Source organism: Polypterus senegalus, chromosome 9, assembly GCF_016835505.1.
Source record: "Polypterus senegalus isolate Bchr_013 chromosome 9, ASM1683550v1, whole genome shotgun sequence".
Lineage (NCBI taxonomy): Eukaryota > Metazoa > Chordata > Cladistia > Polypteriformes > Polypteridae > Polypterus > Polypterus senegalus.
The window spans coordinates 30,898,386-30,970,474 of record NC_053162.1 but is presented as its reverse complement, the minus strand read 5'-3'; the positions used below and the strand labels follow the sequence as shown (position 1 = coordinate 30,970,474).

Here is a 72,089-nt window from a genome sequence, read left to right as displayed (position 1 = left end):
TCTAATTGTGTGCGTCACCTTTTTTTAATTGTTGCTTCACCACATTTAATTCTGCACGTCACTTTGTTCGAATGTGCGCGACACCTTTACATTTTTTGTCACTTGCCCTAGCTCAAAAGTTGTATGCAAAATTTAGTTGACCCAACTGAAAGCATACTCGAGTTATTATGTTTACATACACTCGGATATAATTCCAAAAATAGAATTTTTGGACTCAGGGAGGTCTAAAAACATCGAGATTCATCAAAATCTCAAAACAGCATTTTTGGAGGATTCCTATACTGTCCCTATACTTCGTATACAAGAAAGTCAGGGTGGTCTAAAAAGTCGAGATTCATCAAAATCTCGACATCAAATTTTTGGACTATTACAATTCTTTCCCCGTACTTTGTATACGAGAAAAGTAAAAACAGTTTGAGACGGCGTCTGCTTTGTGACATGGTGAATTATTATATTGGAAGTAGCCATTAGAAGATGGGTAAATGGTGGCCCTGAAGAGAGATGCTGGGTTGGACAGCCTGAGCCGATTGCAGCGCGTTGCCACACCCACCACACGATGACCCATCCGGATTGGGATCCCGAGTGCAGTGGGTGACACCTCCACACCACACGCAACAGGGCGAGTTTTTTTTTTTTTACAGTGGAGGGATGTACATAATTAGCAACAATACTCAGCTAGGCCGCAACATTTAAATGATCACTGATTGGCATTAACGGGCCCACAGTGTACCAAGAAAACACATCCCATCCTATTACACCTCCAGCAGCTTGGACTGCTGACAAAGGGCAGGTTGGTTACACGGATTTATGCTGCTGGTGCCTACCATCCGTGTACCTCAGCAGAAACTGAGATTCCTCAGACAAGACTATGTTTATCTAGCCTTCAGCTGTCCAGTTTTGGTGGGTCTGTGCCCACTGCAGCCTCAGTTTTTTACTGTATGTGTTTGGCTGACAGGAGTGGAGCCCAACATGGTGTCCTGCTGTTGTATCCCATCCACCTCGAGGTCTGATGTATTGTGCACTCTGAGATGCTTTTCCGTTCACCATAGTTGTACAGAGTGGTTATCGTGGCCTTTCTGTCAGGTTGAACCAGTCTGGCCATTCTCCTCTGACCTTTCTCAACAACAAGGCGTTTCTGTCCACAGAACTGCCACTCTTTGGATATTTTTTTTTTTTTTTCCCATTATTCTGAGTAATCTCTAAAGACTGTTGTGCCAGAAAATCCCAGGAGATCATCAGTAACAGAAACACTCAAACCGGCCTATATGGCACCAACAATCAGGCCGTGGTAGAAATCACTGAGATCACATTTTGTTCCCATTCTGGTATTTGATGTGAACGTGAACTGAAGCTCTTGACCTGCATTGGCATCATTGTATGCATTGTGCTGCTGCCACATGATTGGCTAATTTGATAATTGCCTAAATACGCAGGTGTACAGGTGGTCCTAACCATTTGCTCACGGAGCATCTGTGTCCTTACAGCTAAGGAGTAACATTGCTGTAATTTTTTCCTCATCCCCATAGTAGGAAAAACTACCCATGCCATCTGCAATTGTGATATCGATTTTGTCTTCAGAATTTCAAGTGGTATCAGTCCAGATGGACAAAAAGATGTTGAACTTATTTCATCGTATTCAATTAAAATGACCTTTGGTGAGAAGGGCCGTCCAAGTAGGTGACATTCAAATAATTGTCTGCACTTTTCAAGCTCCCTAGATGGCTTGGATGTCTGTCACATTTTAAAGCATTTTCCTCGCTAATAAAGACTGCCAAAACAAACCCTTCCAGCTAATGATGAGAGACCCCCGAGCCATCAAGATGCAGCCCAAGTGGCAGCGGCATGCAACCTGATAACATGGAGGTAAAGTGAAAATGTGGATATTGAAGTCCAAGGAGTACTGCGATTTAACAGTGTGCACACAAAATCCAACAGAACAAACTGTCCTGTCATAATGGAGCTGGGTAAGAACATGTGGCGTGCCCAACCCCACCTGCCCACAAATACCTGGACAAGAATCTTTGGCACTATAAAAGCTTCTGTTTTCTCATACTAGAATAGTTCCTTGAAGCAGGTGCTGGTTAAAGTTCTGCCTCTACACATCACATTGCCAATTGCCAGACCCACATGAATGTCCTGCTTTGCCAAATTCTACTTACATAAACATAAAAAGTTCATTTATTGAAACCATGTTAGCTCCACCAAAGCCCCAGTGATCACGAAATCCGCCACTGGCTGATGAAGGCGCGAGTCAGCAGTCGTGTTAACCACAGGTGCTCTGCTCCAGCTGCCCGACTTTCAAACTGCATGAACATGCAAAACTGGCCTCCGACGACATTCCTGCAGTATTCCCCATCAGATGGAACCAATCACGGTTTTCCTATGCTATGCCTGACATGCTCGCTACTCGTAGACTAAACATTAATCGTTTCAAAGAGAGCCTGGCCAAGCCAAGACAAGCCAATGCGCAGTGCCAACATCTTATGTACTTTAGAAAGCTGGCAGTCCCACACTGAACATGTTCCTGTTTTGTTCTTTTTGTCATTTACATGATGAACGCAAACTCAAGAATGACCCTTAATGAGTGTCTCTTTGTTTTAAAGGCTATTTGAAATGACCTGGGCGATGATGGCATCTGCACGTTAATGGAAGGATTGGCGGAACTTCACTCCCCTAGAGCAGACACGGGGCACGGGAATGACGGCGATCCACAAAGACAGGTGAACTTCACGCTGACCGAACTGGACGTTGGTGGAAATCAAATAAGCAACAGAGGAATTCACAGCCTGGCTAAGTTCCTTGAACAGTGCCCTCCTCTCGGGTACCTGGGCCTGGCCCAAAGTCCAGCCGTGGACAGGGCAGGCTGGGCACGGTTATTCGAGACTTTGAAGACCCACGACAAACTGTGCCACGTCATTCTAGATGAAAACGCTTTTGGCAACGAGGGAGCCGTCATGTTTAGCGAAGTGCTGAAGGCGAACAGGAGCCTCTGCAAGGTGGACCTCGATAGCAACAACATTGGAGAAGAAGGCGCTGATGCCATTCTCCAAGCTTTGCTGTCCAGGAGAGCCTGGCCAATGGAACACCTGAGCTTAGAGGGGAACGCAATCAGCGACAAGCTGTTAAATGAGATAAAGCAGCAGCTAAAACCAAGCCCTGCATAGTGGCGGCCCCTCAGACAACACTGGACCTCACACTCAGAAGTCAGAAATACGACACGTCACACTGCACTCACCTTTCGTTTTCTGTTGAGTATTGACGTAACGGGGCTCTGCCACAAATGGCCAGGCACTGAAGAGTGACCGTCACCCTAAAAAACAAGAAGAAGATTAGAAGTGCAATGCTTCAATACCATGTGTGAGTGGTTTATGTCAGATGGGCAATGCAGCTATTTGGGACCACTGACTAGTGATCAGTGTGTCATTGTCAACCGAGAGCCTGCCTGCCTTTGATGTACATATGTGCTAAGCTTACCAATCAAATGTCAACTAAAGCATTAAGTGAGCAGCAAAGGTTTATGGAAGAGCGTTTTGTCGCAGAGAGGTTCGCACGTACACTATGAGCCGAGGTTCACGGCTGACCACCCGCAGTTGACATATTGCAAGTGTCCAGACTGGGACAGATTGTGGTATGTGTGATAAACTCCACAAGAAAACAAAGAGCTTCAGGTTAATGGCTGTAAGGGACAAAGGGACACTGGATAAGCAAAGAGGCTGCTTGAAGTTAATTTAGTTAAAGACGTGTGCAGCGTTGGTCAGAAGACAATGTATTGTTAAACGTTAGCAAAGGATTATGGAGGTTAAAGGGAGACGTAATGCGTCATAGCAGTCCAGAAAGGCCCATCCACAATACTACGTTCTTGTTTTAAAATGCAGACATTTGTCTCCACGTTCACTTTTTGTTCACACTAACTTGGCAATGAAAACGCAGACTTTTAAAAACCTGAAATCTTTTGGAAACGCACCGTAACAACTGTTGGGTGGAGGAGCAGAAACGCAGACTTCCGAAAACGATACCCCAATTGCGCTCTCTCTGGTTGGTTTGTGTTTATTACATGTCCCTTCCCTGATTGGACACTGCTCATTACATCGTCTCATGCCCTGATTGGTCCTTCTTCACAGAATAAATGCTGCGTTCCATTGACCTCAGAAGTCAGATGTCGGAGCTGGGAATGACGTCAAACCTGAGTTGATCACGTTTTCAGAAAATCGATATGGACACGTCCAGGAAAACTTTTGTCGCACTTGCTTTTTCAGAAAAAAATATCAGCTGATAACAACGTGCAACGTGGTATTTTATGCACCCAAACACTGCAGCAGCATGACCAATGTAAGCCGGACAGCACTGTGTGTATGACTGACTGAATGTGACACAAGTAGACAGAGGTGCAATTGAACAGTACAACACTACAGCATTGAATAAAGTTTGCAGTATACGGCGCCACTTTGGATTGACATCTGTAAAAGGCGCTATATAGCGCCCGACCCGGCACAGACCACGCAGAGGCAACGTGTACAAAACACTCAGGCTTTATTATTTTTCTTCAGCTGTGTGACACGTCTTCCCCGTGCCACATAGCCCAAACACAGTCCCAAAAGCACAAAGCCACAAAACTCACTTCTCCACCTTCTCATCCACCACTCCTCCGCAAGCTTAGTCCTCCTCCTCCCAACCCTGGCTCCCCGAGTGGTGGTGGCTGGGGCCTTTTATAGCCCACCCGGAAGCATTCCAGGTGATTAACCACCTGGTCCTAATTGAACTTCCGGGTGGGGCTGAAAGCTCGTCCAGCCGGGCTGTGGGAAGCAGGCAGCTCCCCCTAGCGGCCATGCCGGGCCCCAACCAAGCTGTGGAGGACTCCATCTCCCATGGAGCCCTGCGGGCGGTTGGGGAATCACCGTCGGCCAGGGAGGCTGCCACCAAGCGTCCCGGGAGGTATTGGACTGCCCATGGCGACTCCCCCGGAACAGAAGAAGCAGGGGCGTCCCTGCCGGGCATGGGACCCGGCTGTCCGTCACACATCATATTCTGAAACTGGACAAACTCGGTCTTGACAGACCATCTCCAAGTTTCCGAGTTGGAAATCCGACTTAAGGGGGCGATCCAGTTCGAAATTCCGACTCAGAAATTCCCACTTCAAATGGAATGCAGCATACGATAAGTTCAGACCAATATCTGAAAGTCAAAATAGTAAGACTGCAACTGGCAGTCTGGTTTTTCTTTTCACAGTGAAATGATACACTCAATGACAAAAATAAACAATTTTATTAAATACAAATTGGCTTAATAATTTCTGAAAACATTTCACTCATTCCTCTCTCAATCTCTCTCTCTCACACACACACAATGTGGTTACTTAAATATATACAGGACAGGATCTAAAATCCTTGAAACAGAACTGTCTTACGTTGCTTTTTCCGTGTGTTGCCACTCTGTAATTTGAGAGTATTCAGTCTGGTAATATGGTGCAGCCTTAGTTTGTGAAAGACAGACACAGCTAAAGACATGAGCATGAAATGATGGTTGTCAATTTCAAACTGTGTTTCCTCAAAGTGCTCCTTGAGAAAAAACACATCATCTGAACCAATCTCAGCCCAAACAAACTGACTGATCAAAGATACACTGACAGCTTGCCCTAATGTCGACTGTTGGATAACACGCTCAGCTACTTTGACCACCTTGACTGTACCCTCAGAAGGAATCATCAGACCTCCTTTGGTTTTTAATGTGAGCGAGTGGTAGCTTTGATCATATGATGCCGGTACAGCATCTGTTACCAAACTAGCACGGCACACATCACAGGACAGTTTTCTCAAAATCCTGTCTAAGGGCTACCTCCCACTGCATCCCGAGGTGGATTTCTTTGGGAAACCTTCAAAGTTTGAGAAATGTTAACAGCTAACAACAATCAACATAGTTAGTGACTAAATACATTTAGCCAAAATGTTGTTTGGAGGCTCACTTGAGCACATAAATGCATAGCTTTGTTATCTTAGCCTCGCGTAGCTAAAGTCAAGATTATAAAATGGGATTTTCTAATGGCCAGATATAACCAAAACAATTGTTCAGCCTCACCTATGAAATGTAATCCCCCGGGATCTGGTTTGGAGTGTACAGCGGTTTGTACAATCTCAACCAGCACAAGCGTGAGGCATCTTTATCCATTACTTCACTCTACAGCAGTGCCACTCGCAATATGGCGGCGACGTTGACGTACGATGCTGCTGGTCATGCGGCGTCTAGTAATTCTATGTCTATGGTTACAACTACTAGTAGAAAGAAGAGTTGCTTTCAATGGTGCTTGTTGTGCTGCTTACCAGTCTGCATCTCGAATATAGGCGTAAAATGCAATTTACTTACCAGTCAGTACAGTGTAGTCATAAATCCTGTGGCTGACCGTTGCATTGAAAAACTCGGAGCCCCGTGAAAGTCCGATTTCAAGAAGCCAGTTGCCAGCCACCAATCAAAGTTTATCATCATTCAGTATGGGGGTCCGCAGTAGCATTAATAACAAGGCGCTTAGCAAAGTGGAGGGTGCAGAACGCAGCCGAGCTCAAAGAATTACAGGACAGAGAGACACAGAGATAGAGACGTACAGTACACACGCATGCATTTATTTGTTTTCTCTGTTGGCTCGTTTTACAAATGTTGTCTGGCACAAGATGCGCACTGATTACTGTGGACTGCTTATCATCGACCCTCTCGCAAATGAAGTGTGACTTTCACTTTTTGGCATTTTTACCTAATGACAAGAAGCCCTCCGCTAGTTTTAAAGACTGTTACTTTCAACTGTAATCAGCGTGTAAACGTAAAATGAGAACAGTTCGCTGCGGCTCCTTTTAAAGAATGTCTGGCGTTTTCTGAGCGCGCTCTCAGAGTCCTGCACGGGTTGATGGTCCTGCAAAGTGCATAAAGCACACGGGAATCGCATTTTCACGGGCCTCTGGATTTTTCACCACACCTTCCCTTCAGGGGCCTCATGTATAAACGGTGCGTACGCACAGAAACGTTGCATAAGAACTTTTCCACGTTCAAATCGCGATGTATAAAACCTACACTTGGCGTAAAGCCACGCACTTTTCCACGGTACCTCATGCCTTGTCGTACGCAAGTTCTCTGCTCGGTTTTGCAGACTGGCGGCACCCAGCGTCAAAGCAATGGTACTGTTCCTGTGTGATTACTCATTATTTTCATGACGTGGCTTTATAAATACACAGAAACTAACCGTATATTGTTTATTAGTGTAATGCATTTGATTGTAATTAACTCGTAACAATATAATGGTCCAGGGAACAGCCATAGTATTCCAAATACCATAACTGCTTTAGCGTTGTTAATCTCACTGCACCTTCCTCTTCTTCTTCTTCTTCTTCTTCTTCTTCTTCTTTCAGCTCCTCCCGTTAGGAGTTGCCACAGCAGATCATCTTTTTCCAATTACTCTGACTGCACCACTCAAGAGTATTTATATAACTGTATCTGAGTGTGAATCACAGCAGCAGCTGATCGGAAAGAGAATTATCGGTATACAGCTTCAAGGACACGCTACTTCAGCCACTGCAAAATGTTTTAAAGCCTTTCCTGTACAGACCTCGCGGTTCAGAAACAGTTTAATCCCAAGAACTTTAAATGCAGTCAATCAATTGCTCCTTGTAGAACTGTTTGTACTTATAAGTACAATCGCCCCACTGTAAACTTGCACTACAGTTATATCTCACAACCTGGGCCACTTTATAAAGCGCGTATTTACATATGATGACGATATCATTTTTAAGGTGAAATGCAGCAAAATATGTTTGTTAAATTATACAGATAAAACTTTAACTTCATTTAAATAATCTATATTCTTCACTGGGAGTGTCGTGAAGGATAGAATAATTAAACATGTACTACGAAGATATTTCAATGTTCTTGAAACGTTTTGAAGAATCGGCGCTAAGCTTACAGATGGCTTAACGTCTATTACAGAGCTGATTGTATGGCGATCGGTTACTTGGGGAAAGAAAAGCACTGACTGCAGTGACGGCTACGCCAATATATATTGAATATAAAACAGAAAGAGAAAATAACAACACAGCAAAAAACGCAGCGATAAATTTTGGCAAAAGTTAAATGCTTGTGTCATGAGCACGAGTCGGCTATGCAGTGTCTGCAACGGACGTGGCCATCCACCGTGCATAAGCTACTTTACTGACGGGCGGGCGAAGGAGCCACCGATTCTTCCTCTGCCCAGTGCCATCACAAGCCTAGAGCTGCCCCTGATTGTACTGCTGCAATAAATTATTTCACCGAAGTGAAACACATGTTTAATAACGTGCTTTAACTCCTATCATCATGAAAATGATATCACGTATACATCTCAGTATTTTAGTTATTCAGAGAGCTGTAATATCACAAATGTAATGGACTCTGTGTCCAGTTGGAGGAAGAGAGCCAGTTTAAGAAGCAAGTAGTGATTCACACACACAGAGCACATAGAAGATCAAATACAAAACGAAGCATTTAACGTGCTACTTTAATTACGATGTGATTTGAGAAATTGGTTAATTAAACGATTTTAAGATGAAGTTTATGACGTTCTACTTTAATGACAACATAAACTACGTGATTAAAGTGGAAATGTCGAGATTGAAGTTGACATTTTGTGCTTTTTCCCCACCGTGTGCCTTTTTTCTCTGTACCCTAATAAGCTTTCATATGACAGTGACATCAGACAGTGGGCTTACAACACGGCTTTTCACGGCGACTTTGATAAGTGACTTCTTTTTTATTTCCGGCACTGTGCGATTTTGTGGACGTGAGCTTTCAAGTTTCTCCAACACGCTATGTCACTCGATCAACTTCCTTTTTTTGATTATACTACGGTTTATTTGAACAAATAGTATGTTTTTCCTTTGCCTCCACTTGGTATTCGCTGAAATTCTTATATTTTCCCCCGTGCTTTTCCCATTGCCTTTTCACAGAAGGCTGTGCTTAAGGGCGATTAATATTATTTTGCATATTCAAAGAGGCGTAATTCTGGGAGGAGTTGGGGCGTTACATAAAGCGTGTGCACGAGCGTTAGTTTTCACGCTGATCGGGATTTATGTAGCGGAAGAACGTGGAAGTTGGATGCGCACAAATTCCTGCATCTGGATTTTTCTGTGCGTAAGCACATTTCGGCTTTGTGCTTACGCCATGTTATAGTGCGAGTTCTACGCACGGCGTTATACATGAGGCCGTACATGAGGCTTTATATAACGCCTCTACTCCTCCCAGAATTACGCCTTTTCGAATATGAAAATCAATATAAATAGCCCTTAAGCTCAGCCTTCTGTGAAAAGACAATGGGAAAAGCACGGGGGAAAATATAACGATTTCAGCGAATACCAAGTGGAGGCAAAGGAAAAATATACTATTTGTTTAATTAAACCGTGGTATAATCAACAAAAGGAAGTTGATCGAGTGACATAGCGTGTTGGAGAAACTTGAAAGCTCAGATATCAGTCGCCATGAAAAGGCGAGTCGTAGCCTACCGTCTGAGTGTCATATGAAAGCTTTTTAGGGTACAGAGAAAAAAAAAGGCACACAGTGGGGGGAAAAAAAGCACGAAATGTCAACTTCAGTCTCGAAATTTCCACTTTAATCACGTAGTTTATTTTGTCATTAAAGTAGAACATCATAAACGTCATCTTAAAATCATTTAATTAACCAGTTTCTCAAATCACATCGCAATTAATGTAGCACGTTAAATGCTTTGTTTTGTATTTGATGTTCTATGTGCTCTGTGTGTGTGAATCACTACTTGCTTCTTTAACTGGCTCTCTTCCTCCAACTGGACACAGAGTCCATTACATTCGTGATATTACAGCTCTCTGAATAACTAAAATACTGAGATGTATACGTGATATCATTAAGAGTTAAAGCACGTTATTAAACATGGGTTTTACAGCGCAGCGATTGTGCACGACCATCGATGAAATGATTTATTGCAGCAGTAATCAGGGGCGGCTCTAGGTTTGTGGTGGCACTGGGCTCCTTCGCCCGCCAATGTCAGTGAGGTAGCTTATGCACGGCGGATGGCCACGTCCGTTGCAGACACTAGCTGCCTCGTGCTCATGACACAAGCATTTAACTTTTGTCAAAATTTGCCGCTGCATTTTTATCTGTGTCGTTATTTTCTCTTTCTGTTTTATATTCAATATGTATTGACGTGGCCGCCCATGAAGTTCTTGCTTTTCTTTCTCCAAGTATCCGATCGCCACACAATCAGCTCTGTAATCCATCTGTAAACTTAGAGCACTGATTCTTTAAAAAGTTTAAGGAACATTGAAATATCTTCGTAGTACATGTTTAATTATTCTATCCTTCACACCAGTCCCAGTGAAGAATATAGATTATTTAAATGAAGTTAAAGTTTTACCTGTATAATATAATTAACATTTTGCAGTGTTTCATCTTAAAAATGATATCGTCACTACACACTTTATAAAGTGGCTCAGGTTGTGCAATATTATAACTGTAGTACAAGTTTACAGTGAGCAAATTCTACTTATAAGTACAAACAGTTCTACAAGGAGCAGTGATTGAGTGCGTTTATAGTTCTTGGGATGAAACTGTTTCTGAACCGCGAGGTCCGTACAGGAAAGGCTTTGAAACATTTTGCAGTGGCTGAGACAGCGTGTCCTTGAAGCTGTATACCGATAATTCTCTTTCTGATCATCTGCTGCTGTGATTCACACTCAGATACAGTGATATACTGTAAATACTCCGAGTCATGCAGTGAGAGTAATATGGAAAAAGATGATCCGCTGTGGCAACTCCTAACGGGAGCAGCTGAAAGAAGAAGGTGCAGTGAGAGTAACAACGCTAAAGCAGTTATGGTATTTGGAATACTATGGCTGTTCCCTGGACCATTATATTGTTACAAGTTAATTACAATCAGATACGTTACAATAATAAACAATATGCGGTTAGTTTCAGTGTATTTATAAAGCCACGTCATGAAAATAATGAGTAATCACACAGGAACAGTACCATTGCTTTGACGCTGGGTGCCGCCAGTCTGCAAAACCGAGCGGAGAACTTGCGTACGACAAGACATGAGGTACCGTGGAAAAGTGCGTGGCTTTACGCCAAGTGTAGGTTTTATACATCGCGATTTGAATGTAGAAAAGTTCTTACGCAACATTTCTGTGCGTACGCACCGTTTATACATGAGGCCCCAGGTCTTTTTCCGATCGAAGCACGCATGCCTGGTGTAGCCGAACGGCAACGTTGTATTAGTGATGTGCGTTTCGAACCGCTTTACTGATTGGATTCTTTCGCGCTACCTGTTTAAGTGAATCGATTCATTTGACTCATTTAAAGTCTGGCATATATAGGGGGCTAATCTCATCACAAATAAATTTAACAATTTGTTATTATTATTTTGATTTATCGTATATGTTTATGTGTATATGTTCATTTATATAGCTGATGGGTTTGTTTTCTGCCTTGCGACCTGTGTTGGCTGGGACTGGCTTCAGTAGACCCCCGTGACCCTGTAGTCAGGATATAGCGGGTGCGAGGATGGATGGATGGATGGATAATTTGTATGCCACTCTTTCACCAAACTGTAAATAGTGTTTTAGGAAAAAAAAAAACTTGGAACAATATATTGTTTTTAAGAAACTCTCTTATATCATCTTGAAGGAGCCTGTATAAGCATACTCACATTTGAAATATGCTATTCCAATGAATAAGACATGTCTTCTCTCCAGCATGCACAAACAAAACGAAAACACACACACAAAGCATGACAACACATTGAAGATACATAACTAAAATAAGACGGTTCGTTACAGAATCACAAGTGAATGAGAACTGTGTAACTTGTACTGATTTGTTCGTGATTCGCTCACAATCCAAATAAGTCGAGACTCGTGAGTTACGCAGTTCTTGCGCGTGCGCTTTAAGATTTTTCAGTGCTCCAAAAAACTCTGGTGACAACACGGAGGAACGGACACGCATGCGCTTTAGCATTCCCACGGAGCTCCTTTGAATCGATTCGCTCGTGCTCATGAATCTCCGAAAAGAGTTGTTCAAAAGGAACAAATCGCTCGCTGATCTCCCTTCATTATATCATATGCATTTTAATGTGTTTTAGTGTAGATGCTTTTGTAAGCTATGTGACAATGTTAGTAAGGACGGAGATCATTTAATTTGAAAATGGCCGTAGTAGTGTGAATGTAGCGTTATTTGGCCAGTTGTGCTTGGAGCAAAGAAACTGCCATGCCAGCATTAAATAGCTGAAGTCAAGCTGTGGACTGTGTACAGACACGCAATCCTTGAGGACCCCAGTGAAACACTGTAACACAGCTGTATTCTGTGGTTTCCTTAGCTGCTTGTATATGTGAGTAAAACAAGCTAAATTGTTTTAAATTGATCCTCTTTTTATTTCTGTATTTTCTAGCTTTAGCATTTCTGTTGAAGTTACTGGGCAGGGATATTGTGACTTTAGTATGGCTTCAATTCCTGGAGAACATATTCTCACAGAGCGTGTGCTGCCTGCTGGATGCAGACACCAAACAACAATCAGCCACAACATTAAAACCACCTGCCTAATATTGTGTCGGTCCCCCTGTGCTGCCAAAATAGCTTTGACCCATGGAGACAGAGGCATGGACTCCACAAGACCTCTGGAGGTGTCCACTGGTGTTTGGCAGCAGATCCTTCAAGTCCTGTAAGTTACAAGGTGGGGTCTGCAGCACTTCCTATAGATCAGGGGTCCCCAACTCCGGTCTTGGAGGGCCCCAGTGGCTGCAGGTTTTCATTCATTTCATTTCATTTTTGCTGCTAATTAACTTCTTTTGAATCAATTTCAATTGACTTGTTTTTTTAAGATCTTTTCCCCTGAATTTCTTCATTGTTCCTCTGAATTGTTTAATTTCTTTCCTTAAACAGAAATGAAATGTGAAGTGAGTGAGCCAACTAAGACCAACTAAGTCAGGGCCTCAAACACCAACCAATTTCACGCCAACCGGTTGCTGAATTAGGAGCAGATTCTTGTCGTTAATTAAACCCGTTCTTTAATTCCATGGCTTGTTGCTGCTCTCATTATGCAATGGCATACATTTCTGAAATTGTTGATTTTCTTTTTTCTAAGAGCACTGTTAAAATGTTTTGGGGACCTCAGCAGATCAACATCCTTGAGACCTTCATCTTTCTTTATTTTCAGATATTGTATGATGGACACACTTTGTTGGTCATGCTTTGGCTCATTTTGTATCTCATTATTGTTTGGAAACTAATTAAGGAAAAAGAAACAATTAAGGGGTCTAATTCTTTGAGAGCAAGTTGACTAAAATGAATTCAAAAGAAGTTAATTAGGAGTGAAAACAGATCACTAATTAAGAAAAAGGGTTGAATGAAAACCTGTAGCCAATGGAGACCCCTGGGGACCCCTGCTATAGATGCTCGATTGAATTGAGATCTGGTGGAATTTGGAGGCCAAGTCAACACTTTGAATTCTTTGTCATGGTCCTCAAACCATTCTTGAAAATTTTTTGCAGTGGGACAGGGTGCGTTATTCTGCTGAAAGAGGCCACTGCCATCAGGGAATACTACTGCCATGAAGGGGTGTACAAGGTCTGCTCTGCAGCAATCTTTAGATAGATAGATAGATAGATAGATAGATAGATAGATAGATACTTTATTAATCCCAAGGGGAAATTCACATAATCCAGCAGCAGTATACTGATACAAAAAAAAAAAAAAATTAAATAGTAATAAAAATGAAAATGAAAAGAAAAAAAGAAAAATAAAATTAATGTTCGCATTTACTCCACCGGGTGGAATTGAAGAGTCGCATAGTGTGGGGGAGGAACGATCTCCTCAGTCTGTCAGTGGAGCAAGACGGTGACAAAAGTCTGTCACTGAAGCTACTCCTCTGCCTGGAGATGACACTGTTAAGTGGATGCAGTGGATTATTCGTGATTGACAGGAGTTTGCTTAGTGCCCGTCGCTCTGCCACAGATGTTAAACTGTCCAACTTTACTCCTACAATAGAGCCTGCCTTCTTAACAAGTTTGTCCAGGCGTGAAACGTCCTTCATCTTTTTGCTGCTTCCCCAGCACACCACCGCGTAGAAGAGGGCACTCGCCACAACCGTCTGGTAGAACATCTACAGCATCTTATTGCAGATGTTGAAGGATGCCAACCTTCTCAGAAAGTATAGTCGGCTCTGACCTTTCTTGCACAGAGCATCAGTATTGGCAGTCCAGTCCAATTTATCATCCAGCTGCACTCCCAGGTATTTATAGGTCTGCACCCTCTGTACACAGTCACCTCTGATGATCACGGGGTCCATGAGGGGCCTGGGCCTCCTAAAATCCACCACCAGCTCCTTGGTCTTGCTGGTGTTAAGGTGTAAGTGGTTTGAGTCGCACCATTTAACAAAGTCCTTGATTAGTTTCCTATACTCCTCCTCCTGCCCACTCCTGATGCAGCCCACAATAGCAGTGTCATCAGCGAACTTTTGCACGTGGCAGGACTCCGAGTAATATTGGAAGTCTGATGTATATAGATTGAACAGGACCGGAGAAAGTACAGTCCCCTGCGGCGCTCCTGTGTTGCTGACCACAATGTCAGACCTGCACTTCCCAAGACGCACATACTGAGGTCTGTCTGTAAGATAGTCTACGATCCATGCCACCAGGTGTGAGTCTACTCCCATCTCAGTCAGCTTGTCTCTAAGGAGCAGAGGTTGGATGGTGTTGAAGATGCTAGAGAAGTCCAAAAACATAATTTTTACAGCACCACTGCCTCTGTCCAGGTGGGAGAGGGATCGGTGTAGCATATAGATGATGGCATCCTCCTTTAGGTAGGTGGTTCATGTAACAGTAATATCTACATGAAGGCCAGGACCCAAAGTTCCCGGAACAATGCCCAGATCATCACACTGCCTCCATCAGCTTGCCTTCATCAGATATTGTACGTAGTGCATCCTGCTGCCATCTCTTCTTCGGGTAAACGACACACACACACACACACACAGCCGTCCATCAACAAGAACTTAAAGAAGATGTGATTAATCAGAACAGGCCACATTCTTCTATTGCTCCATGGTCCCGCTCTGATGCTCATTGTGGCTACTTTCTGTGGAGAGCAGAGGTCAGCATGGACACTCTGACCAATGGGTGGCTACGCCGCACCACACACAGCAAGCTGCAATGCACTGTGTGTTCTGACATCTTTCTGCCATGGCCAGCGTTACGTTTTTCAGCAGTTTGTGCTACAGGAGCTCTTCTGTGGGATCAGACCTTCAGTTGTCACACACATCAGTGAGTCTTGGGCACCCACGACCAGTTGTCTCTCCTTGGACCACTTTTGGTAGGTAACTAACCACTACATACCGGGATACCCCACAAGATCTGCAGTTTTTCAGATGCTCTGACCCAGTTGTGTAGCCCTTGTCAAAGTCGCTCAAGTCCTTACACTTTGCTGCCTACTTTTCTTTCTTCCAACACATCACTTCAAAGTCCTGACTGTTCACTTGATCCCTAAAATATCCCAAACCCCTGGACAGGTGCCATTGGAACAAGATAATTGATGCTTCATACTGGAAGTGATGCAGAAAACACAGGCACCATAAAATCAGCTAAAAATGGACTGTAGAATACAAGAAGAAGTAAATTATGAGCTGAAACTACACAGAACAGCACAATATTACAGGGATGAACTGCTGAGTCAAATTACAATTGAAAACAATTGTATAATTAGGAACACTAAACTACAGCCAGTAATTATGGCCACCACAATCATAATGAGGTCTTTTGTTTGTGTTGGTTTAATGAGAAAGCCAAGTTAGGACAATAGCAGAGCACCATCTGGAGTGGAAGCAGATGACAACTGAACTGGGGCATCCATCCATCCATCCATTATCCAACCCGCTATATCCTGACTACAGGGTCACGGGGGTCTGCTGGAGCCAATCCCAGCCAACACAGAATGCAAGGCATGAAACAAACCCTGGGCAGTGCGCCAGTCCACCGCAGGGCACACACACACCAAGCACACACTAGGGACAATTTAGGATTGCCAATGCACCGAACCTGCATGTCTTTGGACTGTGGGAGGAAACCCATGCAGACACGGGGAGAACATGCAAACTCCATGCAGGGAGGACCCGGGAAGCAAACCCGGGTCTCCTAACTGCAAGGCAGCAGTGCTACCCACTGTGCCACCGTGCCGCCCCTGAACTGGGGCAAGAGGAGGAAATACACCAACAGTGATTGAAATGACAAAAGAAACAAATGGTGCCCTAATGTCCTGCTGTTTTTATACCGTGTAGGCACAGAGGTAAGAGCCGCCTCGCAGATCCAGCGTCCACAACTTGATTCCCATGCCATACGACCATTGCCAGTGTGGCTGTTCCTGCCCCATTCCAAAGAGTGTTAGGCCACCTAGTTGGGTACGAGTGAGCCCCCCGATCCACTGTCACCCGGTCAGTGTTGCCCCCCTAAACTGGTGCAGGGCAGCCTGAGAAGGCGAATGCTTGTGGTGTATCTCAGTTTAATGCAGTTCTGCAGATTATTGAAAGCTTAGAGAGTGGGCAGACATTTAGTCACATGTGATTAATTCAATATGCAGAATTTTCTATTTCTCCTTGCGGAAAATGTGACACTTCGTTTATGTGACATTTAAGTAACATCATTCAAGCTACATTTACTTCTTTTACATGTTCATTTTTTTTTTAAAGTAACAGAAAACATCCCACTCAGCACTTTTTTATTACTCAATATGGTATTAAATAAGCTCAATTTGGATACATTCCTAATATACGGTACAGTTCATAACCCAGTGTTACACATTTCATAAACAAGGCTGGGATTTTCCTCAAGGTATTAGCTCATTCTATTAAAGAACTCCCAAATCCAGACGTTCAGGCCACGTTCTGTGGTTCATGATAAGAAGACTAAGGCGCTAGCAGACGTCCAAGAAGATCCAGGAGCTGAGCATGTTAAGCGCAATCCTGATGTCCACAATTCTCAAAGGCATCCATAAAGCTGATCCATCATAAATCCCCAATTTAAACAGCAAGTCACATACTTGTGGGCACATTTGAGGACACCTTTTTTAAACATAAAAGTCCATGGCAATCCACAACAAACTACCAGATTATGAAGTTGAAGTGAAACCACTGAGTATTTATTTACCAGACAAAGTCAATGGACTGGACAACCTCCTCCGTCCTTCCACAGGTATGACTTCAGTTAAATGACATAAAGACACAACTTAACATCTGGATGATTTTAAACTCCACAGATTAGATAAAACCCTAACCTCTCCCGTGGTTCTGCAGATAAAGAGGCTGACATCAGTCAGAGAATAATAAGAATGTCAGAGCACAAGCACACTGCTGGCTCCAAACGTCGCTGGCTGCAGCTGAACACCTTCGCTTGGACGTGCTGCTGCGTGACAGTTTTGGGATTCCCACCACAGCCGTGTTGCCATAAGCCTACAGCATCAAATGAAATGAAAACTGGTGGTGCTTTGGAAAGGAAGGACAGAGAAACAATAAAACGGTCAAAAAGCACAAAGCATTTATTATGACAGCAGATGAGCACTGCTGCCCACACAATTCTGGATGCCCTGTTGCTTCTGCTGGAGTTGGACATTCAGCCTTCGATGTGGATTACCTAAGAAGTTCAAAACGTAAGGAATCACATTTCCACATTTTGTAACTTACACATATAATGTCAAATTCTTGTTGTACAGGTGAGTTTTTACCGATTTTGTTAAATGCAGCTCACAGGACTATTGAATAACAGACAGGTTATGTGCAGAACTGATAAATGACTGACTGGGCACAAATCAACCAGAAGACGTCAGTTTTTGACCCATCAAGTTTCAATACAAATGATGGCGTCTCCATTTGAACAAACAGGAAATGGATTTAAGTTCACAGATGGCTTCATGTTTTTATTATATCACAGTAATAATAATAGCAGCTCATTACTCAAAATGGTAAACGTGGGGATCGAACCCACAACCTCTCGATTGCTAGACTGCAGTTTTTATCTCTGTGCCAGCCAAGTGTCGATTGGTATTTGGGCTTCGGTTTTTACACACTGACAGCAACATGTAAATTGAATAATTTCTTTTTCTTCGGTTATATTCTTGAATAAAGGCGCACCTGCTTTTGTTATATCTTTTGTGAAAATGTTTATTTGATATTTGGACTTTAGTCTTCACACATTACACACTGAACTGTGAACATTTCGTCAGTCTCCATTTTAGGTACGTGTTCAACATTTCTTGTCATCCTACCTTTACACAGATTGTTGTAGACACAGAACACGCATGAAATGTATGTGTTCCAAATAACGAGATGTTATTCACCCTATAGAACTCCAGACACCTCACACCCACATAAACAGACTTGACCTCTGTGAATTTCACGTCTGATTTCAGTTGCGTTGGTGGAGGATGGCATACCAGGCTGCCCGCTCCCAGTGCTGATCGACACATTTACAACACAAAGACGCTGATGAGGAGGTGCGAAGGAATTTAAGGTGGCCCTTCACTCTGACTTTTTTCATAGGTTTCAGTTATTCTAGTGTTAACCCATCTAGAGCAGTGAGCAGGCCCCACCATGGGATGGGCCAGTAAGATAGAGGAGGTGCGAAGCTTTTCTGTCACTTTGTGATTCTGACCGGTGAAGTTTATAGTAAGCAGCAGGTATCTACCAGGGTCCCGCTACAGACCAAATGTAACAGATATTAGGAGCAAAAAATTGTCTAATGTCAGTAACTTTTAAATGCTATAAAAATCAACCACCTAATAGCATTGTGCACTCAAATCATTTTTATTGAAAATGATTTTCCATCCTGGGTTTCTAAAAAGTGTAACTTGCACTGCATTTTTGAAATTCAAGTACAATAAACGTTTCCTAGTAGAAAAGTAATAGTAAGACAGGACAGGATTTTGCCACGTGATCTGATAACTTTCTTCTCGTTCCCTCCTATGCAGAGTAGTCAACCAACCTGCTTCGACTGTTTTCAAGTCTGCTCCAGTAAAACGCTATTCAGCACCTTCCACTGCAACAGATGACACGGCTTTGACATAATAGGGTCCTTCCCGCAGGTAAGTCCGGACGCTGAGATACTGCTGATTACCGAATATCTCAGCTGTAGTCTTTGAATTTGCAAGTGCTTTCACCACCTCGTACTTGGCATCTTTGCATTCTTTGGTAGGCCCGACAGAGCGGTCTAGTATAAACTCCACAAATCCAGGTGTATCAATCATCTTTTTTTGGCCCCATGGCTGACTTGCAATTGCCTTTAAAAAAAATAAACACTGCATTAAAGAGACAAATTAACAGTGATTATAAAAACCTAAACATGTTTTTAATAATATACTGTAAGCAAATACTTCAAAGTAAACATTTTTGTTCCCAGAATATCTCCGTCCATTCAGCAGGCCTGCACAGTGGCTAAGGCTGCTGGTTCAGTTTTGGAATCGGCCTCACAATAGACTCTGCACAAGTCATGTGACCTCTCTGTGCTGCACGTATACCAAATCTCATAAAATCGGCTGCAATGCATCCTTGGGTAAGGCGTTACAAATCTAACAGCTTTTAGAAGAAAGACCGTTAAACTGTGTGTCACCTTTGGCAACCCAATAACATTTTCAGATTTAATCTTAAAGCTAAACTCTTTAATGTGTAATGCGTACAGGGTTTCCACAAACCGGGTGGCACGGTGGCGCAGTGGTAGCGCTGCTGCCTCGCAGTTAGGAGACCCAGGTTCGCTTCCCAGGTCCTCCCTACGTGGAGTTTGCATGTTCTCCCCATGTCTGCGTGGGTTTCCTCTGGGCGCTCCGGTTTCCTCCCACAGTCCAAAGACATGGAGGTTAGGTGGGTTGGCGATTCTAAATTGGCCCTAGTGTGTGCTTGGTGTGTGGGTGTGTTTGTGTGTGTCCTGCAGTGGGTTGGCATCCTGCCCGGGATTGGTTCGTGCCCTGTGTTGGCTGGGATTGGCTCCAGCAGACCCCCGTGACCCTGTGTTCGGATTCAGCGGGTTGGAAAATGGATGGATGGATGGTTTCCACAAACCACTTTACCAAAATTCAGTTGTACAAAGAAAGTCACTTAATGCTCTTTTTGTCTTGTGAACCGCAACAAAGATCAATGAACTTTTGTGGGTACAAAGACCAAGCAAGTCCTGGATGATTTTCAGATGTACACCACTTGCACCCGTCAGTCATTCTCACAGTTACACATGGGTGGCTCACATGTCTTCTAGCGATTTCATCACATGTCATGGCTTCAAAGGTGGAAAAAAAAGAATAATTAAGGCCATTCCTTTGAGTGTAAAATGTGATGTACCGCATATACTCGCGGATAAGTCGGGACTTGATTTTACTGTATAATTTCTGGTATTTTATAATGACGGTCGTAGAAGTCAAATGTGGAAAACTCCCGCTATTGGTCCAAGAGATTATGATATGCTAATGCCCACCTGAGAGAGTAATCGCGGAGCACACGGCCTTTTTTTCCCTATGTGGGTGCATCAATGTACTGTATCAACGTGTGCTCCTAACCTCTCACCCTCTCTCTATTGTGCCTACATGACCACACGGTAATACTCAAGCTATTCCAAAGTGACGTGTTTTTTTGTATCTCACACCCTCATACACCTTTATCGTAAGAGCATCCCTTACCTTCGATGGTGCGTTCAATCAGAAGAAAATATGAAGCTGGTTTTAAATGAAATTTTAATCATGAAATTGGTAACTGCGTTGCTGCAACAAAATTCAATGCGTCTGAGAAACTGATGTGAGATTGAAGGAGGCAGGAAGATGTTTAAAAAAAAAAAAAATTAAGTGTCGCATTTTTGAACAGGCGTATAAGTCGGGATCTGATTTTCTGATCGAGTTTTTGGGTTTCAAGACCCAACTTATACGTGAGCATATACGGTAATTAAAGACTACTAATGTAGGCAAGTGTTTAAAAATAATATAAATAAATAAGACATTATGCCAGGTGTCACCTGTCAGTGTCCGCTGTATGTACAATTTATTTGACTGCTGCCATTCCCAGACCTGGGTATGTTTACTCACCAATTTCAATGAATTCTTGTGTTTCTCAAGTGTTGTGTGTGAGTGGAATGCGAGTCTGAATACAAACAGCACTCAATGACGGGGAAAGTCCAGTTTGGGTTTGTTTGATGACTTGTGTTATTACTGATCTGTGTCTGGTTTCATGAATTCTGGTCTTACCTGAGCAAAAAATGGGGGTCAGTTTTGCAACCTGAGAACACTTCAAATCTCCTTCCATTTAAATTGATGGTAATTATGTGCTCGCACTGCAAACATTCGCCTTACAAAAGGAGTTTTCAGGAACGAGTTAACTTTGCAAGGAGGGAGAAGCCTGTATTAGGTTTAAATAAATGAATCATTTCCTTAGTTGTGACTACAGACTGCAGCAATCTGCTGACAAGAAAAGCAGAAGGACATTATTATAGGGGAGGAACAGGATTTTTAAAATACAAAAGAAAACTTTTTTTGCTTTTTCCAGCCACAATTGTGCACCTGGAATCTCACGACAACTCTGCATGATAACTGAAGAAAGCTCTCCCACTAAACAACATTAAAACATACATTTTGTGATAGGAAAGAGCCTCGACTGTGGCAATCTTCCACACAGAGAATAACACAGGCATGGAAATAATGTCTGTGTTATAGAAAGAGGGATACAAAAAAGAATACAGTAAAAAAAAAAGTAGCAAAGCAAAGTTCTGCTGCCACTCTGATCCTTCCTAAAAAGGACTCAAACTCAGTCTACCTGGTGGAAGGTGCGAGTCGCCCACTTGCCCACCTCAAAATCCCACCAACACGATCCTTTGCTTGCCTCTTGTCCCTGTGTCAGATCAAGTTCTGATCTAACCCTCCCACCCATGAGTCTCTGCTTCAAATTCTCCCCTGAACTTTGCACTCAATGTGTGCACTGCCTCAGGTCAACTTCAGATCTCCTGGGTTCACTTCAAGTGAAGCACTTCATTCACTTGCAGCAACAGAGGCTACCTAATTGTGCTACAAAGTCAATGGCCTGAATTGCCTGTAGTGGCCCCTGCACGCCAGACGATTTAGTAGCCCTTAAAAGGGTCTGTATGCCTGCTCAGACTCTAAAAGTAGCACCATGAACCTACTAAGATGGAGATCTGCAGTTCCCTACTGGTTTATCAGCAGAACACCAGCCTCCTGCCAGCCTCGCTGAGCTTGCTCTTGATTTGGCAGTTTTGAACCCTGCTTCCCCACCTGGTGGACTTGCATCGCTATCTTTCTGCTATGACACTTCAACTTACTGCCAGCTACACCAAGCCCCCTCACATTCTCTGCTCTCTCATTCACAACAGAGGGTCAGTGATCACTAGTGCCTTGATGTCACCTACCTTCTAGTGTCCAGAAGAAAACTACAACATGCCTGCTTCCACTCAGGTAACACCTCTCTCTCTTCTTTACTGTTTTTCTTCCAGGGCATAAAGTACATGTGGGGGGGGCTCAATCCATGGCAGCAGTCAGTGCCTTCCCACACTGGCATATGCAGACTACTCCTCTGCCAGGGTAGCTCGCTCTCTGATATCTTGCACTAGACTGTGTCCTGCCCAGTATTATCTTGGTGACAACTTTGTCCTGGCAGCCTCTTGCCAGCTGACCATGCCTTTACAATGTCACATATTGTGTGTAAAGATATATATATATATATATATATATATATATATATATATATATATATATATATATATATATATATAGATAGAGAGAGAGAGAGAGAGAGAGAGAGAATACAAATTCCCAAGCCCATGTAATCCAATTATATACACATATTTATCATGGCAAACGTTCATATATGTGTAATTTTTTTTTCTTTTTCTTTTTTTTTTAAAGAGAATTATATAAAGTCAGAAAATAAGAACTCACAGTAAAGACGCGCAAGGCACTACAATGCAGTTCAGGGAATGGCTGGGCACTAATACTCTTAAAAAGCTCCACTGGCTGGTTTGAAAATGAACAAAACCAAGATTCTGTGAGTCCCAGCAAATCGTCTGTCTGTTGTTCTGCCTAAAAGAGCAATTACAAAATAAATACACCATTAGAAAGACAAACAAAAAAGTGTGAATATACAAAGTCTAAACAATTAATCACCAGGAAGGAAGGAAGAATGAAAGAAGACTTCATGATGTACACTTCATAAGACACATAAAACGCTCCAATCCAAACTGCAAGTGATGTTTTAGCCATCTATCTATCTAAATTAGATTAACTCGGTCTATCACTAAGAGCTGGGCGATGGTGAATGTAAATAATAAATGTCAAATCCAAGTTCAACAGCCTGGCCTGGTATTTTTTCTCTTTAAGTTATATGTACTTTCACTACTGCCAAACAAATCACAGAAATCATAAATGATGAGAGGTGAGTGCATGTCCTGTTAAAAACACAAAACAAACACACGCCACTGAGCACACCCATACACCTCGGCAGGCAGCAATAATGTTTGCTCAATAACAATTGTGTTTAATCCATGCCATTTGATTTCTACTAATAGAACAAAGTTAAAAGCAGGAAAATATATATAATATATAAGGGGGCCCCACAACAGTTGACAGAAGCTTGCATTTTTCAGTCTTTAGTAACCAAATATTGACTTAACAACTACTGTTAATTAGCACTTGGGTTGACTGCGCCTCTTCTTGAAAGACAAAAAAAAAAAAAAACTTACTGGCAAAGTGAGAAGCAAGGAAATTGCTTCCAAGCAGCGGACCCTCATTTCTGTTTGCGAATTCTGAGCAAGTTGAGAAATCCTCTTCAAAAGAGTTTTAAATCTTGAACCTGTCAAATAAAATCAGAAATATGGGGTGCTGCATTCCATAAAACGTGAGCAGACGTGCAGAAGCCTTATGTCCTTTATTAAAAAGTGTTAAAATTTGCATTTTTATTATTAAACGATGGACCACAGGTGTTTCCAGTTCATTTTTATTGACTACATAAAATTCTGTAGGCTTACCGTTCAGCGACAATAAAAGTACAAAAAGAAATAAAATTACCTTAAAATGCATACTTAACTAACACAATATGTACAGAAAAAATTATTTATCAATAATACACATGGCATTTGAAAAAATAAAATGATTCTCATAAGAGTAGTACTGTTACATTTTTTTCTGTAATGTACTTATCTGAAACAAACCTTAATTTAAAAAAAAATGTAGCCGTCACCAACTGGCTGACAGAAAAACGTCTATCTCACACAATGATTAAAGTTAATAAATATATATATTCACTTATAGGTTTAAATCCTTATCCAGTCTTTAATTTACTTATACAGGTTTTGTTATTTGTTTGTTTTCCTTCTTCAGAGTACCAGCTAGACACTGGAAATTCTTGAAATGTAATTATAAATATGGATTACCATTTTAATTATGAAATGCTTGTTTCTCATCAAACCTTATACTTTATGACACACACAAATAAAAAATAAATAGTATAAACCCTTTAAAAAAGCTGCAAATCTGTCAAATGTTCATTAAGATTTTTATCAAGAAGACACAAGGCTAACATGCTTAACAAGTTTACAAGTAAAATTGTCCCATTTTTCTGTTAAGCTAACAAGCCCATTGTTTACTAAGCAGAAATTAAAAATTCTTCTTGACCCTTAAACTGCCACATACTGGCCACCAAGAAAAAGTGAAATTTAAATGGAACACTTTTTTTTTTCATGCAAAGAGTATCACACTTGCTGCAACACTGATCATTTTACACACTTCTAATGAACTGTAAAAACTATACAACTTATATATATATATATATCAACAATCTATTATTATATGTACAAGGTGCAACTGACGCCATTGATAGAATTCAGTAAATCACCAAGCCAATTGTTCTTGAACTGGCTGCACTCAAGCACACAGAGGCCAACACCTAAGGCCCAGGGACAGTGATGCTGATTTGTTTGGTGGCGGCAGTGGTCATGATCTGGCTGCTCAATGAATGTATGGCATGGACTGATCAGCTCCGGAGTGCTGGCAAATTGCACTGGGAACCAACTATAGCCGGTTGCAGCGTTAAATGAATGTGCATCGCCCAATATACTCGGCTCCAGAGTGCTGGCAAACTGCACTGGGAACCGACTATAGTTGGCTCCAGCACTTTAAGGGTTAATCTTTTCTTTTCCTAGTTGAAAATGTGACCTGCTGTAATAAACACAAGTTCACTCGCTGGCCAAACTTAGACAAGCAGTGTCCATTTTAAATAAAAAACAAAATAAAAAGGCCGGATATCATTAATGTAGTTTTTCCTGCCGTTTCTCCAAGTGCACGGGACTGCTCCTCCGATTCCTTTTTCCCTGTTTATTCCTCCGCAAACATTCCAATCCTTTCTCTGGTAAAGTCCACCCTTACTGCTCTATTTGCAGGACGTTCAAAGGAAACAAAGACAAATGCTAGCTCAACTACTGTAACACGTCACAAAAAGGAGGGTTGGGAGCATATGCCAATAGCGCATTGCCACACACACTACAACTAAAATACCATACCAAGCTTAGAAAAACATACTGATCACCAATCGGAGCATCCGTTTATTATAGAGTTGTTCTCTCCCTGAAGACTGTAAGGTGGCTAACAGGCACGTGTCTACAAAAGGCTCAGCTGCTGCTCATTGGTCTTTAAATATTCAAATTGTTTCCAAAAACACCAATGCTAAATTTTGAGTGAGATATACTGTGCACTATGGGTTTTGGGAAAATTGTTTTAATAGCTCGTGTTTAATCATGAGTTGTGTAATATTTATTCCAAAACGTTATACCAATTTGCTATCCGTGTAACACCATACAACAAATCTGAATGTTTCTGCATTGTTTTCTAATTGCTACAATGCACTCCCTGTATTTTAAGCTGTAATTTTGGGTAAAAGTTCACACTGACAGAGTACATCACGACAGGACAGTCTAGAACTGCTGCCTATAGTCTGGAACTCATGAAGTAATTATGTGTATTTTCTATATATAATTTTACACACCAAGAGCCTCAAAAGTATACCTAATGATGAGGTTACCTTAATCAGAAACAGCCTACAGCAGCTCTCAGTCCACAACTTTAAAGTATTTTTGCAGGTCTATGTTAAAAACTATTTTAAGAGCACGTATTCATTTGCTAAGAATGACACCAAGAGATTAATGCAAGGCAATCTGAATACCTGTTTTATGAAGGACTTGTTTTCCTTCAGCATTTGATCCCAGAATTCCTAGTGTGTCCAACGCCACCCCAACTAGTGTTGGATCCTGTCCTTCAACCATTTCAAATACCTTGTTTAGAAATGCAGGGTAACATTCGCAGACCTGCTGGGGGCTGTCCACTACAGCAAGATTTCCAAAAAACTTCACAAGGCCTAGAAATAAACCGTACAATCAAAAATGTGAATGGAGCGCACAGCCACACTTTCATGTCAATGTTTACATCAACTACATACAAGAAATTCAGTATAAATACCTGGTAAGTAGAAGGAGGCAAAAGGGTCCGTTTCAGCACCAATGATCATGTTGGATATTTGGTCAACAACACCCTGACGAGCGAGATACTGTCTCCCATGAAGGCTGTGAGCCAGAGTAGTTACCATCTCAATGGCAGTAGCTCTAAAATCAGAAATGATTAATAACAATGAAAAACAGGGAGTCCCCCTCTCTTAGATTTTCAGTTTACATTATCATACATTAATGTTAAAGGATAAACTCGGTATTTTTCAGGTCAGTTATTTCTTCGCAAACATGGTATATATTTATTTGCTACTCCAAAATGGTGTTCTAAACTAAACTATTTTCTATAAATTTAAAAATACATTTCTTGGTGCCCTGGCATTTTATAATGGAAGCCATGTGGCATGGAGCACCACCGGAAAATAAAAAAAAAACTTACCTAGTATGTTCACTTTGAAGCGGCAAAAGATTCACTATAAGAAAACATGCCTCCCATGCTTGAGACTCAGGTTTGTGGCAACAAGAGAGATCGGGAAAATAACCGTTTTATCGCATATTCCTTGTATTACTTTTCTTTAGTTCTGCATTTTCTGTCTGCTTGTGTGTCAATAGTGAATATGTGGGAGGAGTTCTCACTTAAATCCTTCACCGACAAAAGCCCAATAGACATATGCGCCCCGACAAAACCACAACGGACAAATGAGCGCCGACAAACCTGCTAACTGGTTTTCGACAAATGCGCGTGACAAAATCGCGAGAGAGGCCAAGAGAGTGGGACGCCCTTGCTGCAATTCTTCCTACATTTGCAGGGCGTGATCTTAAGGACTATCTGCGTGCCGTGCTGATGGCATGCCGCGTCTCATAATATTGACTTCTAAAATAAACATTATTATATATGCTTTAAACTAGTAATTCATATTTAATGAAACTTTCGCGATTTTGTCGGGGGGATTTTGTCGGCGCGTTTTAATCGGCGCTATTTTGTCGCCGCGCATGTCTATTACGCAAATGTCAGGTCACACACTTAAATATGGAAATAAATAAACATGATACCAAACATGTGGCAGGAAAAGATTACTGTGATTTGGTCTTTCGAGGGGAACCACACCACGAGTGGGTAAAGGTTACTGTAGAGGAAGAGGTGGCGCACACAGCTGGTCTACTTTAAAATGACAGAATCTCATAATATTGGCTTTTTTGTCCAAAAATGACATATGTAAGCTACGTTGCAAGGTTTGTGTAATTTCAAGACACAGATCAATGCTTGATGACATTCTTGACTTGAAAAATGGATGTATTTGGTAAGTTAAGCTTTCATTTTCTATTGGCACTCTTTGCCCAATGGCTTCCATTACAAAATGCCAGGATAGGTTTCACCTTTCAAATGCATATATACACTATGCTTGTGAAAAATTAAGTTTAACTTGAAAAAGAATGAATGTATCCTTCAAGGCTATCAACAGAGACAATTGTACAACAAAATGCCACCCACCCTGGTGATGCAGTTATAGCAGCAGGCACAACAAGTAATCAAAGGCTCCACTTTACTTGCTTAGGACTTCAGGACTGAGACCACTACAATTGGGTGCAGGAGAGATGCTGTCTCTGCTCCTTACTGGGACCCGTGGGTGCTTGTTCTTATGTAATGGTTGTGGTCTGTGATATGACGTCTATTGGTAATGACTACAGGAAACAGTATTTTAAAAAAACAAGAGCTCAGACGGGAGCTTGCTGTTTGAAAGGAAACCCACTCTCATTAGTCAGAGACAGCTGTTTGGAATTTTAACTGCCACAATTTGCATTACTATGAAAATGTCTGTAAACAATTAAGCCCACAGAAAAGTCAGGCTATTTCTGTGTTAATTAAAAACATACAAATAAATTACTTTCTATCTAATGCATGAAAGATCGCCACATGAGTGTAATGGGGTCTTGAAGGTACCCTGTAGCAATTGTTATATGGATACTAAAGAAATCTGATTTGGGCAAGAGGAGTAACAGATGGGTCTCAAATTAAGTGAAAGTTACATTTCCAATACACCCACCCAATTACAAATGCACTGCAAAACTAACAAAACAACAACATCCTATAAGGAGGAGCACACTCGGGTTCTTCATCAGCAATTAATTAACTTCCTTTGTGTGAATTAAGAGTACTACACAGAAATCACATTCTTAAAATATACATAAACTGTATTAAATAAAGCTCTGTACAAAAGTGACCAAAATCATTTTCATACTAAAAAGATACTTGTGGCATGCATATTCAATATTTTTTAACTGTGATTATTTTCTTAATTTAAAAAAAAAAATAATAAAATTTGAATGCTCTTCCTCTGCAATGATTTGACTGAACTAAATAGGAAACTTTCTTGGGCAAAAAAAAAAAAAATCCCACTCCTTCACTTGCCACATTGGCGACACACCATTTGCTCCCATATTGCCATTTCTTGAAATCTTCCACTTAAGTTCCATTTGAATTTCCTCTCATTCACAATGACAACTCAACACGTCTAGGTACTGCGCAGGGGAACAGAAAGGCATGATGGGAATCACATACTCTGGATCCCTGCTGTACTTTTCACTCTTTTGTTCAGTTTCTCACAAATTACCACTAGTCTTCTACACTGAACGGGGACATCTTTAATGCCAGTATTAATGGGTGTACTCTAATATGAAATTCGATTTATATTTAACTCACCTTACAAGAATATCATCACCTGTCAATTCTCCAATTAGCAGAGCTATAAAACCACTCTTGGCACAATACTCCAAGGACAAAGCAGATACAGAGGCTACCTCGACAATAAGCTAGAAAAAAGAAACCAGAGAACACGAGGTAAAATACCTCAGGATATTAAATGAGCAAATAAGAAGAAATTGAACAGGTAGTGCTGATGTTTAAAGGTGAAAATGAAGAAGCTGTATTACCTCATATCCTCTGTACCTTATGACATCACTTAATGCCATAACATTTTTCAGTTCAGCCAGAAGACTTCTGCTGAAAAGGAATTTCAGTCCAGCCTCAGAATGTGAGAATTTGCAAAGAGCTTTTATTGCCTAAAAGTACAGAAAACAAAACAAAGCCTGGTTCTTTTTTTCTTTACATTTTATTGAATTTATTAAAATCAAATAACATTCCATACAGGCAATTCAAGTTTTACAAAACTAGGTTCAAAACAAATTCCAGTTCTGTCCTTTCCATGGTTTGATGGTAATTGCTTTGATATTATTTTGCCTTCCTACTCAAATCAGCATTCCCAAAGCAAATTCAAGACCCCATCAGCACAGCCGGCGAAGTTTCATTCCCTTATTAGTACAGGAGCGGGCAGCCAAAGGTCCTCATGACAGATAAGATGCCTTGTGACACAAAGGGAGCTTTTAGAGCAACAGACGTGGGACACGAGCTTTAACTTCATAAATGTAGTGCAACTGGCAGTAACACGGAACTTAAATAAATAAGCAACTGGGGAGACACTACATTACATATTTAAAATCACTGGCCCGTAATGTCAAGTTGTTCAACAAATATTCTAAAACACTTTCAATTCTTAAATGTTAAAAATATACCAAAGACTTGATACAATTGCCAGGTGACTAATATGGGCGTAATAATATGGTTAGATGTATTTTTACCACCTTCTACAGGGTTTTTGACACGGTTTTAAACTCAACTTATGTCTTAACTTTAACCTCTAGTTCTTACCCAAAACAGTCATTAATATGCCTACTAAAGACTGTGACAAGTTCTTCTTGAACTTGAGTGTCACAAAACTGTACCATTTCATTTAAAATAGGATTAAACCAGGAAGTGTATATGGCAGCAAACTAACAAAAGGTGGTGTCCACACAACGTGTGGGGGGACAGAATGAACTGGGTGGTATCCTTCAGCAGATGTGGCTGCAGAGTATTAAATGCACTGCTAAAATACAAAAACAGAATCTTGCCTGGAGTTGGTTTGATCTCGTTCCAGATGTGCAAAAAGTTTATTGAACATTATTAACAAAACATGGTTGGGGGGTGGGCGCAATAAAGGAGGTCACAAATAAAATTCTAGAAGTGGCAGTCGTGGGGAAAGGAACTCTGAACTTGTAATAAGCTCTCAGTGAATCAGAAGTGAGCCGATGCCATCAACTGCTCATCCTGATGTACTTGCAGGTGTCACAAGAAGCAGAATGTTTCGTGTTTGGTGTTCTTATAGCATACGTTTATCACAAACAGGTTTGTTTCATATATTACACACAAACACACACACTACCAGTCAAAAGATTGAACACACCCCAAAATTTTCATGTTTTTGATAGAAACGGATCTTTCAAGATTCCATTAACTGAAATTGATTTGAAAATATGGCCAAAATATTACCACCATTTTGTATAGTGTTGGTATAATTCATATTATGTATTTATATTGTTTACTTTTTTTTTTTTTTTATAAATGTTCACTATGATGACTCCAAAAAAGCTCTGCACAAGAATTCCAATGTACTTTGATTGTCAGTTTTATGCACAAATGGCAAATGAAGAAACCTTAACCAATTATTCACATATGGTTGCAAAGCTCGATTTTCAGCAGCCATTCCTTCAATGCCCTAACAGTCAGCTGCCTTAGGTTATCCTTAATTAGTCAGATTTAAATGCTAGCTGGCTATTAGAGAAACCTTTGTAATTGCATTCACACTGTTGGAACCTCTTATTCTGCTCACTTGGGTTGCAAGGTATCAGCATTCCTAAAACTCAAATCTGGATTAAAAGAATAAATCAATGAATCAGCTTCCTCAAGAAACAAGTCAGACTTTTTATTTGACAGAACGAAGGTTATTTCATGTGAAATGTTGCCATGAAACTGAAGATTTCACATACAAAAGGTGTCTATTACTGAATTCCAGATGCACAGAGGATAAGGACCTCATAGTCTGTATGAGAAACAAATGCCCTATAAGTCCTCAGTTGGCTCCTCCTCCTCTTAATTAAATGCCAGTGCCATCTACAACACAGAATAGGTGACTCCAGGGTAGGAACCAAAATATGCTTTCTCATCTGTGGTGTTCTTTCGCTCATTTTAACCTTTTGTTTTTACTTGCCAATTTCAGACAAGGCTTTTCCTTTGAATGGTCTTTTCACTGTTTTGAGGAGCAGACTATCTTTGTTAAAGTAAAGAAGGCCTTAATATACTGTGGGTATTGAGAGCTGTGGCGGGCTGCCAGAACTCTTACCTGGTTGGGACGGCCTGAGTGTGAAAGGACTGGGGAAGAGAGTATTTTCAAGAAAGTTTCTCCCCCGGGCCAACAGAGGGCAGCCCCCATGGTATCCAGCAGGGCTATGGGTCATGAACATGGGAACTCCAACCCTGTTGGAACCCGTGGCCACCTCCAGAGGGAGTATGGACATTTAAGGGCCTTATTTGGCCACACTTCTGCCATATCTGGAAGTGCAGCCGAAAGAAGCTTGTTGGGCACCTGTAGTCCTTCCGCGTGCCTTATAAAAAGGGGCCAGTCCCCACCATTCTTTGGCCAGAGTCAATAAGAAAAGGACAAAGCCTGAGAAGGAGTGGAGGTGGAGGGACTGGCAGCAAGCAAGGGACTGAATTGTGTGTTGTGTTGTGTGTTGATTGGTGCACCGTGCTGTGGGAAGCAGGGTGAAATGCTCCCCAATCTATACTAATAAAAGGCAAAGCCCTCACTCACTCACTCACTCACTCACTGACTCACTGACTCACTGACTCACTGACTCACTGACTCACTCACTCACTGACTGACTCATCACTAATTCTCCAACTTCCCGTGTGGGTGGAAGGCTGAAATTTGGCAGGTTGATTCCTTACAGCTTCCTTACAAAAGTTGGACAGGTTTTATATCGAAATTCTACGCGTAATGGTCATAACTGGAAGCAGTTTTCTCCATTTACTGTAATGGAGATGAGCTTCAACGCCGTGGGGGCGGAGTTTCGTGTGACATCATCACGCCTCCCACGTAATCACGCAGTACATAGAAAACCAGGAAGACCTCAAAAAACCGCTCAAGAAAACATGCATTATATAATTGAGAAGGCAGCGAAACAATAAGAAGCGAGTTCTGCTACTTCGGAAACAAAGCACGATGTAAACCTACACTTTAAATTAAGTTCATAGACAGGCTGCCGCTGGCGTTTGTAATTTAGTGCCTGCCCATATAAGGCCATCCGTCAGCGGCAATCCAATAGCAAACTGCCACGGGTAAATATTCACGGGTGAAGGACTGTGCTTATGGAGAGGAAGATGAGATGGTCAGGGTGGTGTTTGACACAAACTCAGCGAAACTGCCAGAGAAAGTTTTAAGTGCCAGGACTAAGGTAACATTAAATAAAGCTATGGACATAGCACGAGATGGCACCAGCACAGCTGGGAACCTTCGATGCAAGTACACCGAGTGGCTCACGTGAACTGATGCAGTGCACAGATAAAAGCAACAGTTCCAAAGAGCTGAACAAAACCGAATTACACAATTGAAAAGGCAGCAAAAATATGAAGCGCCTGATAAGCATATTCATAAATGCAGCTACTGTGGAAACAAAGCACACGGTGGAAAAAGTCAATGTCCCGCTAAAGGAAGACAGCGTAAAAAAAAAAAACCCGTGCATGCAGTTTGTCACATCACAGATAAAAAGGAAGACGAGCTGTTTATTGATGCAGTAAGGAACTAATCGATGAATGAAACCTCTTATCTTTACAACGATTGACAAACACGGAATGTAACTTGAACACATCGCACAAATACGAGCCTGATTGAAAGAAATAATGATAATCAAATCCTTGATGACAGCAACATTCAATAACACTCACAAAACAATTACTGTATATTGACAATCATGTTACGTTATTTTTAAAATGTTCCCTTTTCTTTTCATAACTTCTACTTCTCCACTGCATACACGGGTATATATATATAAATGTATATCTATAGCCCGATCTACAATACATACTTTAGCATAGACAAGCGGTGGCGCAATTGTAGAGTCTTAGCCTCTAACGCCGCATTCGAGGTTCGATTCCCGAGAGGGATGTACTGACTATGTACGCGCGCTACCGATTCATTTTACCTTCCATCTCCTTGGTTTGGGACGTATGAAAAATATTAGGTTAACGCAGAATCATGTTACGCTATTTTTAAAATTTTCCCTTTCTTAGCACAAGCACAGCTGAGAAGCTTCATGCATGTACTCCATAACGCGTTAAAAAATAACGCATTTAATCACACTTTCAATTCCAAGCAAACGGGAACTTTTGTCAATGCATGATTTCCTGGTACATCCATTACACTGATGCACACATCACAGCTACAAAAATGTTAGAGTCGGAATAAAGCGCGCTCCTACGACTGATCATTTCGACTACCCGAGTAAGCCTTGATAAAAGCATGGTTTTGTGCACACTGAAAAGCAAGCAAAATTAGATGCATTACAGAAAGCGGACTTTGTGGCTCTTACTGGGGATCATTGGACTTCCGTGACCGTTAGTAATTCTAAATACATCTAATTACAAAATGTTCAATGATCACACTGTTTTAGCCTAATGTACAAAATAATTTTGGCTAATGTTACTCAGAGTTTAAAGAGTAAGCTGGTCAAATTACCTTTTATGTTTCTGACTTATTTTTTAAGAAGAAAACTGCACTTTATGGTGAAATTTTGGTTATTATTATTTAAAGACAATACTATTCTGAAAATGTACTTAAAGTACTTAAACTACCACTTTATTTTTAAGTCTGCCCAATTTTAACCAGGGATGATATTTTTGTTTCTGTTTTGAATTCAAATGCAGTTTAAAAGCTTTTTTCAGAAATTAAAACAGCTTCAGTTTACAATATTCATGTCCATGTCTATTATTTGATTCTGTAAGCCCACTAAAACCGCTTTAAATAAAAAAAAAAAAAACATTTGCATTTGGGGCAAATTTACGTGCGATTACATACGATTAATCAAGATTAATTCTTACACAGCCTCTAATTAATTGGATTAATTTTTTTAATCGAGTCCCACCCCTAATATATATATGTAGATATATATATGTAGATTTGTATATATATGTGTATATACAGTATATATGTAGATATGTATATGTTGTATATACAGTATGTATATATGTGTGTGTGTATATATACAGTATGTGTATATATATTATATGTATATATATGTATGTGTGTATATGTATATATATATATATATATATATATATATATATATGCCAGCAACACTCATGACAATTACAAAACAATTACATTGTCAATCATGTTACGTTATTATTAAAATGTTTCCTTTTCTTTTTACTTCTCCGCTGCCAATCGCAGCTATTTTGCTATATATATATATATATATATATATATATATATATATATAAATAGATAGATATGACAACAACACTCATATCAATGACAAAACAATTACATTAACAATCATCTTACGTTATTTTTAAAATGTTTGCTTTTCTTTTCATAACTTCTTTAACACACTACTTCTCCGCTGCGAAGCGCGGGTATTCTGCTAGTTGTAAATAAACGTGTGTAGTGTGGCAAAATCGGTCTCCTGCCTGTCTGTGTCCGGACTGGCTTCAGTGCATAAAACAGCAAATGAAAGAATAGCTACACATTAGAAAAGGCTTGCAAAAATATAATTTTACAATTTCTGCGTTCCACTATGTTAGCAATGTTAAATCAAAAATAATAAAACTTTCTTCTAATCTGCGTTATTCATTATTTCTCAGTTTTACCGCTTTGCACAAACCAATTTGCCACTGTGTATACTCCGCTAAAACTACAGCAAGCTGACCTAAAGTGTGCTGATCTGTTAGACAATTATAACTCGGCACATATGAAGTCTTACAGTCAAGACAGTCGTACACAACTATAAAAGCACCATGAAGCATGTGATGTTTATGAACCACTTGTAAGTTAATATGACGTCTTAACTGTCAAGCAAATAACTGAATACCACAATTACTCCAGTTGAAAGACAAGCCCACACGTTAAAGGAAAGCTCTTGAAGACCCTTCAGATGTTTTACCCTAGCTTGGTAAAAAAACAGACCACAGCAACACCCTACGAACTTCGTGCAGCATTAATATCTGGCAAAAAAATAAAGGTGATGCACAAAGACAATAAGAGGTCACTCTAATCTGCTTCTACCTGTAAGTGTCAGGTTGTTACATTTTGCTATACCTACAAATAGTTTTCTAATTCTACGGGGGAATTTCACGGGTGATTTTACCAAAATGCCATCTGCACATCACGTCCGAGGTCAGTCGGTTGACTTGTTCGGTGAACTTGTGCACTTTGACACTAACTGGGGACGGTCTTGCCTTGATTTTACCCCGAGATTCTTGGAGACCTTTCTGTCAGCTCATTGGCTGAATTTAGTGGGTTGGGCTGGCCAGCTGGCATTGACAGATTGTGGTGTAAAAGTTTTTTTATTCATAGATAATCTGTCAGACAGTGGAAGCTTTGACTGCAGACTGCTTGTAAATGCCTTTAAAACCTCCCCAGAGCCATTGGCATCAGCAATCTTTCTTCTGATGACCTTACAGAGCCCTTCTGATATTGGCATGATGCAGCCACACACCTCAATTGAAGAGACCAAACAGCAGCGGGTGTTCCTAAAATGTACCTACGTCTGGGGCCTCTTGTGTTTTAATCATTTGCGTCCGATTTAATATTAGTGAAATTACAATCAAATATACTTCTTGTTAAAAAAATATAAAAGACAATGTGCTTAAGTTTTCATATCACAGTAATTCAGGGCCAGTAGTAAGTCAAAAGCAAAGCTGAACAGGCTAATGGGGCAACGCCATCCAGAAAACGGACACATGTCTTTACAAGTTGATTGTGTGTGAATTTTCAACTAACTGTTCATTAGTGACAAACTACTTAATATTGTTGAGAACAATGCAGAACAACTTCAGACTAAGCATTCACCGAAACTATGCTTGAGAGTCCATGAATGAAGTAACTGACAACTCGGAACTGCATTTTATTTTGCTGCTATACACTTTAAAGGGATTACTCCTAAACCTGAAATGGGATAATATTTCAGACATCATCCATGTTTCAAAACACCTTCAGAACTGTGATGGACTGGCGCCTTGTCCAAGGTTTTTGTTCCTGCATTGTGCCCTGTGCTAGCTGGGATGGGCTCCATCACCCTTGTGACCCTGTCCAGGGCTCAGTAGGTTAGAAAATGACATGCCTCTATAATACTAATAAGGAGTTTTGCCTTGTGACAAACATTTCCACATTTTGATTACAATTCGTTTTATATTAAAAAATTGTATGGAACCTAAACTACCAAATTATTGAGAGCAGTTTATAACTATTATTTAAAATAAACCTTGACAATTTTCATGAAGTTAATCACAGATCTGATTTCATCTGGTAAAATGAATTTCCTGTAACTTCCCCGATATCGTCCTACGATAATCTCACAGTTAATTAGTTACACAAGACGTGCGGGAGTCCCAGCAGTCACCGGAGGACATTCTGGTCTGGTGTCCCAAGAGGAAAACAAGTGTCACCCCATTCCCAGAAGTGACTTTAAGACTAAGATAGAAGTAACACCAAGGGGAGGTTTAACATCAAATGACCCTTCTACACGCATGAGAGAGTAAGGCAGGTGCCAAGTTTAAAGGTGGGCATGTTGACCTGCAGGGACACCTGGTATAACAGGGCCCAGAGGGACAGCTGGGTTTTCACTGTGTATCTGATCAACAAGAAGCCCATGCGTCACGAAGGGGCAGCAGTACGTGTCACACCCCTGTTTTGTCAAGGAAAACATTTTACATGCACTCCCCACTCATTCATCCATCCACTTGCTAAGCCAACTATTAAAAGGTTAATAAAATATCAGACATCTCACCTCTTTGGAGACAGAGATCTTCTCGGCACCAATACACTGAATGATTTGATTTATTAATTCTTGGCTGTTAACCACTTGTGTCAGACCATCCGAGTTTTCAATGATTCGACCCACCTTGAAAAAATAAGAGTTAAAAAAAAAAAACTCAAAATGGAAAAACAACAATTCCTTCTTTTTTATAAGTGTCCAGAAACAGTTCTGCCACAGATGTGACGAAGATAGACTGCATGTACCAGATGATCTGCTTTAATCTGCCAGAGTCATGAAATGATTACTGTTTAAATGGTATTAAAATATAAAGCTGTGATTTGAAAAAACAGACTTGGTGACCTAACTGGGCATGCATGGCTGCCACAAGAACTGGTGAGGTGGCTGCTAATAAAAGGAAAAGTATGAGTTCTGAGGTGTACAGAGAACAAACGGAAGAGAATATTGCCATGCTGTGTTGAAAAACACATTGAGTACTCTTATCACAAATTCATCAGCATGTGATATGATTGCTAAATAAGCAAAAATAAATAATTAAAAAAATAAATAAAGCAAACAACAATCCCCATAACAGTTCTCAATTAATTAAATATACAACTTTTTTGGGGGGACTTTTGCTGGAGGGAACTTTGTTTCTGCCAGCTGACAGTGAAAATGTAATCGAGCTACAAAGTAAAGACCCCATTAGAAAAGTAAAATGCTATTTTTTTCCACCCACCATTGGACTTAAGCGTTCCGATTTCAACAGAACAGAAACAGAAAATGTTTGAAGCGATGTGCTAACACAGCCACTCCAGCTGGCAGCCTGTAGAATCTGACCAGGTTGCAGGAAGAGATCTGAAAGGTCTGGAAAGCCAATCTGAAATGGCCTATTTGAAGATGTGCATGGGACAGGCCACATCCACCACACAATACACGTGCAAGGAGGGCTGCTTTTTACATACTGGAAATGTATCCATTTGCAAAGGTGAAATGTAGTCAAGAGGGGTGCTGTGTCCTCTAACTGCGTTATATGCCTGCAGTGTTAAACACTCAAAGGGCACAGACATCGTGAAAAACCAGAGGGGGCGCTGTAGAGGATCCTTCCACTGTCCCTCAGCATGATAAGGGAAGGAGGGAAGCCTTTGGTTGTGCACAGAGCTCTCTGCTAGTCAGTGCAGTTTGCAGGTGACCTGGATGCTGCCTGGTCCTTTATAATAAGGAACTCGGATCTACAAATTAAAAAAAAAAAAAAACATTGCTGATCCCAGAAGTAGACACCTGGATGTATCTAAATGTGATCTTCGACTGAGGCTTAAAGGGTTCTTCCAGTCAGCCAAGCACTTCTAGAACATGGAGTCGGGTGGAGAGCAGGCCATAACTTCAACCAGTGTAAGAAAGAGAGGGGTCTGTAAGGTGAAGTCTAAGAGGGTCACATTGAACTCTGTTAGTGAAGCACATGAGGCACCCTGCCAAACAGGCACTGATGAAATCCTTGAGGTAACAAGGCCCAGTGGGGCAGGTTGATTTATTGTTGGTTTATTTGACACTATTTTTTTCCCGTCCAAACAGAAATTGTTTGAAGCGATGTGCTAACACAGCCACTCTAGCTGGCAGCCTGAAGAATCTGACCAGGTTGCACTGCAGTGTCCTGAATGCAGGAAGAGATCTGAAAGGTCCGTAAAGCCAATCTGAAATGGCCTATTTGAAGATGTGCATGGGACAGGCCACATCCACCACACAATACATGTGCAAGGAGGGCTGCTTTTTATATACCAGAAATGTATCCGTTTACATAGGTGAAATGTAGTCAAGAGGGTTGCAGTGTCCCCTAACTGCGTTACATGCCTGCAGTGTTAAACACTCCAAGGGCACAGACATCGTGGAAAACCAGAGGGGGCGCTGTAGAGGATCCTTCCACAGTCCCAAGCATAAGGGAAGGAGGGAAGCCTTTGGTTGTGCACAGAGCTCTCTGCTAGTCAGTGCAGTTTGCAGGTGACCTGGACGCTGCCTGGTCCTTTATAATAAGGAACTCGGATCTACAAATTAAAAAAAAAAAAAACCATTGCTGATCCCAGAAGTAGACACCTGGATGTATCTAAATGTGATCTTCGACTGAGGCTTAAAGGGTTCTTCCAGTCAGCCAAGCACTTCTAGAACATGGAGTCGGGTGGAGAGCAGGCCATAACTTCAACCAGTGTAAGAAAGAGAGGGGTCTGTAAGGTGAAGTCTAAGAGGGTCACAGTGAACTCTGTTAGTGAAGCACATGAGGCACCCTGCCAAACAGGCACTGATGCAATCCTTGAGGTAACAAGGCCCAGTGGAGCGGATTGAGGTTGATTTATTGTTGGTTTATTTGACACTATTTTTTTCTTTTGTTATTCTGTTCTTTTTTTGCTATTATTTTAGTTTATAATGCATATTTATGGAGTACTTTAACATATATGGCTATGTTCCATTCTAGCTTTTGGGGATGATCCCTTATCTTTCACAACAGACAAACAAACACAAAAAGACACACAACTTAACATGATGCTGGGGAGACACAACTAATGGAACATGGCATATGAGGGCCTGTGCCAACCTTACAGTTCACTCTGCTCTGTGCTGCCAATTTCTTCCTTTTTACTTTCATGTATACAAAGTATAGGGAACGTATTGTAATAATCCAAAGATTCGATTTCGAGATTTTGATGAATCGTGACGTTTTAGACCTCCAAGTCTGAAAATAACATTTTTGGAATTGTGTGTGTGCGTGTGTGTGTGTGTATAAACACGATCACTTGAGTACGCTTTCAGTTCGGTCAACCAAATTTTGCATACAAGTCTTACAAAACATAGATTTCTATCAAACTTTGAGATCTTTCCATTAACCGGAAGTGGACCTTTACCTTTTATTCATGCAGCTGCAGAGTCCGATTTACTCAACTTTACTTTTACTCTTGCACCCATAATACTCAACGGAGAACTGAGGAAGGAGAAGCAATAAAAAGATTCTAGGCCAGACACAGCGTCAGACTGCACACACACCAGCAGTTGTATGGATGGATGGATGGATGGATGGATGGATGGATGGATAGATAGATAGATAGATAGATAGATAGATAGATACTTTATTAATCCCAAGGGGAAATTCACATAATCCAGCAGCAGTATACTGATACAAAAAAACAATATTAAATTAAATAGTAATAAAAATGAAAAAAATTAAAATAAAATTAATGTTAGCATTTACTTCCCCGGGTGGAATTGAAGAGTCGCATAGTTTGGGGGAGGAACGATCTCTTTAGTCTGTCAGTGGAGCAGGACGGTGACAGCAGTCTGTCACTGAAGCTACTCTTCTACCTGGAGATGATCCTGTTCAGTGGATGTAGTGGATTCTCCATGATTGACAGGAGTTTGCTTAATGCCCGTCACTCTGCCACAGATGTTAAACTGTCCAACTTTACTCCTACAATAGAGCCTGCCTTCTTAACAAGTTTGTCCAGGCGTGAGGCGTCTTTCATCTTTATGCTGCCACCCCAGCACACCACTGCGTAGAAGAGGGCACTCGCCACAACCGTCTAGTAGAACATCTGCAGCATCTTACTGCAGATGTTGAAAGATGCCAACCTTCTCAGAAATGAGAACACTGGTGGTATCTGTAGTGGGCACGTCACTCAACAAATTTTAAAGCTGGCTCCAGGCATTCGAGGTTACGTCATGATACACTCCACCCAAGCATATAAACAAACATACGCCACCGATGGCAGGTCTCTAAGGGGCCTCTCCCATATGTTACCCAAGTCATTTTACTCCTGGGATTTTGGCTCCATAGTAAATGTGTCACAGTCTGGGAGAGCCATCTGATGCACCTAAACCCACCCTGCACCACTCCCTTCCAGGCACCCATAATTTTCACCCTTAACACTTACTTGACCCATTGCAAGAAGTTTGACGGTGTCATCCTGATGATTTAGGCCTCTCTGCAAAGGTTCAATGAAGTTCTGGGAAAGGTACAACGGGTCAACAGCCTGCAGCAATCGACTAAGGATAGCCACACAAATTTCAACTTGTTCTCTATAAGGAAAAGAAACAAACAAAAAAAAAAAAAAAAAAGATTTTGACATTTACTTATTTGGCTGACGCCTTTATCCAAGGCGACTTACAACATTTATGATACAGTTAGCGGCTTCAGCTGCCTTTCGTGGTCTGTCACACACTCTAAAAGGCTCAGCAACGGCTTTTTTCCCTAAAGAGCTTTGGGGTGAGGACTACAACACCAGTGAACTTCTACCACTGCACTGGTGAAAGTGTCCTGACCAGATGCGCCAGGGACAGGTCAGTGGACCACTCACTGAATAGCACAGGCTGCTGACCATAAGCATACTATGCAGTCTTGTGCAGCCCGTCGGTTTGAGGGCACACTTGTGTGAAGCGGCTTTGCCAGTCAATACCAGCTTAAACAACATAGGCGGGCTTTTTATTCTTGACTGAAGGATCAAAGCCCTTCAAGTTATATAAAAAATAAGTTACCTTTAATTTTAAACACTCCCGTATGTTGTATCCTTGAACTTTTGAAGGTCTTTTTTTATTTCTCATACTACAAACGGGTGCATGACCACAGCTATTATGAATGCCAATTGAGGTGCCAATGCCAGCCCAGCACAGCCTCTCACTAATGTCAGTCCTACCAGAGATCAGACGTGAACGCCAAATGCTGCTCCACCTTTAATAATTCCGCTGGCACAATGTAAATGATCCAAACCAAAAGCTTTACTATTGAACCGGTAAAAAAACAAACAAAAGGAAACTTCTAGTGACGCAAATAACCAAAAGCCTTACATAAAGCCGGCTGTCAGTGCTGATGACAACGCAGAAGATGAGGTGTGACTCAGCAGAAATGTGCTCGGGGGAAAAGGATTAATAAATCCCCACAGCAGGCAAAGTCGTCCTGAGTTAACACTCAAAATTATCGAACACACATTCGTGTCTACTTGACAATGAACATCGAGCGCTTGTATTCCTAATGTATAAATGGAGCGATGCAATAAAACAGAATGGACCACACCCACCTGTTGTTTGCATTTAATTGCGCGAACAAAGGTTCAAGCCTCAATCCTGGCACGGTCTCATTCAGAACTGTCAACGGAGTGGCCAATACTGCTGTTTTTAAATTCCTTAGGGCTTCAATCGGCTCCGAAAGACAAGCAATCTCTGACAGCAGTCTTTCAATGGACGCCGCCATCTTACTACCGTCACCGTGTGGATTGTATCTCTCGCGGGATGTTACATTTGTCTTTCTCTAGACGCAGCCATCTTACTACAGGTTTCAGTTTCGTATCGGCTATCGCGAGAGTTTACAGAAAATCTTTTCTAAAGTCGCTGAAGGTAGTTTGTGTGAACAGCTGATTGCTCAACAGAGCGCAATGAAAAGTGGAAAGAACTGCTCATGTGGCTATCGTGACTTGTTTCGATTCATTTTGTTTGTAATTATTTTTTTATATATTGCTTAATTTTTAAGCATTTTACCTCATTTTATCATTTAATTTTATTTCTACATAAATTATTTGCTGGATTTTTTATTTGTTTTGTGTTTTCCGTGTTCCTTGCGAAGTTATTTGTGCTTGAAAAGTACTATACAAATAAAGTTATTATTATTATTAGTAGTAGTAGTAGTAACGACCAGTCGTTAAACGCAACTGTTATCTACCCGAGAAAGTGTCTTTTTGTTCGTTTTAAATTTGAAACAATTTAGCTAATAGCATCTGTCATGTACTCAAAATGCGAACGATTTACTTGTGTATTATTTCTGACAAATCTGCTTATTCTGTGTCAAATTAGTACCGAAATCTTGTTAAATGCACTACACAAAACAAACACATTTAAAGGAAAGCTACCTGATGGCTTTGGTTGAAGATCCATCCATCCATCCATTATCCAACCCGCTGAATCCGAACACAGGGTCACGGGGGTCTGCTGGAGCCAATCCCAGCCAACACAGGGCACAAGGCAGGAGCTAATCCTGGGCAGGGTGCCAACCCACCGGAGGACACACACAAACCCACCAGGGCCAATTTAGAGTCACCAATCCACCTAACCTGCATGTCTTTGGACTGTGGGAGGAAACCCACGCAGACACAGGGAGAACATGCAAACTCGGGACCCGGGAAGCGAACCTGGGCCTCCTAACTGCGAGGCAGCAGCGCTACCACTGCGCCACCGTGCTGCCCTTGGTTGAAGATCCATCCATCCATCCATCCATTTACTAACCCGCTGAATCCGAACAGGGTCACGGGGGTCTGCTGGAGCCAATCCCAGCCAACACAGGGCACAAGGCAGGAACCAATCCTGGGCAGGGTGCCAACCCACCGCAGGACACACACAAACACACACACACACCAAGCACACACTAGGGCCAATTTAGAATCGCCAATCCACCTAACCTGCATGTCTTTGGACTGTGGGAGGAAACCCACGCAGACACAGGGAGAACATGCAAACTCGGGACCCGGGAAGCGAACCTGGGCCTCCTAACTGCGAGGCAGCAGCGCTACCACTGCGCCACCGTGCTGCCCTTGGTTGAAGATGTCCCGTGCAAATAGTCACAAAGGGGGCTTCAGGGGATCTAGCTCCTGATCTCGGGCATCCAGCCCCTGCATTTTGAAAGCCATGAATGTGCCAACCAAAGGGTGATTTTTCCATCTGAGATACTTGTAGGACTAAGGACATTATCAGAGGGGGGCTAAGCCCCCAATAAGTGCTAAAGCTAGCAACACCCTAAGTCAAATCCTGATTTTAAAGGTAATGCATCAGTTATGATTTTATGGCTCTAGGGCGTACTGTCCTTACTGCCAGAAAGAGCTCAATGTTAAAGTTAGTGACTTAAAAAAGCACATGTATACTAAAAAACCCATTGAAAAAATCAAACCCATCTTCAGATGAATATAAGAACTTTAATTAACAAAACAATGCCATTCAGTCCATCAAGCCCGTCTGTTTCACTACTAGCTAAGCTGTCTCAAGATGTCATCCAGATTCTTCTTAAAGGATGTCGAGGTTTCAGCTTCAACTGCACGTCCAGATTCTGACATCTCTTTGGGTAAAGAAGAGCTTCCTGGCTCCAGTCCTAAATGCATCTCTCCTTAATTTCCATTGGTGTCCTCGGGTCTGAGATTCATTGTTAATTCAAAAGGATTCTGCTGGATCTCCCTTATCAACACCTTTGATGATTTGGAACACCTCAAACAGCAACCCAAGCTTTTCCCAGATGGTCTCCCATCCAAGTACTGGCTGGGCCTAGACATGTTTAGCTTCAGGTGGCTGCTGGCTATGACGCCTTGTGAAACCGCAAGCATGCAGTCGCTCAGGATCTACACTACTCGCAGCTCCGTCACTGGATATCAATAAGGGAAATGTCACTAAATCGATTGACAGGATACTCCATCCGCTTACTGTCAGGGGTCTATGGCTTCTCAGTGCACCCACTGCACTGCCAGCGTGGCTCTCAATTTATCTGTCAAGTCTGACCTACAAGTAGCCTAAATGGCTGCCTGTGCTAAACCTGCTCTTAGATCCACTGAGAAGTCACCACAGAGTGTGCATCCCTCCAGGAAGATCCCTCCAGATTCAGCATCAGCCCCACCAGTGTGCCCACTACTACACTGGGTTACAGTGCTTTGTATTTCTCCTTTTTGTGTATTACTGTTATTTAATGTGGAAAAGATTTTAAAATGAAACAGTTTACTATGTGGAAATGATTATTGATGTCTCAGTGGTGCTGGTTACTATCAGCAGTGGAGTCAGAAGGTCTTCAGACCCCCTCACTTTCTGCACACTTCATGGTGCTGCAGATTTCGTATCATTGGATAAATTTGCCAACAATCCACATTCAACGACCCATAAGCACCAAGTGAAAGCATGTTTTTGCCAAGGTTTGCAGATTTATTAAAAATTACTCTCTTCCATACAAGTATTCAGAACCTTTAATTCAGTACTTTGTTGAAGCCTCTTTGGCAGCAATTCTACCTTTGAGTCTTGTTAAGTAAGTCTCTATAAGCTTTGCACTCCTGGATTTTGGCAGTTGATCTCATTCTTCCTGGCAGATTCTCTCAGGCTCCATTAGACTGGATGTGAAGTGTCTGTAAACTGCCATCTTCAGGTCTCTCCGTAGATGTTCTATGGGGTTTACATCCGGGCTTTGGCTGAGGACACACACATACTTGTCCTGAAGCCACTCCAGCGTTGTCTTGACTGTATGCTTCAGGTCATTGTCATGCAGAAAGGTGGACCACCACCCCAGGCTGAGGCCACATGCACTCTGGAGCAGGTTTTCTTCAAGGAGCTCTGAGTATTTGGCTGCATTCCACCTTCCCTATCTGTCCCTGCACCCCCATAGCTTGTCATTGCCACCCCCATGCATCACCATAGAGAAGGTACTAGGCAGGTTTTGGACAGGCACAGTGCTTGGAGGTCTGGCCAAAGAGTTTCATTTTTGTCTCATCAGACCACAGAATGTTTTGTTGTTGTTGTTGTTGTTCTCATGTTCCCTTTAAATGCTGTTTACCAAACTCCATCAGACTTGACTGATGGAGCAGAAGACTTCTAAACATTTGTTGGAGTGACCACTGGGTTTTTGATAACCCCCCTGACCAAGGCCTTCCTTACCCGGTTGCACAGTTTGCCCAAATGGCCAACTCTACAAAGAGTCCTGGTGGATCCCAATGCCTTCCATGTCATAATTATTGAGACTCTTGGAAACACTCAAAGCTTTAGAAATGATTTGACCCTGTGGCCATGATCTTTGCCTCACCATAATCTGATCTCCGAGGTGTACAGAGAGCTCCTTGGAATTCATGGTTTGCTTTTTGTCCTCACATCCCATGTGAATTGTGGACCTTCTATACACAGTTACATATGTGCCTTTCTAAATGATGTGCAGTCAGTTCAGTTTGCCACAGGTGGACTCCAGTGAAGTTCTGAAACATCTCAAGGAGAAGTAAATCAAACAGAATGACGGGGCCTCATGAATGAGAGATTTCAGGCATTATGGACTGTTGAGTGTAGCCTGATGGGCATAAATGCATCCATTTAAAGTTAAATCTGCAGCACAAGACAGAGTGTGGAAAGAGAATACGCTGTATAAGGAGGATGTGTAACTTAAGGTAGTTCAATGAAACGTGAATACAGCATACATTCAAATTTAAGCATAGCAATAATAATAAATTATAATACTAATATTACCTACTCCATAATGTTTCATTTTTTCAACGTGGTTTTTTAAGTTTCCACTGTTTTGTATGATTCTTTTCCACCGCCTCATTCTGATGACATGTTGCTCTGCCACGACTGGATGTGCTCACATCATTGTGGCCATCTCACTGTCCCAGAGTCCTGTGCATGAATCTTACACCTCTTGCAATCTGTGTGCAGTTTCCATGCCCTCCACACGGCTGGGTGGGCTTCCCAAACATCTACTCCCACACGCCCAAGGAGGTACAGATTAGGTTGATGTGTTACCCCAATGTGTTTGCAAGTGGGCCTGGCGATGGCCTGGCACCTTCCCTGGAGCTGTTCCCTGCTGTGTGTGCAGCCCTGCCATGCTAGACTCGGAGCCCAAGTGAGCCAGCGCTGGATTATGTGGATTTGAGAATGTTGTGCATGCGTTGAGTGCCCACATTTGGATAGCACAGAATTTAGTGTTGCCACTTCACCGCCCTTTGAACATGAGCAAGTGTGGAGTTTGCACATCCTCCCTGTGCCAGCTGCAGGGCTCCTCTGGGTGTCAGCATTTCAAAGACACGTGTGTTAAATTAACTGATGTGTCTTAGTCAACCCAGCACGGGTGAGTGTGTGAATTACTATACTCTGTGGGTACCTTCTCACACATCTGTAAAATGACATCCGGCGTCTGTGCTGTGTCCACAAGATGTAATGTCAGATGAGCAAAGAAACTGGAACACACAAAGAAAGGACATAAGGACCCTGAACAGAGGACCCTAAGTGGACAGAGTGATTGAAACAGATGGCCTTACCATTGTACCAAGGTGCCCATTTTAATAAGCAGCCATTTCACTATGCGAGCACAAAGAATTGTGTCACTGTACAGGGTAGCAAGGTCAGAGGCTGCCTCAACTGGCATCAACCCTGGACAGGGTGCCTGTCCACCACCATAAACTAAGTGGGTGCCCACACAGACCTGGGCAGCAGCAAGTGTAACAATCGAGCACCACACATATGGGGGAATTCATTTTAAATCTGTTGTCACCCCACAGAAGTTAACGGTGTTGGCATCTGCTCAGATTCATCCCCCAGCATGTTCGTTCCAGGCAATGCCAGTCTGCGTTTTCATTTGGTTGATCAACTCGAGAGGTGGAAGGCTGAGACCTCATGGTGAGCTGGGGAAAACACAATGTAAGGTACCGTCTTTTTTGATCTGTATCTTGAAATGGAATAATGCCAGGCACGGATGGCCTGCCTAATGAGCCGATGTAAGGAATACTCCTCTGACAACATGACATCTCCATTATATGTGACTTACTTCATGTAACGTGTACTGATGGTCAAGAAAAATGTTTAATGTCGTGTTTTTGATTTAATAGAAGCCAATTGCAACCAATGCAGGACAACAACAAATGACATGAAAAACATCCAAGGAAAAAAGAAAAAAGAAAATGTCAACGTTACTTGTGTTGTGTAATCCACAGGTCTGTTACCAAAATGTGTAAAATCCATGTACCGTAATTTTCTGCTACAATATTGTTAAACACCATAATGGACATCTGGTCATTGCCTCACCTGGCCAGAAGACCAGAGCAGTGAATGATTAGGGGCAGAACATGTTCCTGTCTCAGCCAGGAGCCGGACACATCATGCCAACATGGGCAGACTGGCATCCCGGTGGGATTCAACAGACTACAGGACTAAATACACCTCCGGTGCACTGGGTGGCAGCATTCCTGGACCGGTGTGCCCAGATCCACAACTACAGGGCATACTGGGAGTTGTAGTCCCACAGGGCAGCCCTGTAAGATTCCATGTGTGCCAACAGGGGGTGTTGCAGGGAATGGCTGGCCCTATATTGTAAGGCTTCTGCCTGACCCAGAAGTGCTTCCTGGGTGCAATGTGGCAGCACTGGCAGTACCCCCACATCTGGTATAAAGGAGGCCACTTCGACTCACCCTGGTGAGTTGGAGTCAGGACCCCTGGAGGAGAGTGGAGGAGATTCGTTATTATATTGTGGTTACTCATGTGCTTGAAGGAAGAACCTGTGAAAAGTACTTTTATATATGAAAATTTCATTAGATTTGAACCCTTGACTGTGTATGTGCACTTGTGCCTGGACTCCTCCGGAAATCCTTCCGGAAAAGTCAGCATTGGTCACCACTGGCTTTTATTTTATCAAAAAACTTTTTCTCTCCATTGCCCATACTGTATAAACGTGAGGTTGAATTTTTTCTCAGCCATCACTGCAAGTTACATGGGGTCAGTAACATATATCAGTAACATGTACCTTCTTATCATTTTTGGGAGGAGCGCTACATCAAGACAAGAAACAACAGACAAATGGTAAGCCATCATCCGACCACTAGCTGGCATTTTATTCTTGCTCAAGAAAACTCCAGCGGGCCGCCACAACATTTTATTACAGAGCCGTATTCTCCTGTGACTTGTGCTACTGACGCAGAGGAAGCCCCAAGTCTTTAAGGTCCTGTAATGTTGCTTTAATGGGCTGATTGATGTTCTCTATAGTTACCCATTGGGGCAGTTACATTAAATGGACTGCACCCCACAGTTAGCGTCGACCAGTTCAGAGCACAGTACTGTTTCACAGGGGTCTCTGAGTGAGAGCTGCATTATGGGTAGCCCCTTCTCTAAAGTGCCATTGGTGCTTATCAAGTCTTATTAGGGTCTTATTACATGGCATCTAGGGAGTCCCTTGGGTGTTAGTCAGGCAGCGGAACACATTCTGGGCTTCAGTATATGAGCCCCCCATGCTCTATACTGCAGAACCTCCTATATGCCAATGGCACCCATCTGGAACATGCTGACTATTACAATTTCCATGGCTTACAGATTTCACACTGGCTAAAAAACACCACGGGCATCACCGAAGGAGCAGAACAGGGGCACTTGTACAGTGGGCTGACCAGAGGTACCAGTGCATGCTATGGAAGGGCCACTAAAGAGAACAACAAAATAAAAAGCCAGCAGAGGGGACAGCAGGCACAGGTCACCTGGTCCTAATGTCACCCTTTGATTCCCTGCTGGTTAAGTGACAACCTAACATGCTTTTGAAGAAATCCGACCACTTCAAATGCATTCACTGTATTTAAATTACTACAATAAATAACAACAGTTGTCTTTTATTTAGCATCTCTACTGATATTATTACCTGTTATTTTACAAATAATAGGTTATACAAGTTTTGAGTTTAAACATCTTTTTTATATTACCCTAACCACATTACCTGTTGAAGACTGCAAGTAATAGAATGCATTTACAGACACCTGCTGTCTCTAATGTGTACCTTCAGTGCCTTTCCTTGGTATGCGTGTGTGACTGAACATCTCTTCACTGGTGCTCCCTCTGTCGAGTGCATTTGTCTTTGGTTCTCCTTCCTGCAGCACTTCTTGGTGTGGCAGAACTGCTGTCCTCTAAGGCTCCAGGATCGTCCAGGCAACCCCTGGTGGTGGCCAAGGACCCCGATAGGGTTGAGCTTCCCAGCTCCATATCTGTGGCCCTGATGGAATCCAAGGGGACTGCCCTCTTGCGCCCAGGAAAATATATTGCTCCTCTTCAGGCCCTTCCCTGCTCCAGGTGTCCCGATGGGACAGGATCCCTGGTCATCTGCCACACCTGTCATTTCAAGGCACCTTTCTGACCCCCTGTCCACTTTCAGATTTCACATCTTGGAAGGTGACTTTCAGCATGCCTCCTATGCCTTTACTTCTTCTTGTGCACCTCAAACTCGCAATTCCTCTTTTTATCATGTTGCCAATGCCAAAGTGACCAATCATACCAAAGCCAAATGGACCAATCACATCAAAGCCAAACGGACCAATCAAATCAAAGCCAAATGGACAAATCATTCCAAAGCCAAGTGGACCAATCACACCAAAAGCATACTGACCAATCACATTAAAGCCAAATGAACAAATCACACCAAAGCCAAAAGGACCAATCACACCAAAACCAAAAGGATCAAACACACCAAAGACAAACTGACTAATCAAACCAAAGCCGTATGGACCAATCACAGCAAAACCAAAAGGACCATTCACACCAAAGTCAAATGGACCAATCACACCAAAGTCAAATGGACCAATCACACCAAAGCCAAACTGACCAATCACATCAAAGTCAAACTGACCAATCAGATTGCTCTGAGGGACAGGACACACACACACCCACACAAACCTATATTTTTTATCATATAGTGGATTGAGGTTTTTGCTAGTTTTGTTTTGTTAGAGAAGAGGGAAAATATCCCGGCCAGGTATTCAAGTAGTTATGGATGAAGATACTGAAGAAGATCAATAAATGTTAAGCTACATAAAAAATTGAAAGTATTTTTTTGTACAGAACTTCAACATGTCTGGGCTTTCATTGAAAACAATTCAGAATTCTCCCGCTCTGCCCTCCTCTGAGTTCATCTTCACAGTCCCAGCAGCAAAGCTCCAGAAACCTGGCTGGCAGCCCCTATTGGCAGACAAGAAGTTCCTTAAAGGTTCTCAGCTGGTTATTTGATAACATCCCAGATAACATTCTGTGGGCAGATAACAAAAACAAAAACAAAAAAACCCAAAACAAAACAAAGCAGCTTTCCATTTTAACTTTACAGTAACATTACTAGGAAACCTAGATGTAAACCTCAGATAACGTTAAATGGTTTTCTGGGCAGAGACCCCCGCCTTCCCGGACTTGGCCTCGTCACCCGGTCTGACCCCACATGTAACCTGAGGCGCCACAGACCTCCACGATTTCAGGAGGAGCAGGTTCACCAGCGGTTTCTTTCTGTCAGTAATGCGACTGATTGCTAAGAACATACAAGTTGCCCTAAGCCGATTGCCCACTTAGCCATCCAAAGCCATGAGGCTGCAAAAATGTCAGGGACTTCATAAGGCTGCCCATATGTTGTTTCTTTGCAAAAGTCTTTTAAAAGCCACTCTCCGCCCGTGTCGTTTGCATCCGCGCTCGGCTCTGGCACAGGCGCACGTCGGGTGTTTGATGTGCACGTTTGCAGCGCGGTGGCTCCCCGCACAAGTCAGTAATACCGGTTAGTGCCGCTAGGCGGCGACAGGAGACCGCGGCTGCCAATTCAATTCCTTCGGGGACTCTGAGAATGTGCTTGACGAGGACGACGGAGCTCTTGAGGAGGAAGAAAAAAAAAAGTCTAAAAGCAGCGACCACCGACAGCCTCGAAGAGCGAGTTAGACGCAAGGAATGGCAGGAGAACGTGTTTCAGCTTTGTCAACAGTTAGAAAAGTGAGGATTAATGGACGTTGGAGGATGCCGGAAACGGGGTCGTTAAGCTCGGTATTTTTTATTGCTCTTAAGGAATGTCTTTCCCAAGACTGATTGTTTACGGATGTATCAATCACAAAATAACATGAGTCAGATCTGCAGATGTTAAAATGTCCGCAGCACTGGGTCCAACAAGGGGTCCCGGAATGGTCCCAGTGGGCCTGTTATAGCGCCTTGCAGCAACATTCTCCCTTGCAGTCATTGCTGTGCTGGCAGGCGTGCAGCGCTGAAAGGGCGCCACCTAGACATGGAAGATGGAATGAAGCGCAGTGCTGTGAATTCTTAAAAATCTGGCGATTGCTAAAATGCAGATTTTAAAAAAATGACATTTCTGTCTTTTTTTGTGTTCTTTAGCTACGGTTTAAAACACTCTGAAGTCATCATGGTGGCTCCTTCCTTGTTTTTATTCAAAGTCACAGTCTGGCTCATAGTAGCCATAGATTTAGCCAAGAGGTCCCACCATCCATTGGCTGAACTCAGGGGAAGAAATGACATAATGATAACAGGCCATCCGTCTTCTCCATCCCATTCAAGTGACTTATGAAGGTCCTTAACTGACTATGATGAGCCAACATCTTCATCTTGTATTCTTCTCTGTGAGAAAATGTTACATTTGTGAGAAACGTACCCCGAGTTAGGGCCCATTTGTGTCCTAATGTGCAGGATCAAGAAATGGTTTTAATGTAACATCTGATACTAAGAACCGACACGAGATGGGATGGCAGCCATCAGAGGGCACAGGCATGCAGGTGGGAACCATTCAGCCACAAAAGGACAGACGATTGTCACTCGCTCACACACATGTTCATTAACAGAGACAGAGAAGGAAAAGAGTCAAGTGAGAACTTTGAGAAATGTCTTCAACTCAACATCAGCAAAACCACAGAACTGATTATGGACTCTTGCTCTCCCATAGAGCCTCTGTCTGGTCACTAAGTAGAGTTGGTCCACTCCTACAAGTACATGGGTTGTCCACATTAATGACAGGTTAGACAGGTCTTGGAACACAGAGGAACTACATAAGAAGGGGCAGAGCAGGCTCTTCTTCCTTAGGACCATGCGTTCCTTTAATGTGTGTACTGACATCCTTTAAAAGTTCTACAACTCTGTAATGGCCAGGGTGATTTTCTACACTACAGTGGTGTGCTGGGCTGGCAACATCACTTCAGGAGAGGCCACCGCAACAACAAGCTGATGAAGCAGACAGGCTCTGTTATGGAGCTGATGGAGGTAGCAGCAGAGGAGGAAATGAAGATAAAACTGAGCGCCATTCTGAACAATGCTGCACATCCTCTCTCTGATACACCAACACAGAGGACTTTCAGCCAATGAATTCTTCATCTATCTATCTATCTATCTATCTATCTATCTATCTATCTATCTATCTATCTATCTATCTATCTATCTATCTATCTATCTATCTATCTATCTATCTATCTATCTATCTATCTATCTATCTGTTGTAAAATGGACGCTGTATGGCGCCTGACTTGGCACAGACTCACTCAGTGTTACGTGTAAAAACACACTAGACTTTTATTTGTTTTCAGCTGGAGGGCACGTCTTCCCCGTGAACTCCCGAGCCACAACACAGTCCCAAAAGCACTCAATATAACACACAACTCTCCACCTCAGCACCACCACTCCTTCCAGGCAACCTCGTCCTCTTCCTCCTGATTCTGGCTCCTGAGTGGTGGATGCTGGCCCTTTTTATAGCCTACCCGGAAGTGCTTCGGGTGCTTGATCACCTGTTGCTAATTGAATTTCTTGGGCAGGGCTGTAGAGGTGTCCAGGTTGACTCCGGGATCCATGCAGCACCCCCTGGCGGCCACCCCAGATCCCCACAGGGTTGTGGAGAACTCCATCTCCCATGGAACCCTACGGGAAACTGAGGCACCATTGTCACCCAGAGAGGCTGCCACCAAGCGTCCTGGGGGAGATACTGAGGAGCCCATGGCTGTTCTCCCAGAACACATGCAGGAGGGGCGTCCCGGCCGGGCATGGGACCTGACCGCCAGTCACACTATATATTTATTATAAAGTGCCTTTCCTATCTATCTATCTATCTATCTATCTATCTATCTATCTATCTATCTATCTATCTATCTATCTATCTATCTATCTATCTATCTATGTATTATATAGCACCTTTCATATTATCTATCTATCTATCTATCTATCTATCTATCTATCTATCTATCTATCTATCTATTATATAGTGCCATTCTTATCTATCTATCTATCTATCTATCTATCTATCTATCTATCTATTATATAGCACCTTTCATATTATCTATCTATCTATCTATCTATCTATCTATCTATCTATCTATCTATCTATCTATCTATCTATCTATCATATAGTGCTTTGCATATCCATCTGCTGTGATTTTTAGAGGCCATATTGTCTTCTTTTACTACCTGAGAGGTTAGTGAAGGGGCTTTTTACAAAAGTGCTGGATTGAAATTGCAGACTCATGGTGATTGAAAAATGTGCTGGTTTAGCATTTACTAAATAATAATAATAATAATAATAATAATAATAATAATAATAATAATAATAATAATAACAATAACATGCTGAAAACTGTTTTTGGCATTTAATGATTACAACGAGGATGGCAGAAGTGTATTTTATGAGTTGCCAGGCTGTTTTGCTCGGGTTCATTTTGTTTAATATTTAAAAGGCATAAACGTGTAAATCAAAAGCAAGCAGTTGAACTTTGCTCAGTCTTTTGAGGGGCTGTTAGGAAAAAAAAAAAAGAAAATGAAAAGTGCCACAAGGAGGACATAACACTTGATGACAGGCGATTGGATTTTCATGGCGTCTTTTTTACCTGTCAGGCTTTGATCCTGAATCTCTTTTGCTTGCTTCATCTCCTTCACCTGCCATACTTTCAGATCAAACCTTCAGAGCCTTCTAGCACCCGCTAGTGAGCCCAGAGACTGTCTGCCTGATCTCTTTCTCTGTTCCCCTACAGTGCCATTCTTTGTGCTGATGGCACCGTCAGCTGTTTTTCCAACTCTCGCTTTTTCGGCTCCTCTGACATTGCTGTGTGTGAACCACAAAATGTGAGATCAGACAGCAGTAAGTCATTGACATGTTAAAAGTCCACAATGGTGGCAGCATTTTTTCACTGATCGATAAAGATGTGCTAGAACCGGAAAAGGGAGCAAAAACATTAACTTATCAATCATATCTCATCTGACCAAGTGTAGTCACAGCAGAGAGTCATCAACAATCTGAAATGAATATGTTACAGGAGCCTGTTAAATCAGTTGACATCTATGCTTGATTTACACAAATGTACATAAACGCATTTATATACACACTAGCTGTGCTACTCGTCTAAGATGGGCTGACATCCAACTAATCAACATAGACCTCCACGTTAACATTTGCAGCACACCATCTATTGGAATGCACCTTGTAATGCATGTAATAAAAAATGCATTGCATTTGTCATTCCAACAGATGGCATAATACAAACATTTGTAGTAAGAAAATGCATTACTAAAAATGTTTGAGATGCACCATCTGCTGGAATGACAAATGCAATGCATCTGTATCTGTGACATCCCATTTGGTATGGGATTCGTAAAAGTGTTAATGTTTATGATGTGCTACCTTTTGGAATGATAAATGAAATGCATTTTATTACTGCAAATGTATGTGATGCACCATCTGTTGGAATGACAGAGACCATACAGAGACACAGCTAGACTGAAACACAGATGTTTAACATTTTAGTATTAGTGGTATCCATCAAAGTTGGGTTGAAATCTAAGCAATCAATATACACCTTGGTGTTAACATTTTAAGTGCACAATGCAATGCACAGTGTCTCTGTTATATGTCATTTGGTAAGGGATTTGTAAAATCAGAGAATGTTTGTGATGTGTCACCTGTTGCAATGACAGAGACACAGAAACTGGATGGACACAAAGATTCACAAACACACAGACACTCGTCCTTTTAAGCACATGAATTGGTGTTTGGACCAGGACAGGTCCTCTATGATGGGGACACCGAGGTATCTGATACTATCTGCCCTCTCCACCCGAGTGTTATTAATTATGAGGTGGTAGTTGCATCAATGCTGTTTTCCCACCAAAGTCTACAGTCAGCCCCTTTATCTTGCAGACATTCAAGAGTAGACTGTTGTGCTGACACCTGTGTGACAGACTCTCCACTTCATCCAGGTAAGCCTCCTTATTGCTAATTAGAGATCAGGCCCACCACAGCTGTGTCCTCAGCAAATTGACAATGATGTCCTGTGCAGCTGTGCAGTCACATGTATAGAAGACGTACAGCTGAGGACTCAGCACACAGCCCTGTGGAGCCCCTGTGTTGACAGTGAGGGATGATGAGGTGTGGCCACCAACTTGGACCACCTGAGGTCTGCCTTTCAGGAAGTTATGAACCCAACAATACTGAGAAGTGTTCAGCTGCTGGTCCCTGAGATTGGTGATGAGCTCAGAGTGGTTTGCTTCTTTCTGTTTGCCCTTCCATATAAAGTTAGGGATGTTTGTTTAGAAATGTAAAGCAGCTGTCATGAAAAGATGGAATGACTGATTAGCGTCACTTTATCCCTCCACCTCTTTGTTCCAGCACAGGGGCACAGGAAGCTGGAGCTCCATGAGTGCATTATGGGACACCTCATCAGCAGTTCAGTGTTGGTAATGCGGCAGGAGAACACAGAGAGAGCACAAAAACATCAGGAAAGACTGTGAGGCAGCCTTGTCTTTTATGATGGAAACAATAATCAACTGTGATCCAGTTTTCTATTGGCTAAAGTGTCTTTGGTCACATTTGTGAATGTTTAGCTCCGAAGGATCCATTTGTTAAATAAAGTTTGAATATGCTTTTCATCTCAAAGCTTGAGTAGAGGCCATATAATGCGTGTTTGTCTGTTTGTCCACAGCAGCTCTGATAGGATTTAACCCGTCAGTTTCACACGGCGTGGATTTCCTTTTCTCGGGGAGTGTGGCTGCAGGTCTGAGGCTTTCCGTGAGTTCCTGTGTAGGCCTCCAGATTGACAGAAATGGCTGCCCAAGTAATTCCAGAAACTGTCTGAGTGCTGCTTTCATTTTAGGCAAATAATGACGGGACAGACGTCCTCTTATACACTAGAAGAAGGCCTCATCCCTCTACACCAGTAGTTGGACGGGTGTAGATTTCACTTGAAGAAGCCCCCAAGCGAGAGATTTATTTTTAAAGCGAGAGTACAGTGTGAGAGTGACACCTGGAGCACTAACTGACCTGTAGCTTTCAGCCTATCATCATCTCCTGCTCTTCTGCCATCACAGCACACTAAATAGGGGCCTGTTGGCCTCAAGCGTCCACATGCTTTATTTGCTAGGCCTCCCTGTGGTGCAGTTTGTTTTTGTCGTGTCTCTGAGAAAGTTGAGTGCTGACTGAAACCGCCTGGAAGTGTACCTGCCATTCTGCATCAGAAGATGTGTCAGTTTTGGGAAACTTCTACCCCACTCTGTGCACTTCTAGCAGCTCTCCAGAAATCGCCTCAAAGAAGCGCAGCAGCACATTTTTTCACCTCAACATCAAAGCAGCAGCCCCAGCTTTTTCCACCTCATCATCAGCTTAAAATTTCCTTCCTTTCAAAATGGTAGGAATCCCACCCCCTGAAAATGACCACAACAATTTACTTCCTGTGTAGCCCACAATCACACAAGGAGTGCCTGAATTGGCTTTATCAGGCCAGGCCCCCCCAGCCTTGACTCCCTAAGAAGACAAAAAAAGACTCCCAAAAATAAGGGAAAAGAATTGGAAGAAATCTTGGAAAAGGCAATTCAGGGAGAGACCCCTTTCCAGGTAGGTTGGACATACAATGGATGTCAAAAAATGGGGAAAATACAATACAATACACAGATCAGAACAGAAGTAATCCTCTTCACAGATCTACATGGTCCATTTGTCATGGCCGCCTCAGAAACACCATACAGCAATACAAGCTACAAGGCAAAATACAAGAATAGGTGATACCACTCACTAAAAACAGAGCTGTCACATATGTATGAGGGCACTGCTTTGCTCAAATACATCAAAAACAAAGTAGAAACTAAGTAACATAAATGAAAAACAACAATACCTTCGCCCTGCTCATTGTCTCTGCTCTAGATGCACGATTCAACACTTCAGTGGTCTCTTGACTGCATTCCCCAAATTTCACACAAAATTCAAATTTACATCTTTGTGCTCAGCTGAATAAATGTCAATCGTGGCAGCCATTGAGAAACTAACAATTCTGAGGCTAAACAGAAACCAGTCCAACTACTGGTACAGAGGGACAGATCATATGGGGGGCACAATCAATGCCATCTAGTTTGCCACAGAGGATCATCTTTTTCTATACCTTCCTGTCCTCTGCATCTTGTCACACCCACCACCTATCCTTAGCATCCTTCTCCTAATATACCCAGCATCTCTCCTCTGCACATGACCAAACCAATGCAATCTCGCCAATTCAATCAAATTCCATGAGGTTTAGACTCCATATTGTAAGGAAGTCGAGACTTTATTACAAACGACAGCTGTTGCGATGACACCAAGGTTTTCAATTAACCCCTTGTAGACTATTGTTGTGAACTGGTTTCAAAGGTGGCGTTTGTATCCCACCAATGCTGGTTGATGTGTATTCGATACATACAGTACCAAGGATCGTATTGGAAGCACTGGTCACACCATCTAGCAGTCGTAGTGGAAACTACATCTGCCTGATGGAAGTAAAAATACAAATTATTTCGTTTTTTAGGGTGGCACAGTGGCGCAGTGGTAGCGCTGCTGGCTCGCAGTTAGGAGACCCGGGTTTGCATGTTCTCCCCGTGTCTGCGTGGGTTTCCTCCGGTTTCCTCCCACAGTCCAAAAACATGCAGGTTAGGTGGATTGGCGATTCTAAATTGTGCTTGGTGTGTGTGTGTCCTGTGGTGGGCTGGCTCCCTGCCTGGAATTGGTTCCTGCCTTGCGCCCTGGATTGGCTTCAACGGACCCCTGTGTTCGGATTCACCGGGTTGGAAGATGGATGGATTTCTTTTTTTATATAATTGTAAATAAATTTAGGCGATAAGGGATTAAAGAGTAACCCTACAGCTTTTGAACAGTTGTACTTTACAGTAATGCAGCCCTTCACACATCCACATGTCTTTTCCTGCACCTCTTTTGTCAGTTTGAGTGTCTGCAGAGAAGATGCCATCTGTGCTGCTGTAGTAGTAGCACCATCACGGAAGGTGCCTGTTAAAAGTTAAATATTCACTTTTTTAATGCCATGTTTGTTAAAGTAACATCATATTCTCAGTGTGGCAGGGTCTGGATCTTTCCCAGCAGCACCTGGCACAACGCAGAAAATAACCTTAAACAGGGTACCATTCACTTCATACAAACACTCATGTAACACGCACAAGACCATCTTAGAATGGCGTATAAGTCGGGTCTTGAAACCCAAAAAATCTCATAAAATCAGACTCTGACTTGCATGCCCGTTCAAAAATGAGACACTTACATTTTTTTTTCTTACATCTTCTTGCTTAATCTAATCTCACATCAGTTTCTCAGATACATCAAATTTTGTTGCAGCAGTGCAGTTACCAATTTCTTTCACCACGATGTTTAATGTAAAACCAGCTTCATATTTCTTCTGATCGAATGCTCCATCATAGATAAGGGATTCTCTTATGATAAAGGGTTATGAGGGTGTGAGATATAAAAACACAAAACAGTGCAAACATAGCTTCGGAATAGTTCAGGTATTACTGTGTGGTCACGTAGGCACAATACAAAGAAACAAAAGGCCGTGTGCTCCGTGGTTACTCTCTCAGGTGGGCATTAGAATATCGCAATCTCTTGGACCAAAAGCGTGAGTTTTCGACTTATACGACCAATATTATAAAATATCAGAAATCATACAGTAAAATCAAGCCCCAAGTTATCTGCGGGAGAACTTAAACAAGAGTATACAGTATATGGTAACCCAACCCAGTCATGGTGGGTAGTGGGTGTACTACCAGAGTGGCTTCGAGGACTTTGACAGACTTCCCCTCTGTGGATGTTAAATCCTAGGAGAGTGGAGTTGAGCTCCGTTAGTGCAGCCCCCACCACACTGGAAGGCAAAGCGCTAGAAGAGGTGGAAAGCGTCACCTACCTGGGCAGTGTCATTGACAAGCAGAGTTGGACAGACACCAACGTTAGAGCCAGGATCAGCATGGCAAACTGAAGAATTCTGTTTGAGGATTCAGGGACCTGTCCATCAATACCAGAATGAGGCTCTTCAGTTCCAACATGAAGTCAGTCCTCTCAGTGGAGCTGAGACGGAGGACCACTGCAACCACCACCAAAATGTTCCAGACATTTATTAACAACTGTCTGAGAAGGGTCCCTCTGATTCACTGGCCCGATGCCATTAGTAACCAAGAACTGCAGCAATGAACAAGACAAGAGTTGGTAGAGATTCTCCAGTGTCGCTGAAGGTGGGTAAGCCACATCCTCCATAAGTCAGTCTCAAGTATCACAAGGGAAGCCCTCACATGGAAGCCACAGGGGAAGAGGAAAAGAGGCCAGCCAAGCAACATCTAGTGGCGGGACCAGAAAGCTGATGCCAAGAGGATGGGCCACACTTGGGACAATTGAAGAGACTGTCCCAAGACAGAGAGGCCTGGAGAGCTCTTGTTGGTGGCCTAAGCATCGACAGGATTAGTCAGTAAGTAAATAAGACATCTTGGGTGAGAAAACTGACAACAACAACCAGGTGAGAATTGTTTGAACTCAGACCTCTGGATCCACAAATCAGGAGCAGCATCCACCACAGTACCAACCACCAATCGTAGCATCACTTGCGCTTATTCTGTAATGAAGCATTACACTTGTTTACAACATTCTGAAGAAACGTGTAATTCAGCTCAATGAAGACATAAAGCTGTAATGAGATGGCGCTTGTGAGTTGTTCTGTCACAAAGGGTTTCATTCAAGCACAGCCACGGAGTGCCAGCGAAATGAGCTCAGAGATTGCCAAGAAAAACTCATCTGAATGAAGAAGCTGATCAAATCCAGATCTGATGCTGTGGTGGATTGAGACGAGGGGTTAGAAAGCTATCTATCTATCGTACCTTTCACATCTATATATCTATCTATTATATAGTGCCTTTTACATCTATCTATCTATCTATCTATCTATCTATCTATCTATCTATCTATCTATCTATCTATCTATCTGTGGTGCCTTTCACATCTATCTATCTATCTATCTATCTATCTATCTATCTATCTATCTATCTATCTATCCTCCAATCATGAGGTTGCTGGGAGTCAGCAAAGCAGAAATTAAACCCACAGCCGCACAAGTCCATCTCAGCACTCGGTTGATTTCAGACCAGGGAGAACCCGCTGTATCGATACAAGACAATCAGCAAGTCATAAACCGAGGTGAGGTCTCCAGAACTGTGAGATAGCCATGCTAACCACTGTGCCACCAGACTGCCCTGAATAAGGATTGAATTAACATGAGGATGAATCATCGGCAACTGATGTGGAAAGTACACAGCATTTTGAGTGTCTGGGAAACGGCAAGATGAAGAGTAAATGTGATCTTCACGACAGACAGCTTTGAAAAGCAGATCTGTGTGTGTGAGACAAGAGGAGATGAGAGGAAAAGAGCTTATGGCATCATTGCTGATCAGGAATTAGTGACTGCTGGCATCCGTCCCAAGGTTTGCTTTTTATAACAAATAAGAAGCTCTGTGATGTGTGCAGTCGCTATTAATGAACTCCATTTGGGAACTTTATTTTCCACACATACTCTGTGTCTCCATCCAGGACGCCATCCTGGGCTGGGAGGCCTGTGGTGTTCTGTTGAGACTGTAAACCTCGGAGGGGCTCGACATCTGAATGTAACAGTGTAAAAAAAATGCAGGTTGTAGAACTGATCATTATTAAATATGGCCACCTGCAACCCTCTACTGGACTAAATAGCTTTAGAAAATTAACAAACACGTTAGTGGGCATTTAGAAAAGCAAGTCAATTCAGTTGTAGGCAGTTTTTGATCTGCGCCTCTCTAGTTCACAGTTGCAGATGCCAAAGCCTATCCTGGCATCATTGGGTGCAAGGTGGGCACCAGCTACAATCATGTTTTTAATCCCACCTGGAGTGGTCCCTGTCTGCCTTATGCTGTGTGCTGCTGGGTCGCTCATCTCTTGTAGTAGGATGAAGCAGATTCAGAAAAGGGTGGAGGGCTGAAGTCTTCTATTCAGAAGTTTAATGTCAAAAAAACACCAAAAGAGGAAACATTTGGTAAGACTTATGAAATATTTTCTAGTAGTTTTAACAGTGGTCTAGTAACACACACACACACATTCTCAAACCATCTCATTCAGAGCTACTGGGAGCTGTAGCACAAATGGACACCAGTTCAGCATAATGGGGCCACCAATAAAACAAACACACATTTAGGAATGTGGTAGGAAAACTAGGCCATCCAAAGAGGAAGCCACATGGACATGAGGAGAACATGCACACTCCTCTCAGACAACAGGACCTGAAGCGGGGACAGTGCTCCAGGTATTTGTATTCATCTCTTTACCCAGCTTGTTCATCTTCTTATATAATACGCTACCATGGCTGTCCGTTTGTCTGTCCAGGATTTTAAATTACCTGTAGCTCACAAACCGTTTGACCTATTGACCTGAGATATGGTACACATATACTACGTGACGTCTACTATCCACTTTCAGGGTGATGATTGACCTCCAAGGTTATTCATCTTTTATTTTTAGTTTATTCTACTGTAGAATCACCTCTCAGCAGTGGCCGTGCAGTGCATGTGTACGGGTGCTGTTCTCATCCCTACCACCTTCGCCATCACTTCCCCTACCTCTTCATATCTTAAATCATTCTCGAGGCAGATTGAAGACTTCAGTGCCAGCTTAAATGAAAAATTAAGGAAAATGTACTAAGTAATTGCAGCACAAACACTGACTTAATCACTTTTAACGCGAAAAAATGCCAAAGGAAGAAGAGAAGAAGCGGGCTGCTAGGGTGGAGAAAAGAAGAGCTGCTCAGGAAGCAGTAAGCGCATCAACCTCTGAGCAAACGAATGATAAACGTACAGAGAAAGAGGATGAGAGCTATGAATGCTCAAGTCAAGTGTATTCACTGCACATGCGCCGTTACTGGTCAATATATATATTTCAAAACTCTCTCACTATGCTGCTTTGTTTTTATTTCATATTTTTAAATTTGTCCTATTTGACCAAAGTGCAGAATGTCAAACATTAATGATTCACAACACTTAGACTCCAGTTCAGGTCTCTGGTAGGATTCCTTTTATACTGCCATATAATAAATATAATAATAATACATTTTATTGATATAGCTCCTTCCCATGCTCAGTGCAACTCACTGAAATTGAAATTGAGCAACAGAGAAAATATCTGGAGAGCGCAATGATCGCCTGGACATTAACACTCGTTTTCTTCAATTGCTGAGTCGGAGTGCACGAGTACCTGTTAGCCTCCTGACGTTCTGCTCGTGAGCGCAGCTCGATGACCACTTCAGCACACAGACGTCTCTCTTCTCCTGGCTTCTTCGTGAGGTTCATTCAGAGTTCATGCTAAAGATGCTTCTGAACAACAAAAACCAATAGTTCTCATCCTTCAGACTTGCAGCTCCCTGACATGTCGATGTGTTTGCTTTTCTGTCACTCATGAGCAGCCTTTCCTCAGCTCAAGGTTTTATCGCACAATTGACGTTCACCCCATGCATAACTGGAGTCTTTGTGCTTTATGTCTTACTCTGACCTTCAGCAAACCCGGAGTCTGCACCACGTCATTCAGCAGATGTTGTACTATGTGAGACCCCCACACCCCACTCCAAGGTCGAGAGGCACTCTAACCTGAGTTCAAGCCTGTTATCATCCCTGATTGATGTTTCCTGCCCCACTTCATTTCAGGAGAGCTGTCTGACTCTTTTACTAATCAAGGAGGGCACACCATGCAGATTTTTATCAAACCTTTAAATGTTGATTGCTCTGTAAAATGAACAATCACTGCTGGCAGCAGTCAGCGGCCATTCTCTGCTGTGGAGTGTGACAGCAAAGCCCATACTTTACGGCGGAACCTCTGGCCTTCTTCCTGTTTGCTAACACTTTGAACACAATTCCTGACACTGGTATCCTATTCCTGCAGCATGAACACAATCAAAGAAATTTTAACAAGTAATTCCTTGGAATTCTTGCTATTCCTAAATGCATTACGTAAAAAGTTGTAACTTGAGATTATAACAGTGTATTGAAATTTTAGTGATGGAAGCACCGAATCAACAAACTGACTAAGAAGGCAAGCTTGTTGGTAGAACACTCTCTGGATGCCCTGGAGACAGAAGTGGAGGAGAGAATGAAGACAAAACTGACTGCCATTGAGAGCAAAGCTGTGCATCCTCTCTGTGATACTCAAACACTGAGGACTTTCAGCCCAAAAAATCATTGAGCAGAAGTGTGTGAAGAAATGCTATGGGTTGGGGCTCCTTCATACCAACAGCAATACGCATTTATAGTGCCTCATGGGGACTGCTCTGTTATCTCTGGCCAAGTCAGAAGATGTCTTCTTCTTTTTGTAATCCTTTGTGTGGGGTTGAAGCTGGTTTGCTTTAATATTTATTGAGCCTCTTGGGACAAATTACATATCTATCTATCTATCTATCTATCTATCTATCTATCTATCTATCTATCTATCTATCTATCTATCATATAGTGCCTTTCTTATCTATCTATCTATCTATCTATCTATCTATCTATCTATCTATCTATTATATAGTGCCTTTCATATCTATCTATCTATCTATCTATCTATCTATCTATCTATCTATCTATCTATCTATCTATCTATCTATCTATCTATCTATCTATCTATCTATTATATACAGGTGGCTGACCTGCTCTGACGATGAGGGGGTCTGCCTACAGGATGAAGGGTGTGTGTGATCTGATGAGCTCCTGGACTCTGTGCTGTCACCGATTTGGCTGATTGGACATAACTGGCTTTCTGGCAATCGAAATTTTCAAATGGGAGGCAGGGACTTGGTGCTACCCTTGATCAGTCAGGAGTTATTTTCATGTCCTGGCAGCCCAACATGAGTTTTCTTGGTTGCCTGCCCTCTACTGTACAGGGGGGCATTACAATTATTCCTCCTGGTCTGGATATACTGTCTATTTTAGTGGTCCTGTTCCAGTCATGTCCTGCCATTTGCAGTCACATCATATCTGTATATGACCAGGCTGAAATGTAGACAGACATGTTTAAAAAATGACAACAGCAATAAAACATAAAACAGTCAGGCACTTTCAGTAAATGAAATTCAAAACAATGATAAAAAGAAGCACATTTCCAGCACATGGAATCTGCGGCTCAGGGTTTGGCCTGTCCCGCGGCGGCTGTGCCAAGAGACACTGGGAGCTCCTGTTATTGGGATGCTGAGGATGATTCTGTCCAAATTGGCCGACAGCACAGACGCACAGTTCGTCTTCTCCCAGAAGCTGATCCTGTTGCTGCTGTCTGCTGATCTGATGAGCATGTAATGGCGTCAGGTTTAAAGCTTGGCATGAAGAGCGCTGATGCACAATGTTAATAACATGTGATTTGATTGTGGGAAAATGACAAGCTACACTGTGTCTGAAACAGGGCCCAACAGACACCACTGACTGAACACACGAGTGAGGGTCACAGTGTAGATTTATGTCTGATTCAGATTTAGTGCATTATGGGTAAATGTTCATTTCTTGTGAGAGGCTCCTGGGCTTCTTCGGCTTATTTTATCTTGGGCTTTTTTTTGATCCTCCTTGTCCAAAAAGAACTGTAGACATTATGTTATGCCTTGTAAAGTAGTACCCGACTGGATGAGTTTGCCCGCTAAGGTGGTACAGAGCAGGATGAAGTCCTTACAAAAGAGAGATAGACACTCATAGCCAGACTGTCAGTAGGAGATCCTCAGTGTGGGAGCACACAGGCAACTGGATGGGCATCAGACACCCTGAGCAGAAACATGCAGACACTGTCTAGGGACGCTAGTGTCAGGTGGCCCAACTGCTGGCTACGATGCCAGACCCTTCTCCAAAAGAGCGAGAGAGAGGTCAAGGAGGAACATTAAAGGTGGCAACAACTAATTGCTGCTAAACAGCACAGATCCCAGAAAGGAACATATATCGACATGTTGGTACTTTAACTGAGCAACTAAGCTATCAAGAGCACGGGTGTCAAACTCCAGTCCTGGGGCCTCATGTATAAACGGTGCGTACGCACAGAAACGTTGCGTAAGAACTTTTCCATGTTCAAATCGCGATGTATAAAACCTACACTTGGCGTAAATCCATGCACTTTTCCACGGTACCTCATGCCTTGTCGTACGCAAGTTCTCCGCTCGGTTTTGCAGACTGGCGGCACCCAGCGCCAAAGCAGTGCTACTGTTCCTGTGTGATTACACCTTATTTTCCTGACGCGGCTTTATAAATACACCGAAACTAACCGCATATTGTTTATTAGTGTAATGCATCTGATTGTAATTAATTTGTACCAATATAATGGTCCAGGGAACAGCCATAGTATTCCAAATACCATAACTGCTTTAGCGTTGTTACTCTTACTGCACCTTCTTCTTCTTCTTTCAGCTCCTCCCGTTAGGAGTTGCCACAGTGGATCATCTTTTTCAATATTTCTCTCACTGCACCACTCAGAGTATTTATATCACTGTATCTGAGTGTGAATCACAGCAGCAGCTGATCATAAAGAGAATTATCGGTATACAGCTTTAAGGGCACGCTGTCTCAGCCACGGTAAAACGTTTTAAAGCCTTTCCTGTACAGACCTCGCGGTTCAGAAACAGAAACGATATCATTTATAAGGTGAAATTCAGCAAAATATGTTTATTAAATTATACAGATAAAACTTTAACTTCATTTAAATAATCTATATTCTTCACTGGGAGTGTCGTGAAGGATAGAATAATTAAACATGTACTACGAAGATATTTCAATGTTCTTTAAACGTTTTGAAGAATCGGCGCTAAGCTTACAGATGGCTTAACTTCTATTACAGAGCTGATTGTGTGGCGATTGGTTACTTGGGGAAAGAAAAGCACTGACTGCAGTGACGGCTACGCCAATATATATTGAATATAAAACAGAAAGAGAAAATAACAACACAGCTAAAAACAGCAACAAATTTCGGCAAAAGTTAAATGCTTGTGTCATGAGCACGAGGCGGCTATGCAGTGTCTGCAACGGATGTGGCCATCCACCGTGTATAAGCTACCTTACTGACGGGCGGGCAAAGGAGCCACCGATTCTTCCTCTGCCCAGTGCCACCACAAGCCTAGAGCCGCCCCTGAGTACTGCTGCAATAAATTATTTCATCGAAGTGAAACTCATGTTTAATAACGTGCTCTAACTCCTATCATCATGAAAATTACATCACGTATACATCTCAGTATTTTAGTTATTCAGAGAGCTGTAATATCACGAATGTAATGGATTCTGTGTCCAGTTGGAGGAAGAGAGCCGTTTAAAAAGCAAGTAGTGATTCACACACATAGAGCACAAGATCACATACAAAACAAAGCATTTAAAGTGCTACTTTAATTACGATGTGATTTGAGAAACTGGTTAATTAAACGATTTTAAGATGAAGTTTATGATGTTCTACTTTAATGACAAAATAAACTACGTGATTAAAGTGGAAATGTCGAGATTGAAGTTGACATTTCGTGCTTTTTCCCCACCGTGTGCCTTTTTTCTCTGTACCCTAATAAACTTTCATATGACACTCAGACAGTGGGCTTACAACTCGGCTTTTCACGGCGACTTTGATATGTGACTTCTTTTTTATTTCCGGCACTGTGCGATTTTGTGGATGTGAGCTTTCAAGTTTCTCCAACACGCTATGTCACTCGATCAACTTCCTTTTGTTGATTATACCACGGTTTATTTGAACAAATAGTATGTTTTTCCTTTGCCTCCACATGGTATTCGCTGAAATTCTTATATTGCCCCCGTGCTTTTCCCATTGTCTTTTCACAGAAGGCTGCGCTTAAGGGCGATTTATATTGATTTGCATATTCAAAGAGGCGTAATTCTGGGAGATTTTGGGGCGTTACATAATGCGCGTGCACGAGCGTTAGTATTCACGCTGATCGGGATTTATGTAGCGGAAGAACGTGGAAGTTGGAGTACGTACAGATTCCTGCATCTGGATTTTTCTGTGGGTAAGCACATTTCGGCTTTTGTGCTTACGCCATGTTATAGTGCGAGTTCTACGCACTGCGTTATACATGAGGCCCCTGGAGGGCCACAGTGGCTGCAGGTTTTCATTCTAACCATCTTCTTCATTAGTGATCAGTTTTTTCTGCTAATTAACTTAACCCAGGCCCCTTTGTTGTTGTTTTTTTTTTTCTTAATTAGCAGCCAAATAATGAGACAAAAAATGAGTTGCCATATGACCAGCTCACCTGTACCCATCACACAATATCTGAAAATAAAGAAAGGTGAAGGTCTCAGTAAGGTTGATCTCTCAGCTCACCAAAACATTTTGACAATGTTCTTAGAAAAAACAGAACAATCAACAGTTTTGGAAATGTTTGCTGTGGTAGAATGAAAGCAGCAACAAGTCATGGAATTAAATAACGGGCTTAATTAACAGCAAGAATTCACTTCTCATTAAGAGACTGGTTGGAGTTTGAAGCCCCAATTTAGCTGGTCATCTGTTGGCTCGTTTCACATCTCATTTCTGTTTAGCTGTCATTTAATGAAGAAAGGAATACATTCAGAGGACTGAATCCTTAAAAACAATGCCATTAAAATGAAGGGAAAAGAACTTAATTGGCAGTGAAAACTGGATACTAATTAGTAAAAGGGTTAGAATGAAAACCTGCAGCTACTGTAGCCCACCAGGACCGGAGTTGGACACCCTTGCACTAGAGGGGGCTCTTGGCTGGTGTCCCTGGAGCAAAAGTAGGGCTGTCCCTCATCTCAGGCAGCTTGAGCCAAAGTGAACCCAAATGGATTTTAAAGATGCTCTGAGTCTGGACTTGGGCGAAAGTTCAAAACAATTCAATTCATTCTTATAAGACGCTCCTCACTGAGCACACCGTAACACTGAACAGCACACAATAGCTTAAAAACTGAACGCATCTCAATGAGAAATATGAACAAACTACGACAATAAAGTTTGTGACAAAGGCTCAGATAAACTGAGGAAGAGGTCAGTGGCAAAGCAGAACGGAGATGTGGAAGGGAAGTGGGCAAGCCATCCTATCTGATTGTCAACACACCATTTAGGCAGCTCCAGAGAGGCTCCAGGCTTGTCATTGATCCGATAGTTTGTACTTTGTGACCTTCCTATGTTCATCCCTCCTTGTAGTTTATTATGAGGGACAGTTTTGCACCCTTGCTGCCATTCTGGATGTGGAGCACTGCGCCCTGTCACTGCCTATGCTCTTCAGCATGTCACTTGTCTTTTTGTAAAAAGTGTTGACGGTGACACTTGATGAAGTGCTGTTGTGTTGAATAAAGGTAAATGTTTGGTCAGTGGCCCACGCTGTGTTCATGTAAGATTGTAATGACAGAGCTCACCTAAGCAGAGCAGGTGTGGACTCCCACGTTGATAGAGCATCCGTTTAGATCAGCAGGCTGAGCTGCTTGTTCTCCTGTTCCAGGTAAGGTCATGTCAGCACCAGGTGATCTGTGTGATCCGTGTGTTAATCAGCATGCCTCTCTAATGGGTAATGGGGTCTTTCTGACTTGTTAAGGAGCCTCTTTGGCCCTGTAGCTTCATGGAGTGTTGGAGTCAGGATGCAGGCTAAGATGGAAGAATATGACATAAAACTGAAGAGTGTGGGCAATTGGAGTGTGTGGTCAATCAGGAGCAGCAGGATGGTATGTGGAGTTAAAGGAAGAAGCTCAACAGGCAATGGAAGGAGTGAGGCTAAAATGAAAATAATGGTTCTCAAGGAAGCAGAGTTGACCATAAGTCAGATGGTTGCTGGTTCAATCCCTGCCACTGAGTCCTTGTTTGTCCCTGCGAGAGTCATTTCAGCTGCATGGGCGCCATTTTTAAATAAAGTCAAGTTCACACTCATAAATCTTTGATTCTAGCAATAAAATACTACAGACCATCTCTGATGGCTCTGCTTGATCCAAGAAAGCATATTGTTCACCTCCCTACCATGGAGAGGGAGTCCAGCAAAATCTATGAAGGATGCATGTTTAGGCTGCTTGTATTTGTAATTTTACTGTTTCAGTCAACCCCTAGAGCTCAGGACCATAAGAGAGGATGGGGTTGAAAACTGACCAGTAACTCAAAATCTACATCTGAGGACTTAGCCCTCCTGTCATTATCATGGTCTGCTCTAATGTCCACAAAATTGCTGCTGTTGAGACAGATTATTTGGTCACCTTTAAACTCCTTCATGTAAAAGACACCAAGGTACATGAACCACTCTCACTTGAAGAAAATAGTCCACTTTCTCATCCCAGCTGCATCACACTCAGCCATGAATCACTCTGGCCCACTCTGGAAATCACAATCTGGCAGGGAAACGTCATTGACAAAGAGCGGAGGTACTTCTCCTAGGTTCCTAGATTGGATGCCCACCATGAGATCCCATCCATGAAAACCATAAACAGGACAGGACAGAAGACACATTTTTGGTGGAGTCCACCACCTTTGAACAAACTCAACTTAAAACCAAACGTGAGCTTACTGTATTCAAGTATTGGTTGGCATGCAGTGCAGCCCAGAACTCCATACTCCTTTAGGATCCTGTACAAGATATTATGGGATACACCATCAAAAGCTTTTTTTTAAGGCTACAAAGCACAGTTAGACACGATGGGTAAATTCACATGACCCATGTAAGGGCAAACAGTCGGTCAGCTGTTTCACAGCCAGAACAGAACGCGCATTTCTTCTCCTAAAACTACAGTTCAATTGTCAGGTGGAGTCTCCATTCAAGTACCTTGACATAGACTTTCCCAGGGACTAAAGGATGTAATCAGGGCCAGCACCACCATTAAGGGAAATTAGGCATTCGCCTGGGGTGTAGATCATAAATGGGGAGCTTTCACCCAGCCACACAGGTTTTAGAACATCAGAACACTCTAGACGAAGACAGGCCATTCAGCCCAACAAAGCTCGCCTGTCCTATCCACTTATTTTTTCCACAAAAACATCAAGTCGAGTTTTGAAAGTCCCTAAAGTCCTCCTGTCTACCACACTACTTGGTAGCTTATTCCAAGTGTCTATCGTTCTCTGTGTAAAGAAAAAATTCCTAATATTTGTGCGAAATTTACCCTTAACAAGTTTCCAAATGTGTCCCTGTGTTCTTGATGAACTCATTTTGAAATAACAGTCTTGTTCCACTGTACTAATTCCCTTCATAATTTAAATTTCATCTGCCACAAATCTGCCCAAGCCTGTATGCTATCCAAGTCCTTCTGTAATGATATAACAGATTCCAAATTATCTGCTAATACACCTATCTTGGTATCATCTGCAAACTTAACCAGCTTGCTACTTATATTCCAATCTAAATCATTTATATATACAGTATATAAAAAACAGCAGTGGCCCCAGCACTGACCCCTGTGGAACACCACTCTTAACAGCGGCCAATTCTGAAGAGGTTCCTTGCTCCATCACCCTCTGCTTCCTGCGCCTGCTTAGCTATCAAACAGTCAGTTGGTACACTAATAAGCTTGGCCCAAGTAACTTAGCACCAACACTGGGTGTGATCACAAGAGAACTCTAAAATCTTCAAAAATTGAGATCACCACTCTGGTCTGACAGATCTACGACACACTGGAGGAAGAATGTATCTTGTTTGGCTTGGAAGTGTCTGAGGAGGGGCTAAAAGAAGCAGCTGAGGACAGGGTGGGCTGGTCTGTCCAGCTCATCATGCTGTTAACATGACCCCTCATCAGGATAAGCGGAGTGAAAGTTAAGCAAAGTGATGTATTGAGCTCATATTTTATTATGTGGAATGAAGAGGAAGAATCATATTGTGTACGAAGAAAAATGCAGTTAAAGCACAAATTGGACCCAAAAACAGAATATCATCATCTCTGTAGACCAAATTGTGCTGGACCAATAGGCTTATACCAGTTTTGGGGCTAATAGCTGTGGCATGGTGCATTGGGACTGAGTGATTTGCTTTCCGTTAATCATGTCCACAGGCTCACAAACAGATAGATATCTCT

General features: G+C 42.2%; 1 protein-coding gene across 1 annotated transcript; it reads right to left on the bottom strand.

Moving 5' to 3' along the window:
* Positions 1–18,807: 18,807 nt before the first annotated feature.
* psmd5 (proteasome 26S subunit, non-ATPase 5) lies at positions 18,808–42,637 on the bottom strand. The gene is made up of 10 exons (XM_039762835.1): positions 42,392–42,637; positions 41,252–41,396; positions 37,371–37,484; positions 29,421–29,549; positions 29,191–29,300; positions 26,506–26,648; positions 26,213–26,404; positions 23,739–23,848; positions 22,939–23,079; positions 18,808–19,296 (listed from the first exon to the last, which is right to left on the bottom strand). The coding sequence occupies exons 1-10, from the start codon at positions 42,562–42,564 to the stop codon at positions 19,039–19,041; spliced, it is 1,515 nt and encodes a 504-aa protein (XP_039618769.1). The 5' UTR covers positions 42,565–42,637; the 3' UTR covers positions 18,808–19,038.
* Between the last annotated feature and the right edge of the window lie 29,452 nt (positions 42,638–72,089).

Bases quoted from the DNA above. Each gene is read 5' to 3' on its own strand.
- psmd5 (XM_039762835.1), bottom strand. From the start codon at position 42,564: ATGGCGGCGTCCATTGAAAGACTGCTGTCAGAGATTGCTTGTCTTTCG. The intron at 26,405-26,505 runs GTATTTATACTG...GTTTATTTCTAG, and splicing joins TGCCTCCTTCTACTTACCAG to GCCTTGTGAAGTTTTTTGGA. The intron at 23,080-23,738 runs GTAAGTTTTTTT...TTGCTCTTTTAG, and splicing joins CCTTGCTTCTCACTTTGCCA to GCAGAACAACAGACAGACGA.